Genomic DNA, 72,089 nt, shown 5'->3' with positions numbered 1-72,089 from the left:
TTTTAATGACTTAGAAATTGATTTCTACTATTATCAAGTATATATATAAAAGATAAAAGTAAACATTAAGATTTGACTCACTTTTTGTTATAAAATTAAAGGTTAATTAAAAAAAAAACTACTGTATTCTGCTGAAAATACCCTCTTTTAAAATTTAGGTTTAGACATCACAAAATGATGTACTGGAAATATTTAACAAATGAATCTCTCTCCAAATAAAAAACAATTTTTAGTGCTTGCTAATTCATATTGTGTAAATAATTCTATGGTCCATTTCAAGCTAAAAATATAAAACCATTTTATGCAAATTTCAAAGATGTACAGTAGCCTCCATTTTATAGTATCTGAATCATAAAAATATAACAGGTGTAATTAATTTAAAGAACCTAGAGAATAGTAAAAGGTAGTCATATAATTAAGAAAGTATGACTTTTTATATTTTATTACCTTTACTGTTATTATAAGTTATTTTCTGTCAGTTTGCATAATTTAAATCTTATAAATGACTAAATTTTACAACCAAATGTGACAGTTCCTGAAATCTTAAATTGATTCTTACAAGATAATGTGAGTCAGATCCAGTACACTAATGCCACAATGAGTTCGTATCACTTTTACTATAGAAAATTATACATAGTTGTGTGTGTATATAGAGATGTGTGTGTGTGTTCCATAATTCAGTGGTATCTGATTATAATCCAATCCTCCAGCCCTTATCAACCATTGGGAAGAAAATTGTATCCCTTTGCCTACTTACATGTGGAAAAATATATGTATATATATAATATATCTGAGAAATAGGTAAAGAAGGAGGTCAGTTGGTTAAAAATAAAAGGAACAATATAAACAAAGAAGCAGGAAAGCTCTAGGTTTTTTTGCATTGTGTCACATGTATAAAATAAGTCACTGGAAACAAACCTTCAAATGTTTTTATATATAATATTGTGCTACTTCTATTAATTCAAAGTTTTATCCCTTAAATATTTGTTGATGTAAAGACTACCATAAATGTTGACCTTGACAGTCTGACATAAACAGATTCTACCAAAACATATACAGGTATCTTTTTAAGATCATGAAAACTGTGAAAGAAGATCTACTGTAATCTACCACCATACCTGAAGCCTTAAGTCTCATGGTTGATTACAACTGAAACCTTATTATGCAGGCATGACTGTTTATACTCAAGCAGTAGGGAATCAAGCCTCCTTTCAAAGTCTAAACGCTCTCCTCTAACCAGAAAACAGGAACATGTCAACATTTGCAGCAAGCCGCCATCCACGCAATGCCCTCAGACCTTTTGCTAATGTCTAGGCCCCTTCATATTCTGGTGTCTTGGTGTTATCTTCTGGTTTTAATTATTAGATTTTAGCTTCTCATTTCTAAATTTCTTCAGCTTTCTCAGAGTTGTGAGGTGAGATTAATATTTTAAAAATTGTTGTTGTTTTTTTGTTTTTTAGAATGTGGCTAAGAAATATGTCCTTACAGTTGAACTTAAAAAATGTTTTAAATACTCTCAGTGTAGACCAATATATTTTCCCATGTTCTCTTAATAAATATAGCTTTCAACAACGTTGACAACTTGACATCATTATTTTATGGAGTGATCAGAATTTTTCCAATTATAAAATTCGTAAAACTGCTCTAGGTGTTAGCTGACAAATCTTTCAATGAATGGAAAAATTTTGAACATTTGCAAAATATTAAAGGGCTTTATTATTACATTAAATATATTTAAATAATTTTTAAAGTCAGAATTTAATTAGAAAATAAATATTAGTAATGCTGCTAGATGTAAAATAGCTAGCTATCAACAAATACATTAAATATATGGAACAATAATATTGGTGTGACAATTTTCATGTCATATTTTCAAGCATTAGAAACCTCTTTTCATAATGGTCCTGAGAGAGGAATTAAAATTGTGCTGAATCCTTCAGAGGTATGCTATGTGATAATATATAATAACCATAACTTCCAGGATAGCTACTTGGCTCAAATTTATTGTACATTTAACTACTTATTCTGTTATTACAGTTTTTTAAAATAGGCAGTTACACTGCCAGAGGACTAGAAATCTATGTGAATTTGTGCTTTATTTTCTTATTTTCTCTAAAGATCTTCATAATGCAAAGTAGTTGTCACAGCATGAATCACTTCTAATAATATTTGGCAGTTTGAGAAAATCGCTGACCATTCAGTAGCTGTTCAGTATCAGTAGGAATTTTTGTGGCCTTTCAATTAAAAAAGTCATTCTAATAGTTGTATTTTGATACTTTTCTTATTCACATATTTCTAAATGGGGATAGAATGCTTTTACAATTAATGGTAATGGCTCCCTTTAAAATATCTAAATTATCTATAAAAAGGGGATGTTTAAAATATCTATCTGCTAACTGCTTTTTCTGCTATATTATTTGAAAGAATTTAAATAAGGGCTTATAATAAACTTTGAACTCATTTGGGACAAATATTTAGAAAACTAGAGTTTTACAAATAAAAATATGATAGTAACAAAATTTTATTTGTACTTTCTTATAAATGTGATTTGGGGAAGGGGCAGTCTAAACTATGCAGATTTATTTTTTTCTATTTATTTTAAAAAAGCTCATTTTCCTGCTCAACAATTTCTTTAGATTTCCAACAGTTTAAAATACACATTAAAGGAGTGTTTAAATGATGATTATTTTCCATTCTGTTACCATGATGCCACCAAAAGTACAATAAACATTTCTTTATAGAAAAAAGAATTTAAAGCATTATTCCAAAATTTATCCATTTGGTCTAGTCCATGCATCTATAATGTTTATGTATCGGCACATATCCTTTAATGGTATTTTATTTTTATTATATTAAATTAGATTTTATCAAAAGCGGAGAAAGGAATATTGAAAAGAGAGAGAGAGAGACAAAGAAATGTAAGAACTCAAATTGCCTTTCACAAAATGTAAGAATAACTCAGATTGACTCTTGAGTTGGAAGTAACACAGCATTACTTAGATCACATGGTATTAATTAAGGCAATTAATTAATAGGAAGAAAGAGAATATAACAGACCCTACCTTTTGATGGTAAATTATATAATTCTGGAAGTGCATGTCGGGTGGTAGATGTTGTTGTGACCATTTTTGGAAAAAAAAAATAGACTAGCAAGTAGGACAGAAAACAAAAATGCATCTACAGAAAAACTCAACAATGCTATATATCTATGAGCCCCAAAGTATGAGCAGGCATGTTTGCTACCAATTGAGAAAAGAAATCCTGTGGTTTTGCCAATGGTGGTAGAGAAAGTAGAAGGTGAGGGTAGTAGAGTTCTGATGAGCCTGAGAGCTAGTGAACCAATAAATCAAGTTTCCAAAGGTACTAAATCACAAACTGAAGGATTTTTCAATTGACAGAATGATTTCATAAAAAACTAAAATGAAATACATTTTTTGAGACCACACTTCCAGGTATACAAGAAGATTTCAGAAATGAGCCTGTAAACATTAAAAAATTAAATAACTAAAACTTTCTACTAAAGACAAGGCCCTGATCTGAAGAAGATCTTCTGAACAGAACTATATTTCAAAACAAGAATGAAAGTCTAAGAGTCATGAAACAAGGAATGCCAATTTCTTTTACTGGCATTGCTTGAGAATATATATTTTTTGTATATTTTTATTTATTTTTTGGTATTTTTTCTGAAGTTGGAAACAGAGAGGCAGTCCGACAGACTCCCGCATGTGCCCAACTGGGATCCACCCGGCATGCCCACCAGGGGGCGATGCTCTGCCCATCTGGGGCGTCGCTCTGTTGCAACCAGAGCCATTCTAGCACCTGAGGCAGAGGCCACAGAGCCATCCTCAGTGCCTGGGCCAACCCTGCTCCAATGGAGCCTTGGGTGCGGGAGGGAAAGAAAGAGTCAGAGAGGAAGGAGAGGGGGAGGGGTAGAGAAGCAGATGGGCGCTTCTCCTGTGTGCCCTGGCCGGGAATCGAACCCAGGCTGATGCTCTACCACTGAGCCAACCAGCCAGGGCCGAGATATATTTTTAAAGAAAATATTGAGAAATTAATTTGGCTAAAAAATACATATTTTAAATATAAGAGTAAGACTGGTATTAAAACCAGTTGAGAAGTTCCAAGCATTTTAGAATCATGTATTGATAAAGGCAACTGTTGCAATCATCAAAACTTTTCCTATCTACTGATCAAAATTTTTACTAGATTATTTTTAATTAGACTAGATTACTAATTACTTGAAAGATACATTCTTATACTTAAGATTTATAACAAATCCAAATCATTAATTTCACCAATTAGATTTATGTGTTTTTTACCTACTCAGATAACCTAAATTTAACAAGACGTTACGTAACTTGTATATATATCTAATCTTGCCACCTGACATTTAACTTTACAAGATTAATAACTGATATAGCTATGGCTGTCCTATATTTAAAATAAATATTACAAAGTGCTTTGACTTTTTTCATTGTCTAGTTTTATGTAGATTAAAATGCCTTTGTTTTAGCTCTCTGAAAATGCTACTACAGATTGCCCCTTCCTCCATTGACAGAAGAGAAATATGTTCACTGAAATGTCATTGTAATTTCCCAAGTAAAACACTTAACATTGTTTATAGTTGCTCAACCTACAGTTTAGGGAAATTAATTTTAACCTTTGATAACCTCTTTATCCATCAAGAAAATGTCAATTCAGCCTATTTAAAAGAGCTTGACCTTTTCTACCTTTACTGAAAAGTAGAAAGTTTAATTGATTTAGAATAATTCACAGAGGTGTGTTTACTCTGGGTAATAAGCAAGAAACACAAACATTTATACGTTCTACAAATCTGTAACTTAATTATCAATTAGATCCTATGGACAGCGAGTAAATTAAAGAGACAGGTTAGCAATTATATTTCGGTTAGAAGGAAGGTCAGTAATGCTACTAGCTGCTGCCACGGTTGGGGACATTGTTTAAAAAAGACAGGGAAATGAGAAATAATTAAAATATTGTCACCTAGTTAGTGTGTGTCCTTTTATTTATTATTGAGTGTTCTTGTCATATGTTTCAAATAAAATAAGCACATATATAAGAATACATATATTATTAATAAATATAATGAAGTGATCAATACTTGAGTTATATAGAAAGGTACTCTCCTTCATTATATTGTTGACATTGTCCTTCAAACTATGCTGTGTAAAAAAGAAGTTTTGTGGTCATGTGAACTATGGGCAATGCTAAATTAACATGATTTGCTCTAGTCTTTATATGCATGAGTACTCATGGACTTGAAAGTCAACTGGCTGCTGTCACTACTGTCAACCTTGCTTTAATTATATGAGGTGAATTTCTCATTTCTCCTTTTCCCAGTTCCTTTAAGGACAACACTCAAGTTCTGCTCTTCATCTTCTAAAGAATCATGTTGTGGCTGTTTCATATATTTCTTATTTCTGTTCAGGGAAAGGCTGTAGGGGAGGAATGTGTTGTGTTATGAGGCATGAATGGAGGGAATGAAAGCCTCTTCTTTTGGAATGGGATGACTGTCCCCACAATACATAAAAATTGAGTTTTCTTTGCTTATTTTCTCAGTTATTCCTGGAAGAGATTGATAGAATTTTGTTTAGTTACAATACCTTAGGCTTATTTTTTCACTTTGGGGATTTTATGTTCTATATGTAATATAGTATTTCCAAAAGATGTTGTTCCTCTGATATGATTATATGATAATTTGGTTTCCAGCTGAACATAAGCCATCAATTTCTTACTTGGTAAAGTGTATATATGAGTTCCAAATATTTTTATTTTAGGGTTAAAAAACATATTGCCATTGAAATAATGTACCATGTCATATGCCTGCATCTACCAAGTTATTATGCACTAAACAGATTGGAGTTAATGCTGTGAGGACATATTAAAGAAATGTAAGATTAGATTTTATTTTTAAGTTGTCTAGCTTGACAGAATAGGCTAGTGCACGTAAAACAACAGTGAGTTCAACAAAAAATATAAATATTGAAAATATTGATATTGGGCAGGAGTGAAAAAGAGGCCTCATGGTGCTCCATGCTTCTGGAAAGCTCCCCACTGGTTTATTTAACCCACCACTCACTACCTCAATGTCACGATTTTTCTCAGAAACCCTCAGGATGAACCTCATCATAATATACATTATTTCCTCCACCCATTCTTACAAAAATGTCTTAGATCATCTACCTCATCAACCTCACCAGCCAGGCTCTCAGTTCTACCAGACTCCAATATGCCCAATCTAAGCCCATCTCCCACTCATCCCGACCACAAAACCACTTACTCTGTCCTATGTAGCTCATATTATAACATAACTAAAATTCTCCTTTCCTCAATTTCCTTTGAAACACTCCTTTACACTTCAACTTCTTAGTGTAAGTGATCTGCTTCTGTCTTGGAGACCCTAATTTCTCTTTGGTCCTTTCAAATATGGTTGCTAACCCACATCCTTCATGTCACTGGGCCTGGATATAATGTGATAGTTTCCAATATGCATCGTTGTTGTTTCTAGAATTATTCCCCACACTTGTTCACAAAAATGCAGGCCTTGATGCATAGGTCATGAGATTATATTTTTCATTATTGCTCCTTACAGTAACAAACAAAGGCTCCCAACAATACTTGGTTTCTGTTTTTGACTATTTCAAAACCAAATTTACACTCATTCTCTCTAATTCTATTCCCATTGTAATTAGTAATAATTTGAAAATCCATATAGACTATAACATTGCCATTAAAAATATCTGTACCGTCTTTGTAATCTCATTTGCAAGCATTTCATAATCTTGAAACACCCCTTCTATTTTTCTACCACTCTCCTTGGATTTCAACTCTAACTTTCCTTTGATTCTACTGAGACCATTGACCTGGATACATTTTAATATTCCTCACTTCCTGATGTTCACAGTCTTATTTACTTGGTTTAAATTACATGGTCCATCAATACAACTGCTTCCTTGTAGATAATCGTATCCCTATTTCTTCTCTACTTTTCTTATACTTAGCAGACAGGTATCTGGCCAGAACCATCTTTCTGTGTGCTTTTCTCTTGACCTCTAGAGCTAGATGTGACTGGAGAAAAACTCACAATGATGTCAACTTATGTCACTTTAATTATAACCAGTATTTGTAAGTACAATGTTTGTGTTACCCAACAATTTAAACCTTGTTTCCCTACATGTTAAATTGTCTTCTCTCTCTGTGACTATTTCATACCTTTCCACTAATACATCTATTATTTATTCTTCGTTGATGATGCCACTTCTTATTCCAGAAAATGTGTACTGTTAGAAAAAGTCAAACATAAACTCATACTAAAACTGCCATCTTACCTGTCCATGAATCCATGTTTCACTTTTACTACAACGATGGACTGTCCTAGTTCCTGTATAACATCATTTCTTCACTCCTACCATGGATTCTATCTTGTTTTATTCCCACAAAGATATTTTACCATCAACTACCACCTCTATCCCTACATTATCCTATTTTCCCTGCTCTACTGGACCATCTCCCAAGAGCCTACAAATACTCTCTGATAACTCCTGTTTTAAAAGGAAAAAAAAGCTTCCTTTATTATAACTATTGCTCCATTTATTACCCCCATATTTAACTCAAATTTCTTTTATTCTTGTCTCTACTCGCAATGTTCCACAGAAAATCAACTAGTAAGTTTATTGGTTTTAATTTAAAGTCAATATATTTAATGATAGTCTGTTTATTTGTCTCTCCCTTTTATTTTATTTCTCCTTCCTAACATCAGTAGGATAGGCCAGTTCAATCCCAGTTCTAGTTATTTATTTGTAGTTTAGTCTTGAGTAAAGTAACTGAATCTGAGTGTAACCCATTCCTTTTATCTTTAAAATAAAGATCAGCACAATATCTACTTCATGGAGTTGTAAAAATTAAATTATAACACTGATAAAGTACATCATACAATACTTTTCACAATGTAAGTAACCCATAAGTCTTAGCTATATTATTAATTGTATTATATTCCTCTACCTCTTATTCTATTTTTACTTTCCATTCATTTATTCATTCTACCAAAATTTATTGAATTGCTCTGAATTCATGTATCTAGTCAAAAAGCAATCCACATTTTCCTCTAGGAACCTGGAAGACAGTGGGGGAAAAAAGGACAAAATATGGTTAAGGCTTGTGGAGAATACATTTGGTTGAAGAAGACAGAAACTAAAGAGTAAACATAATAAATGAGTAAATTATGTAGTAAGTAGATAGAAGTTAAAGGAGCATGGGGGAAAAAAAAGAAAGAAGGGCAGAATAAAGTGAACCCAAATTCAGATAGGATGCAACACAGGGAGTGGTTAGAATAAGAGTGGGAGATGAAGTGATATTTGAGCAAAGCTTAAAGGAGGTAAGTAATAAGAATCTACATGGGTTTATCATATATTTTCACATAATTTTTGGCTGGATTTTTTATTTTGGTAAAAATTTTCAAAATACATTTGTACTGACAATGTTGTTAGGAGGGAGAACCATCTCCTTCAAGAATAATTCTCTGGCCCTGGCCGGTTGTCTCAGTGGTAGAGTGTCGGCCTGGCGTGCAGGAGTCCCAGGTTTAATTCCTGGGCAGGGCACACAGAAGCGGCCATCTGCTTCTCCACCCCTCCCCCGCTCTTTTCTCTTTATCTCTCTCTTCCCCTCCTGCAGCCAAGGCTCCATTGGAGCAAAGTTGGCCCTGGCGCTGAGGATGGCTCTATGGCTGCTGCCTCAGGCGCTAGAATGGCTCTGGTCACAACAGAGCAATGCCCCAGATAGGCAGAACATTGCCCCCTGGTGGGCATGCCGGGTGGATCCTGGTTGGGCGCATGCAGGAGTCTGTCTGACTGCCTCCCGTTTCCAACTTCAGAAAAATACAAAATAAATAAATAAATAAAATAAAAAAATAAAAATAAAAAAGAATAATTCTAAGACTTCCTTGAATATGCAAGTATCCCTCTTATATGTTTCCATGTGCAAAAGATATACTAGATTTATTTTTATTCTCATTTTAATAAAAACAACTTATTTTTGTTATTTAATAAAACAACAAGGTTGACTATGAATTATTTATTGATTAGCAAACAATTTAGTTGATACCTGGTTTAACTGCTGAATCCTAAAAGTGATGGATAAAAATTCAAAGAAAACAAGACGATTTGTATTCAGTGTTGGACTCAGTAGATTTCTATCATCTACTGTGAAATAGTTGCATTACTATTTTCAGGTAAACTACTTTAAATAAAGAGAAAATTAAGCCTTGATATTTACTCAATCATTTACTTAATAATCTGCTAATTCTGCCTTTCACATTATTTTCTCTTATATATTTGAGGATCTTCTGTGTTTTAGGAATACCTACAATCACTGGGGCTACAAATGGTGAACTGGTTTCTGAGCATACCCTAAATTCCTCCCTCCTTCAAAGAGAAAGGCTTCCATCCACTTTTGAAAGGCTAATCCTACAAATCTTTTCATACTTAATTTTTGAAGGAATATAATTATCCATGTGGGAATTCAGGGTAACATATGTGATAATGTTATCTATAGAATATAGCATGAGCCAGAAGAAAGAAAAAGCTTGACTAATAATGTTAATCTGAAATCAGGAGAAAGTCTTAGTGACTTTAGCACATTTCTATGCAGTTCTGCAAATGTTATGTTCTCCAGTGCACTAATTGAACAGATGTCATATTTTCATTCAGGTGAAATCAACTCAATCAATTGTAATTGTTTTAAAAGAAAATAGAATACCAGAGCTCTAAAGGTAGAAATATATATGTAAGTAGTCTCATGCTATTTTTTTTTTTACCAGACACCTGAATAGCATGAAAACATCTTCATACATTCACTATGGTTGATAAGTGTGAAATACTGAGCCCTTAACAAATTAAAGTCATTTGCAATGGACTAATTTCTTTTTTTTTTTGGTCCTATTTTGCTGTTTGTATTATACAGATATACATTTTAATCTAGTTTAAAATGGCACAATTTATTTCTTAATCTATTTAAAATAAACAAAAACTTAAATACTAGTAAATAAATTTTTCAAGTGATTTTAATTGGTAAATAAAACATATTTTTGTGACTAAAATGCCAGAAAAATGTCTTTCCTAATAAAAAATAATGTAAAAATACTGTTTTTGAAGTTAAATATATTAAATAAAATAGCTCAAAGTAAATAAAAATTATATAACCCAATACCTTTCTAACTGGATACATATTTTTGTGATTAAAAGGAATTTATAAAGAATAATAATTAAAAGACATACATGTTTGCAAAAGGGAAATTATTGTGATTGGGAGTGTGGGTGATTTTTTATTTCTCAATTTTGCAATTTTTTCAAAATACTGTAGTTTAGTAAAACTATAGTGGAGAAAGCAAAGATTTTGTAACATGTGAGAAATCTGTGTTTAAACTCAACTCTGAGGATTTAGCTGGATAGTGTTTGAAAAGTTATTTAACCTCTTAGATATTCAATTCTCTCATCTGTAAAATAGGGGTTAAAAACAGCTACCTCGTAGAATTATTGTAAAGATCAATGATGTAGCACAGAAAATTGCCTTTACTTAATTTAGCACATTCTATTGAATGGTGAATGAGTTAACAATGTTTTAAGAATTTATAAATAAATTTTAAATCAATTCACTTTTTATTTAAATTTATTTTTAAGAATATATTTAAAGCTACTTAGTCAAGCACCATAGATGTCTTGAAAAATTTGCTCTTCATCATTCTGCGAGCTATGTATTATTTTACCCCATTGTTTCAGATGAGAAAAGTGTGTCTGGTCTCATAAGGGTTCAAGCAACTTTCCAATAATAATGAAGTGACTAATGCTCAGAATTTGTCTCTTAATCCAGGTCTCACAGACATAATAGCTCACACTCTCAATAATTTTTTGCTAAACTACTAAGTACACAGTAACAGCATGAGATTTCTGTATGCATCTGTTTCCCCTGTTCTCCCATCTCATGAAGGTGATGTAGAGGTGGTCCCAGATGTACCTGTACACATGAGGTCTGTTTTATAGCTAATAGTCTCTGACATTAGAAACTCTCCAGTCTCATAAGAGGATTGCCAGCAAACTTGCCTTCCTCTTCTCCAAAGAGAAGTATGTTTATAATCCTGGAATATAAAAAAGGGAAGCAAGGAGACATTCCATACCTTCCTTAATTGATCTGGTTTAGGAAACAAATTTACTGTCTGCCACAGAAAAAGACACTACTATCTCTAGCCCCCAAGGTTGTTTGCTGTCCAAACAACACTGAAGAATAAAACAAATAGTTGAGGCAACATGAACAATTTGCCTGTAGAAACACCATGATTCAAGACCTGTAGAGCCTGACCAGGTGGTTGCACAGTGGATAGAGCATTGAACTGAGATGCCAAGGACCCAGGTTTGAGACCCTGAGGTCACCAGCTTGAGCACGGGATCATCTGGTTCGAGCAAGGCTCACCAGCTTGAGAGCAAGGTCGCTGGCTCAAACAAGGGGTTACTCGGTCTGCTGCAGCTCCCCGGTCAAGGCACATATGAGAAGTCAATCAATGAACAACTAAGGAACTGCAACAAAGAATTGATATTTCTCATCTCTCTCCCTTCCTATATGTTGTCTGTCCCTCTCTCTGACACTCTCTGTCTCTGACACACACACACACAAAAGGACCTGTAGAAACAAGGTGAAAAACTGCCCCTACAACCCTCAAAGGTTGTGTGTACTGGGTATCATTGTCTAATTTGCCTAACTTGGGTCATGAGAGAACTTTTAGCCATTTAAGAATTTTCTATAATCTTCACTGAACCTCTAGTTTAGCTGATTTTTTAAGCCTCTGCTGTTGATTTACTTCATTTCTAGCTACATGAACTTCATTGTCATTAACTCAACTCACATACTCTCCAAATACTCCTTAGCACCTGAAAAAGTGGTTTCCAATTCAATCTCTGTTCAATCAAGTTTTATTTCTTGTTGACTTTGGCATGGCCACTGTCTCAGCTTGTAAGGTAATCTCACTGCAGAATTGTAGTGCTGGTGGCTGAGGCCAGGCAGTTTCACAATGGACTTGGGCATATGGTAGAGGAACTGTGGAGTGAGAAAGCATTGGCCATTCCAATTTAATAGATTCTTGCTCTAGCAGACGAGCAAACGGGCAGGGGAAACCCCACTTCTCATGGCAGCAGGAGAGAAAAGAGCAAAATCATCACTCACAGCAACAGAGGAGCGATCAAGAAAATGGTCCCTCACAATGGCAGGCAAGCAATCACCATTCACAATCCACCCCAAGGGAAAGCATCCATAACCTTACATAGGCTGAATGCATGCACGTGGCTCTGCTACGTGCTCACACAGTAAGCATGCAAAGTGCAAGCAAGTAAGCCTAACACAGCTGTTTTCCCTACAAAAATCTGCATACAAATATGATTAAGAACCTTTTATTTTCAGGTTATCCTTAACCTACACATTTAACTCTCATATAGCTGAAGGCCACAAAGGGGAGATCAAACTTAAGTGACCCCATTCCTCTGTCCCCAACTCTTTTCCCTGCAGTGTACTAGAAGCAGAAGCGTCAGATTTGTGTTTCAACTTTCAGCCATGCTTTATGCCAAAAGCGTATCATCTATCCATATCTATCTATCTATCTATCTATCTATCTATCTATCTATCTATCTATCTATCTATCTATCTATCTATCTATCTATCATCTATCTATCTATCATCTATCTATCTATCATCTATCTATCTATCATCTATCTATCATCTATTATCTATCTATATTTCAATCAATCTATCTATATTCTATCTATCATCTATCACAAATGTTGTTGAACACTCCCTGACTTTTGTTGTTTAAAACAATTTAGAAAACCCTTTCTTTCCTTTCATTTACAAAGCTCATCTTTTCACCATATTATCTTATTGCAAAATTATATAGAATGCCAGAACCTGAATATTATTGGTATTTTTATTTTATACTTGTATGACAATGATCCAAAACCCCTATTATTTCAGCCCTAGTTCCAAGCATTGCTTTGACTGGGAAAAATGTCACATTCAGGTGTTAAAATAAATAAAATAAGCCTCATTTAAAATGTATTCAGGACACCAAGAAGGAAGAACTTTCATGCATGTACCACTTGAACCACTCATTACAACTCACATAACCAGCATGTGCAGCTTATACAATCAAAAGGAAGAAGGAAGAACCCATTGTTACCGTTTGCCTCAGTAATGTCCAGGTGTCCATTTTTTTTCCCCAGCAAAAGCAATCAGCCCACTATCAGCCACCAATGAAGACGACCACCATCTCACCCTAATTTCCCCTAAAACCCTATAACTGACCTCTTTTTCTGTTTCCTCTGCTTGCTAATGGTTTGCCTAAGTTCTGAACTGCAATTCTTCTGCTATTCTCAAATAAACTGTTGACACTGAAATAACCTTTGCTGTATTATTTTTTTATTTTTTAAAAAATTATTTTTTAGTTATCTGAGAGAGAATGAGAAATGGAGAGGGAAGGAGAGAAACATTGATTTGTTTTTCCACTTATTTGTGTATTCATTGGTTACTTCTTGTATGTGCTTTGACTGGGAATTGAACTCACAACTTTGGGGTATAGGGACATTATAACCAACTGAGCTTCCTAGCCAAGACCTGCTGTTTTATTTTTTAAGGTTTATACAGGAAAATGCAAATAAGAAATCATTTCACTCTATCTCTAAATATTAACCCAAATGCAACTAATTATTTATTACATCTTAATTTTCTAGATTTAAATTCAGGAACACAATAGTTGGCCAAGAGTCCCACCTAACACTGTTTGTCCCAACTACTCATTCTAGAGAATTATTTTGTTTTTTGTCAGCACTAGGGAGAGTTGGGGCTATTGTTTTGAGAGAAAAGAGTTAGATGCAATTCTTGAAGGAATGACTTCTAAACGCAATGCTGAAAGGAAAACTACCTTTTTGAGTACATTATGGTTCCATACTATGGCTTGTTCCTAGAGATGGACATAAAAAGCAATAATAAATTCTAAAAGTTACATTTTATATTATAACTGCTTTCTACATTTAATCATTCAAATATTTATGGATATTGGTTATGACCATGTTCTTTAGTTGTTTAATATTAAATTTTTTTAGTACATACTGTGAAAATGAATCAATTTGGTCATTGGAGCACTCATTTATTTTAAGTTACCAAACACTCATTACTATCCTCCCAAATGCTCAATTTTCTATCCGTTTTTACCTTCTCCATTCATTTTCAATGTAACAAATACAGGCAATAATAATTTTAGAAAATTAGCATCTCTTAACAGCTTCAAAGAAATCACACTATAGTTTACATGTCACCACACATTTTTTTTAAATATTCAAATGATATTTCTGAATATTCATACATTTATGTTTTTAACTATGGCAAAATATTGGCAAAAACTTCAGTCTAGATATTACAAGACCTTACTTTTCTTTTGACCTGATAACAACTAACTATAAAGTCTTGAGAAAAGAAAAGAGTTATGAAACTCTGTATTCTTATCCCTAAAATGAGGAAGTTGAATCGTATAGTCCTAAAATTCTTTTCTATTCCATTATTTAATGGTTATTTCTACTTATTATAATTACTTTTCCAAATAAAAATATAATTGTGGTCTAAGGATTTAAATAAATCTAACTGTAATTTATTGACTCATTAATTTATTCAATAAACATCTATTGAACATGTAAATATCAAGGGCAGATATCTCTGCTTGAGTACATAGTAGAATGAGTGGCAAATAGTTGCTGTCATGAAGAAGCTGGAGTATATTGAGATAGTACAACTAGAGAGCACTTGTTTGCTACTAAACCAGAATGAAACAAATAAGCAAATTAATTAAAGCTTTTTTAAAAGACGTTTCTAGCCAAAAAGAGCAAAGCAAACTGTATTCAAAGGCTTAGCTGTAAATAGGCTAAGAAATATCTTCACATGTTATTTGATCAACTAACTCACTCATTCAACAATTACTGTTTTCATATGGCATGACTAACTGTTGGTTAACAAAATAAAAGTCTTGCCTATGCACTTGCTCTATTTGGGATATATGTATTATTACTTGCTCCCTTACTTCATTCCTCACTGGAGTGTAAGTTTTGTGAAGACAGAATGAAGTGAAGGAAAGAGGAAAGACAAGGATGATTCCTAGAAATATTTTGCCTGAGCACACTGGTGATAATAATGCCAACCTCTGGAATGCTGAAACTGGTCAATGTTCAAAGTTGCAAGAAGAAATACAAAACTTCTCTTTTATGTTTTATGTTTGAGAAGCCAGTTATGTTTGAAAGTGAACAAGTAAAATTACAATTAGATGTCTGAATCTGAAGGCCTGGGAACCCATTGGGAGTAGAGATATAAATTTGGGATTATTCAACATATGAATTATAGATATATAAAGTTGTGAAGCTTTAACAAAATTGCTCGAGGTGTTAAAATTGACAGAGAAAATAATTTTTCATTATCCTATGAGTTGAGACAGCACTGAATGTGTTATAAATTTATAAAGATAATATATTTTAGGAAAAAAAATTGATTTGTTTATACACTTGAGTCTGAATTGAAAGCTAATTTTATTTTATGTATCTATTTTATTGCTAAGCCTCATGGCATAGAATAAGAACTATTTCAAAAAGTTGGAAAATAAAATTGAGGTAAAAAATAAAATAAAATTATTTCAGAACAGGTAATAAGGGGAAAATGAGTTTACAGGACCAGCATTATCTTTTTTTTATCTACTTATTTGCACTTAAGTGAATACCTCAAGCGTATAGTTTCTTTTAGATCATATTTTCTTTTATTATTTTCTTTTTTGCCAATAACTCATGAAATATTTATATATAAAGATGAAGGGTATTTCTCTAAAGGTAAAAAAAAAGACAAAGAATGGAAATTCAAAAACATTACTTCATATTGATAACCATAGTAGTGCAATTAATTAATTTCTTTTTAAGTAGAATGTTAATGTCAACAAATAAATCATAAAATAAACAACAAACGAAAACAATTTTTCACCAATCCCAATGCTATAAAATTCTCAAAAGATCCCATCACTGTGTTTTAAGTACCTATAAATATACTAATAAAAGGAGACACCTAGGGAATCTTGAGAGATCAGAGAAAGTACCTTAATTGCAGTAATTACCCATCCATAATTTAATGGGTATTGACTGCCTATATGATAAAACCATTAATCACAAGTTTAAAAATTGTAACTTAGGTGTTAGAAATTTTGAATACTTTCTCTATTTAACTGTTCAGAAAAAATAAGAAATGATGTGTTGTAAAAATGTAGCCAATAAATTTGGAAAAAACACCTAAACTAAAATCCAATTCAAGACTCCTCTTGACCAAGTGATTTAAATTTCATCTCAATTTTGTTTCCTGTAAAGGAAGATGAATCAAACAAGTTCTGCTTCTACAGATTTGTGAGAGTCAAATCAAAAAGACTGTAGGTAAAACTGTAAATTGTAGAATGTACTATAGGTAGATGCAAGTTATTCTTGTTATATAACATAATTGACCTCGGTGTAGTTCTAAGATAATCAATCATAATTTGCTTGATTGATCAATTAATGTTTTCTATTTGTCAATGGACTTTTATTTCTCTCCTAAAAATGTGTGCTATCCAATAACTAGTTTACATATATTTTTAAACATTTGTGAAAGAACTAGAACATTTATTTATATAATTTTACAAATGTTCATTTTGTACATTGCATGCATCAACCCTACAGTCTAATTACTTCCAGGCTGAGAGGAGCATAGTGCTCTTACTGGGTAAAGTAATATCTTTCTTCATTTTTTTTTGCAACAGAGACAGAGAGAAGGACAGACAGGGACAGACAGACAGGAAGGGAGAGAGATGAGGAGCATGAAGTTTTTGTTGTGGCACCTTAGTTGTTCATTGATTACTTTCTCATATGTGCCTTGATGGGGGGATACAGCCAAGTGAGTGACCCCTTGCTCTAGCCACCGACTTTGGGACCTTGGCCTCAAGCCAGCAACCGTAGGCTTCAAGCCAGAGACTTTGGGCTCAAGTCAGCGACCATGAGGTCATGTCTATGATCTCACACTCAAGCCAGTGACCCCATGCTCAAGCTGGTGAGCCTGCATTAAAGCTGGGAACCTCAGGGTTTCAAATCTGGGTCCTCTGCATCTCAGTCAGATGCTCCTTCCACTGTGCCATCACCTAGTCAGGCTACCATATCATTCATCATCCAACCCAAGACACAATATTGAGAGTAAAAGGTAGCATTAAAATAATTAAAATTATTTTAATATTAATTTTAGTTATCAGTTATTGCTTTATTATTTTGGCAAACTAAATAATATATTTATATAAAATTCTTTTCAAAAAGTTAAATTATTTTTTTAATTGTTATATTATACATCCATATATTTATATAAAAGAAAATTATAGTAATTCTTTATAAAGTATAAGTTGATCAAAATATCTAAGTAGAATAATTATTCTTGTCACTTAATCAAGTATTTTAATCATTTTCTTAGCTTCAGTGTCTCAAACTCTATGTCATAGTTATTTTTCTAAAAATAATTTATTTTAAATATGGTATTATTATTATTGGTCTCATTATATTTTATTAATGTATAATTTGGTCTAATTATTTCTTTATAATTTGGCAGAAATATTTCTCAAATTTTCATTTAATAGCATATTGACTTCTCTGTAGATCACAACATTTTAATCAATAAAATATTCTTTGCATACTAACATACTTGGTAAACTCAGCAGAGATTCTAATAAATGGAGGCTATTTTGACTTATAATTTTCACTTTTGAAATATGTAAATATCTCAGATTTAACATGTTCATGAGTACTGTATTTTTGCCTCCAATCAAAATTCCTTGTTTTGACAAATATTTTGAGTATTATATGCATATGCAGCCCATTATTATCACTTATTCAAATTGGACTCCAGAAAGTTTATATATTCCCCAAAACAATGAATATCAAGAAATATTTTCTTCACATGTAGAATTTACTTTAAAATGACCTTTGATTACTTTTATGTTTTGTCTATTGAATGTCTGATAAAAATAGAATCTTATTTTAAAATATCTGATTTTCTGAAATTACCTCCTGAGAATCAAAATATATTGCCTATTTTCATTTTTATTAATTATGCTATTATGAGCATAATGACAGTAATAATAAAAAAACAACAGTGTAACATATTATTACAAGTAGTAATAATATGCAATTATTTGAGAATTATGTGAGACAATTCAGGTTAAGTGACTAGCACAGTTCCTGTCTCATAATAAGAGCTAAGTACTTTAGCTACAATTGTTACTGCTCTAACGATTGTTCTTTTTATTTCCTTTTTTCAACTTTCAAACAGTATTTTATTCTTTTTTATTACTTTATAAATCCGCATACATGCTAAAGTCATAATCTTTGTCACATATGTTGTATAATTTTTCAGTTTATCATTTCCCTTTAACTTCATGTATTGTATAATTTGGGTATGCAGGATGGTGGTAAAACTGAATGCATACTCTATTTAGCTGCTGAGTAAATTTGCATTTCTTCCAGCATAATTCTGAATGGAGAACTTAAACATTAGATATGGAAAGTAAAAAATGATTAAATCTAATCTTTGCCCTAGAAATTTTATATTTAATTCCATGTTGCAGTTCAGTAATGAACAATCAAACACAAAATCAAAATTTTTTGAAAAATTATTTTAAACTTAAAGTAACATCTTAAAAATTAAAAATTTACTGCTTTAAGGCTTGGCCTGGTTTTAATATAAGACCTGACTTAAACTCAGAATGGTATGTGGAAAAGCAGGATTATTCACTGAAACTAATCTTATGGTTTTTTTTATAAAGGCAAATCCAAAATCAATTTTGCTTTAACAGAATTGATTTGAAATCATAACTACACATAAAATACTAAATGAACATTCAAGATAACAAGCTATATTGGAAACATTCTTAATGCAGATTGACAGGCACTAGATGAATGTGACCTGATTGATTTTAGTTCTTGTTCTAATAATTATTCATGCATTCATGTCCAAATGGTTTCCAAGATAAAACTCTAGTCCTTCTATTTTTAAATTATCTTCACTGTATTAACATTTAAATTTCCTAAAATTTCCAATTTTAATATATTAAGTACAATTCTTAGAAACCTAAAAGTCTTGAAAAATGTGTTAATTTAATTATCTGAATAACACCCTGGGAGATAAGCAAATAAAAAATATTAATATTAAAAAGTGTTTTGAAGACATTCACTGAAAGATTTTGTAGGTGAACATAAAAATTTTGGGTTTTTAACTTGAAAGAGTAATATATTTTTATGTTTGTCTTATCAGTTCTTCTTTCTGTATCTTAAAGCTACCCTTTCATTTCTAGTTTCACTGTAATCATAACTTCAAACATGTATTACTTTAATTATCTTGCAAAAAATTTCCTGTTTTCAACATATCATTCATAGTGCTATAAAACCTTTATTTTGATAGAACAATGGTTTTTTACCTTATCAGCAATAGAGTAACAGAATGTGGTGAATACACTGACTGTTACCCTGTGGGTTTACACCGAAATATGTCCTCCCTTCACCAACACTGTTGAAGCTGAACAGTTTCTTTCTTTATAACATTTCCTCCTATGACTCACACAGATTCATGACAAGTCTACTGGCCTTAGCCAATATAAACTTATGAGATTGTATCTTCTTTGGCATAGAGAAAACTTCCTCTTTCTTGTAAAGTTAGTCTTGTCTGGCCCTGACACTTGTACTGGAAAGAATATACCCTGTAATTCTTGACATCATCTTACACACTCCATTTAAATAAAGAAGAATGAGTTGTTTCTCCCTCTCTCCTTTCTTATACATCTTGCTTTTTCTCTGTCTTGTGTTTTTGTGTCTTTTCATATGAAATGTTATTAGTTTTATTCTATTACTGGCACCCCCACCATCTGGCCTTTTCTTGTGCTAAATCTAGAAGCTCATTTTTCTCTCTGCTTCAAGTAATGGGACTCTAAGGATGGATGATAAGGATTCTAAATTGTCTTTTCTATATAAAAGCAAAATCTCCGTTGGTTGAATAGTCCTAAATTCAATCATTTAAATATGCAGACAGATTATAACAATGCATGACTATGATCTATATATAATCCATAATTTCCAATCCAGTGATTACACTGGGGAACAAAATTTTTGTTGCATCCACAAAAACACTTGTTCTTATGTAATTAGAGTGTCCTGATCTCAAATCTGACATTAGTTTTTTGCTGTAAGCTATAGTTTTTTTGCAATTCAAGATTTTAGGTTTTCATCTTATTATAAAGTTTTCCACATTTAGTTTAACATAATGAAGTAGAATGTCTTCATGGGCATCATCTTTGTGAAAATACAATAATTTATATAATGCAGTAAATACACTAATACACTAAAAGATATGATTGCATCAGAATTTGTCTACAATTTTGAAATAGAACATATTAAAACAATTATTTTACTCATAAAATTTGCACAAAACTTATTTAAGTTCTATTCAGGCAAAAATTTGCGTTTGTAGCTCTTATGTTTGTGTACTTGTTGAGAACAATCTCATTTGATGCTCCAGCAGTAGTCTGCTCATCACTAACAACTCCAAGATTTTCGGGAAACTTATCAAGGTAACTGTTCAGGAAGTGAATCTTAACACTCGTGTTACATCCAATATCGCGGAAAGCCAATAGCATCCTTTAAACCAGAAGTTCATAGTTTTCTGCTTTTTTGTTGTCAAGGAAGTTCTTTGTAAATGCCACAAAAAAACTGCCATGCTGCTTTCTCCTCCTTATTCATCTTCCTGGCAAATTCTTTGTAATGTATGAGGGTTTGAATTTGAGGTCTATCAAATACACCTGCTTTTATCTTCTCGAAAGCCAAGGCAGGAAAAGCAGAAATAATATGTTAAAAGCATTCATTTTCTCTATTCATAGCCTGAACAAACTGCTTCATTAAGCCAAGTTTGATGTGAAGTGGGGGGAAAATGATCCTGTCTCGATTAACTACAGGTTCATTCACAATATTTTGCATCCCTGTGTCCAGAGCTTCACACTTCGGCCACTCCTTCTGTGTCCAGTGTTTCTCCTGAGCTCGGCTGTCCCACAAACGCAGAAAGCAAGGATACTTCATGAAACTTCTCTGTTGTCCTAGCAGGAAATTTACCATTTTAAGATCCACACAAATGATCCAGTTATGCTCCTCATACTTCAGAAAGTCGAGGACAATTTTTATGTCATTCTCACTAAGTCATTCAATTCGGGTTGGCTAAACTGCTGAGGGGTTAATGACTGCTTGGCATCAGAAGAAGACCCTTCAGATTCTACAACTATTTCCTCATGCATCTTATCAAAATACACTTGATCACCATGTTCACTTTCTTTGTCCTTAGAAGAAATAAAACCATTGAAAACTGGAACTGGGAGTGTCTCAGAGTGTGGGATAGGTCGTACTACTAAAGGAATATTAGGATATGCAATCATATGCCGTTTTTTCTTGCTGATGCCCTTTGTATGGATCAGACAGAAATAACAGTCACTGCTGTGGTCCTTAGGTTCATGCCAAACCATGGGAATACCAAAAGGCATTCCTTTGCGTTTTCCTTTCGTTCAATCACAAAGAATTTCCTCACAATTATGACACACATATGAGAGGCCCAATTCTTGTCTTGATTGCCAAGGGGAACTTGAAAATAGGCAATATATGCATGTGTCACAAATGATGAAATATTGCGTCTTTGACGTTGAAGTGTATAACAGCCACTTATATAACAGAAAGTGTCAGAACTATTCTTACATTTACGCCTACTTGAAGAAGACATGAATCAATCTTAAAACAAAATAAGAGGGTGTTTCTATCAGATAATTTTTTTACATTTAAAAACAACTACAATTATGTAAAAGTGATGCTTGTAAAATATTAATTGCCTTGTGGTTATTTCAATCCAAGAGTTGTTGCCCTTTAACTTCAACTTAAAAATCAATGCATGCCATTAACTGTAACAAAAAGAAATTAAAATTGCATAAAAACTAGAGCAAGCACAAAAAAACAGATTTCAGAATTGGAATCAGCAATGCAGAAATATATAGAAACAGTTCTAAAACCTCATGCAACTGAAATTGAAAAAAAAATTGTTCCCCAGTGTTATTATCAATACCAGTAATTAGATATCCTTCTCTTGACTGCACTTTGATTTCTCAATTGATTCTGAACTTAAAGGAGACAATAGAGGGGTGTGGAAAATTGTAACTAGTAAACCCCAACACAGAAAAATACACCCCAATCCAATAGCTCTGTAGCCCTGACAGACATGATAGCATATTTTCTGAACCTCAGCATGCTGAATCAGCAGAGTTAAACATTTTGACTCATAAATAAACTTACAGGATTCTATTTCTTCAATATTTAAAATTTGTACTGAGATATTCTATCTCCATATATCAGAAAACTATAAAGTGACCAGTATTTCATGTGTGCTATAGAAGAGTAGAAAGATAAAAAATGTATAAAGAAATAAATTTGATCAGAGCAGAAATAATTCACTGAAAGACTTTCCATGGCTTGGTTTCAAAGTTTAGTTGGAACTGTATTTATAACTTTGAATTCCTTCTATGTAGTATTTAAGTTAAATTTAGGTGTCTTAAAACAAATAATTTATTATAGAAAGAATTCTGCCTGTAGCAGACACTAGTATCCTGTTATCTCAAAACAAATTTCTGAGATCTTTCTTCCCTTTCTGGGGAGGTTAAATATTAACTTCAACAGTTTTCTTGAAAATTATGCATTATAAAATCTAAATATACCTGGGGCTTCTATAAAAATTTTACTTTCCTCATAATAATGACTGCAAGAACTGGTACCAAACCTCCCCTAAACCTGGGTTGAATGTTTTATAGAACTTACATTAAAGAAAATCACTCATTAGTAATTAGCTACCCCAGCAGAAAAGATAGTATTCATTCAGATAATGTGTGTCCTTATATAATATTTAGTACTTCTTATAAACTTGATTTCAAGTTATAAATAATTTTTAATTTAGTGAGAGGAGGGCAGGCAGAGACAGACTCCCGCATGTGCCCCAACCAGGATCCACGTGGCAAGCTCACTAGGGGGTGATGCTCTGCCCATCTAAGCATTGCTCCATTGTTTAGCAAGGTAGTATTTGCTTCCTAGTGCTCAATTGTACTGATTCAAAAGGCAAAATTATAATTTGACATTACCATTATGAAAACTTGTTCTTGGAAGTATAAAGGTTTCAGGAGTAGAGCTTAAATCACTGTCACTGGGACTAGTCTTTAATTAGTTTTAAATATCTTCTTCACTTAAGACTGATAGATTAACTTGCTGGAGCTTTACTTTTTATTATTAACATCCCAGACTGATTGACTTGTTCTATGATCTATGTAATCAATTGTTTATTATTAATTGAACCAACAGTCACAGAACACAACTGAAAATAACCCAGGAGCAAAGGGAGACATGATTTTAGGAAGAGAAAATATTCCTTACAGAAATGTAAGGAATCAAGTCAACTAAAATATAACTTGTGCAAAGATTAATTTAAAGGTGTCTGTGTGCTACTTCTTGTGTCTTAACAAGAATTAGTCACAGCTCTCAAGTCCTAAAGTAAAAATGCTGACATGAAGTAGGAAGTAAATTATCTGTGAGCATAAATACAAAATCTGAGCTTCTGCTTTCTCAGTAAAAAGTTTAATTATGTACCAGAAAATACTATGCTATTCTTCAGAGATTTTTTTGTTATTGTTCTAACAGTGTATACTATTGAACCCAAGTCCTTTTATTATTTTCATATATGAAGGAAAACTCAATATACTTTTTGTTAATACATATAGTAAGAAATGTCTACTTAAAATTATTTTGAAATTATTAATTCTCTCAGCTATATTATTATTAATTATAGTGATAAATTTATTATTAAATTATTAGTGTGAGTTATAAACAGTTCAGTCTGTGGAAATGAATATTTATCTGATTTTTAATTTATTTTTAATTAATTATCATTTAATAATTAGGTTATCACAAAAATATTTTCACATTTAATGTTAAAATTGTAAGCTTTCCAAGAGAACACAGATAACATGGAATGAATGAAATTGATCACATTTTTTCTTATATCTCAAATTTTAAATTATTTTCTTCATTTTGTGTTAAGTGATTTTATTTCTTCAATAATTTTCCGGGCTTCTTTTACACAATTTGAGACTAAAAAGTTTTACTGTTTGTTTGTTTTTGCACATCACACTCCAGGGTTTCCTAGCTACTTCTGGAGAACCCAATTTGTTACAATATCCTACACTGATATTGAAATCAGATAAAATTCATTCTATTACATTTTCTTCTAAATAGTATTTGCCCTATTAATTTAGTCTACTCCATTTTTCTTTCTTGATACAATTTTAATGACTTAGAGAATGTACAAAGTTACTTTACATAAAATGATTGATTTTATTAGCTTTAGTAGTTTCATTTAAGAAAATTAATAATATGTCTTCCTAAACAGCTGGTTGACTGTCTCCACTATATCAAATCATTTTTTCCAGAAAAATAAAGATAATGCAATTATATGAGTATGTTACAATAGGTAGAGCTATGTAACAATAGTAAAAATCAATATGCTTTCAAACTTTCCCAAATTATTTGCTTTACTATTTTTCGATCTATCTGTCTGTTTATCTGTCTATCCATCCATCCAACCATCCATCTAGCATTTATCTATCAATCTTCTGTTTTTATCTACCATCAATCTGTCATAATGTCAGAGAGGAAAAAGGTAGAATACTACTAAAATTTTTTAAAACAAATAATATTTGAGAAATATTTTAATTTTTAAATACAATTTTAATGACAGTTTTGTTTAGGACTTTTTAATTGCCCAAGTCATTGTTACTTTTAAGGATGTACAAATTTACTACATTATTCATAAATGAATATTAATTATATATATTTTTCATCATAGATAATATTTTGAGCTTTAGAATATAATTCTATATTTGTTGTAGAAAAAATGAAAGAAATATGTAATTAGAAAACGCTAATATATTCATTCATTTACAAATTGTTTAAGTTATTTATCAGGGTCCATTGTATAAAAGATAATCTAGTACACATGGCAGATGCAAAGATAATTAACAAGTAATGCCAAGATAATTAACAAGTTTAAAGAGATTATGGTTTACTGAGGGAGATGTACACATAAATATGTAACAACAGTATGGTGTAATAAATGCTGATAAAAGAACTATGATGAAAAAATCGTAAGTGCTTGAACGGACTACTAAATCAAACTTGTATCTGAATAAACAGGAGGATGAAAAAATCAGGGAACGCACAAAACACACATACACTACTTCCAACTTCCAATACCACAATTGTCTAATTAAATTCCAATTTTAGTTTAGTCACCATTGTGAGCAAAATGAACATTTTGATACAATTTCTGACTATATAAATACTAATTTAAACAATAGCTACACAGTATATTATGCTTTCATGTAATCCTTTAATATTTCATTTTTTTTCTAAAGTTATTTGATGTTTTTCTTTTTGGTGTCTTATTTTTTCAGCTACTTATCACTATTGTTTAACCAAGTACTTTTTTCTATTTACAGGGTCATTTCATCAGATCTTTTTCTGATCCATCACCATCACCATCCCTTCCCCCCATTCCCCACATACACTCTACCAACACTCAAACACCTTAAAGTCTCATCATCTTAATCTAGTCTGCACTGGAGTTTCTAGGTTTACTACTCATTTTCATTCAAAGATTTCCCTCATGATCCTATGGAATTCTTTTATCACTGTTCTGATTGAATACAAAATTCTAGATTCCATAGGAAACATAGATTTAATTGTTTTAGTAGATGCTTTCTTTCTATAGATTGTGTCACTTAGCTATGTAGCTCTTAAGAAATAGTTTTTTTATACTTTACTATCTATAAATGCTATTATTCAACTCAATGTTCTGGTTTCTGATGGATTCTTTATATTTGTCATATCTTTATACTCTGAAGAGCTTTAAAGATCTACTAATTATTCCCAGTTCTCAATGTTTAAGAAATCAAATTAATTTTTAAAATTTATTTTCTTGGTTGTCTGAGTGATTTATATTTTTATTTGGGGGAAATTCTTGCATTTATTTAATTATTACTTTTTTCCTATGTTTTTAATTTTTTGGGTATCTTACTGAATTGGATGATCAGATTTTAAGTGTTATTACTTTCCTTTTAGTCTTGTCTTTTGAACAAACTCCTAAACTTTATTTTCTAATTCTATTTTTTTAATTACAGTAAAAATGTATACTGTAAAAGATATTTATATTTTCTGAATACTTTGTTTTTTAATTGTATCCCAGTATTGTTTCTCAGCTGAAATATTACCATTTATCTCTGGGTAGTTTTCTAAGCTGCTTCTTTTTCTCTGACCCCCTTATTGCTTCTGTTCACATTTAGTTCAGATTTTGTTACTGAGTTTTTAGGTGTCTTGTGTTAAAGACTTCTCTCAAATGTCTAATGATCTGGTAACCTCTATTGATATTTAAGATAAACCGTTTTGAAACTAGTTAAAAGGTCACGGGTATGGGTTGGGCTTGTGAACATGTTGCTCCCCTGGAGAGGATGTGACTTTACAAATCATTGAGAAAACCCTATGCAAGCTGTAGCCTGCAATCTATATACTGACTTCCTTTACTGAAGGGATGTCACTGGGGGAAAAAGTAAGGCAAATGACCTGGTCAATCTAATCAATCTGAATGCTGAGTAAACAGACTAATAATATTTGCTAGGATTAAACAAATTTAACTATGAAATGTCCTTAGCAGGATGTCCTTAGCTAAAGATAATCTATAGTAAATAATAACTAAGTGCCTATGAAGCATTGTTCCCTGGAGTATGTCACATGGATTACATATTTGGGATAAAAAAACAGAGATCTGTGATAATTGTAATTCTCTGTGTGGGTGAGCCTGTGAATCTCAAGCAATAGTCCTATGTATTCTGAACCTGCGAGTCATGGACTAAGTGGAAAGAACTTGGGGTGAAAGTCTTGATATCTTAGACAGTTCACTGACTTGTCTGAGCTTCTTCTTCTTTTTCTTTTCTCTTTTTTTTTTTTTTTTTCATTTTTCCGAAGCTGGAAACGGGGAGGCAGTCAGTCAGACTCCCACATGTGCCCGACCGGGATCCACCCAGCATGCCCACCAGGGGGCGATGCTCTGCCCCTCTGGGGCGTCGCTCTGTCCCATCCAGAGTCATTCTAGCGCCTGAGGCAGAGGCCACAGAGCCATCCTCAGTGCCCAGGCCATCTTTGCTCCAATGGAGCCTCGGCTGCGGGCGGGGAAGAGAGAGACAGAGAGGAAGGAGAGGGGGAGGGGTGGAGAAGCAGATGGGTGCTTCTCCTGTGTGCCCTGGCCGGGAATCGAACCCGGTACTCCTGCACGCCAGGCTGACGCTTTACCGTTGAGCCAACCGGCCAGGGCTTGTCTGAGCTTCTCATAGTGCTTATATTATAATATTGATATTAGGTAAATTCTTTGATTTGTATGAGTCTGATATGACAATCTGATCCTGTGTGTTAGTTTACCTGATTCCTAGCATCCTGAGGTCTAAGCATGGTAAAAATACAGAAATTATTTTCTTAGTCTATAAGTTTTTTCTTAATCCAACTGTTTTTTTCTATTATGAAATTATTTTTTATGTACATTGTGTGTGATATCCTGGTTTGGAAACTCTTTGGTTCATTTTTTCCCCAAGAATTTAAAATTCTTCTATCATTCTTGAAGAGGGGAAGTACCTGGTTAGCTAGATGGGTAAGGGAGAGGATGATAGTAAAGTATGAAACTTAACTTCATTAACAGTTTCAAGTAACATCTTCATTTCAGCTCCTTCATTCTCATACTTGTAGAGTTACTTGGGGTCTGCAGTGTTTAAAGGTTTTGAGTAACTTCAGTTTATTTTTTTGGTTAACATGTCAAATGCAGGCATCTCTTTTTAGTTACCTTTAACCATCAGATTTTCAGTTTTAAAAACTGTGCTACAGCCTGTCCAGGCAGTGGCACAGTAAATAGAGCGTTGGACTGGGATGTGGAAGACCCAGGTTCGAGACCCCCAGGTTGCTGGCTTGAGCACGGGCTAATCCGGTTTGAGCAAGGCTCACCAGCTTGAGCCCAAGGTCACTGGCTTGAGCAAGGGGTCACTAGGTCTGCTGTAGCCTCCCACCCCCGGTCAAGGCACATATGAGAAAGCAATCCATGAACAACTAAGATGCTGCAACAAATAATTGATGCTTCTCAACTTTCTTCCTTCCTGTCAGTTTGCCCCAATTTGTCCCTCTCTCTGTCTCTGTCACAAAAAAAACAAAACAAAACAAAAAAAAAAAACTGTGCTGCAAACTGTTTTCTGCTCTTTCCATTTTTATTCATGCACGATTATGAATTTGATCATTTATTGTCATCTTAGTAGAGTTTTGAGTTAAATTGGATATCAGATGCTAGTAAAAAACATTAAAATATTTATTTTAAAGAAAAAAATTACTAGAATATATTTCTAAACCCAGTAATTCAGATGATGCAATAACACTTCCAAGATATCTACAGAGATTTTTTATTAAAAATGTCAAATATCGCCTGACCTGTGGTGGTGCAGTGGATAAAGCATCGACCTGAAATGCTGAGGTCGCCAGTTCGAAACCCTGGGCTTGCCCAGTCAAGGCACATATGGGAGTTGATGCTTCCTGCTCCTCCCCCTCCTCTTTCTCCCTCCTTCTCTAAAATGAATAAATAAAAATCTTTAAAAAAAATGTCAAACATCTAAATAGATTATTTAAACTCTGTGATTCTAAATTCCAAATTGGCTGAGGTGTTTATAATTTTTCCTGAATTATGCTCTGCAGATGATATATGTAAACACATAAACCCTGAGAAAATATAAGAAATAAAAGGACTAGCGGAAGGCACTGGAAATGATCACAAGTGAGAGCTACCAGGGGAGGGCAGTCTATACTGGAAAGATTGGAATAACACAAACAGAGTCTTTCATTTACTTTGGTTATTAGATTGAAGGCAGTTAAAGACTATGCTATGTGTGGTGACCAAAACTACAACAGGAAATGCATAGACCTTCTGCTTTAAAAGAAAAGCCAGAGGAAAAATTTAAGCCTGCCACAGCTGCTAATAATGAGGGTACACACTGTACAAGAAAAAGAAAGGAAGGGAGAAAACCTCCAGATTGAAGTTATAAAGTCTGAACAGGTTTCTAGAACAATGCCTTTGTTGAGTAGATTCCAAGCAGTTTATCTAAGGATGTGATAACTCAGCCAAGACTTGATTTTGCAATGTGATTTCAACTAAGTAAATTGCAGACTAAGTAGAAACACAAATACATACACACTTCAGAAGAAATTACAAAACCCATAATCTCTAAAACATAACATTCATAGTCTCTGGCATGCATCCTAAATTACTTCAAAATATGAAGAAAAATATGTTTTCCATTCTCAAGAGAAAAGTTAATCAAGAGATTGACACCAAAATAAGCCAGATGTTGAAATTAGCATATAAATTTTAAAGGAACTATATGAATGATTTAAAAGAAAGTATATTTGGAATAAATGAAAAGTTAGGAAATCACAGCAGAAGGGATTCTGTGGATACAGTTACAAAGTGATTTTCAAATTTATATGAAAATGCAAAGAGCTATAATATTCAAAACAATCTTGAAAAAGAACAGCATATTTGAATGACTTAGAATAGCTAATTTCAAAAATTACTATAAAATTACAGGATTCAAAATAGTGTGCTAGTGGCACAAGATTTGACAAGTAGGGCAATAAAATAGAATATGATGTTCAGAAATAAATCTATACTTATATGGGTCATTTCATTTTTGACAAGGACACCAAAAGAAATCAATGGTAAAATGTATGGAAAAAGATTAATTTACAGGCCTGAGTAAAAGACCCTGCACATTTCTTACTAATTCTTATCGTTAGGATTGGTCTTTGGATGGTTACTAGGAAATGTGCTCTGAACCCTAACAGGGGTCCCCAAACTTTTCACACAGGGGGCCAGTTCACTGTCCCTCAGACCGTTGGAGGGCCGCCACATACAGTGCTCCTCTCACTGACCACCAATGAAACAGGTGCCCCTTCCGGAAGTGTGGCGGTGGACCGGATAAATGGCTTCCGGGAGCCGCGTGCGGCCCGGGGGCGGGCTGTAGTTTGGGGACGCCTGCTAGAACATTCTGCCTGAGAAGAGGGTTTTTGTATGCCTAATGCCTTGAGCACTGTGATACAAATTAGATTAAATATTTATTCTTACAATGTGATATATGGTGAATCGTGCCTTTGCTCTAGGGGTTCGACGTCTGAATAATTGAGATCAGATGGCCCAGTGGTTCAATGCCCACATAATTGAGTCTCAGTAAAATTCCTAGACACAAGGGTTGGGTGAACTTACCTGATTGGCAGCACTTTACATATGGTGTCACACATTATTTCTGGTACAATTATGTATATCCATGTGACTGAACTGGGAGAAGACACCTAAAAGCTTGGGTATGTTTTTTCCTGAAATTTGTCCAATGTGTTTTATAGTTTTATGATTTAAGGAGGAATCATAAGAGAAAGTTCTGGATTAATGTTAATGGCTATACCTTGATATGGGTTAGATTTGTATAATTGCATTCATTTGCCAAAACTTATCAAATGACAGACTTAATATTTTGAATTTAATTTCATGTAAATTTTACCTAAAATAATTTTACATGGATAGTAGAACTTGGCTAATGGTATGTATGCTGAAATTTTTATGGTAACATGTATAAATGTCAATAACTTAGTTTGAGCCTGACCAGGCAGTGGCGCAGTGGATAGAGCGTCCGACTGGGATGCAGAGGACCCAGGTTCGACATCCTGAGGTCACCAGCTTGAACGTGGGCTCATCTGGTTTGAGCGAGGCTCAGCAGCTTGAATCTAAAGTCACTGGCTTGAGCAAGGGGTCACTCAGTCTGTTGTAGCCCCCCAGTCAAGGCACATATAAGAAAGCAATCAATGAACAACTAAGGTGCTGCAAGGAAAAACTAATGATTGATGCTTCTCATTTCTCTCTGTTCCTATCTGTCTGTCCCTATCTATCCCTCTCTCTGACTCTCTTCTCTGTCTCTATAAAAAAAAAAAATAATGGATAGAAATACAAAAAGGTAAGTGGATAGGTATGAGTGTAAACCAAGTCTAGAAAATTTTAATGTTTGATTCTAAGAAATAAATATATGTATGTTCAGTGTAAAATTCTTTCAATTTTATGTTTAAAATTATAATAAAATATTTAAATTTTAAGACTGGAACATTATAAGAAATGTTCAATTTTTACTGAAATTTTGAAATAAAACATTAATCTCAATAAAGTTTCCTCAACAAAGTTTTTTAATTTTATAAGTTGCCTGTTGGTCTCTTAGTTATCTTTAAAGAGTTCCTTAAAAACATCAAGATACTATTAATATATTAATGAAACTTTAAATGAGCATCTTCTACTGTTCTCATTACTTTGAATAAGACTTCTAAATAATATGTATATACAATCTGCCATTATTAGTGTCTACTCAAAAGTGTGAGTTACATATAGTGACTTTCTTCCAAAGAGTACTTTCTTCCAAAGAGTATATGAAAGAGGAAAAAGAAGTAACTCACAGTGGAGAAAACTGACAAATGCCACCTCAGCCAGGTGGTCAGGGTTAATACCAACAGTGATAAGTCACACTGATAGCATTTACTCTAGATATGAGATAATAAGAATGGCACATTGCCTCTGTGGGTCTTTCCAAAAAATCCATAACACGGCAAAATCATAAGAAAACTATATCACAAATCTCAAGCGAGGTATGTTCTACAAATTCCCTGGTGAGTACTCCTCAGAAGGGTGAAGGTCATTAGAAATAAGGAAAGTCTCAAGAACTGTCACAGTCCAAGGGTCTTTTAGCATTGAGACATGGCAACTAAGTACAATGTGATATCCTTGATGGGATCTTGAAACAGGAAAAATAATACTAGATAAAAACTAGATAATTTGAATGAAGTAGGCACTTTAGTTAGTTGATCATATATCAATATCAGTTCTTTAATCGTAACAAATATATCATAATAATATAAGATGTAAATAACCCTGGTGGAGTAGCTGGGCTGGTTAAAGCATTGTCCCAAATCAGAGATTGCCGGTTCGATCCCCTATCAGGGCACAAACAGAAACAGCTTGATGTTTCTGTCTCTCTCTTTCCTTTACTCTCTCATTAAAATCAATTTTTAAAAATTAAGTTTTAAAAAATGCAAATAATAGGGGAATTGTGTGTAAGTTACATTTGAACTCATTCTATATTCACAATTTTGCTAAAAATCTAAAATTATTCTAACATAAAAAGTTTATTTTTTTAAAAAGATAACAGTGAGAAGATAAATATACAAACCCCAGACTATAAAATATTTATAACATTTTTATCTAATAATGGGTTTTTGTTTAGCATATATAAATTTATTACAATTCAATCATAAAAGACAAAAACTTAAAAATGGGAAAAGTTATTTTCTTATTTCCAAGGGAACTATTCCAAATGATATTTTTTTCTGGATGAATATTTTTCTAGGAAGGTCAAAGTGGATCATCTGTCCCCTAATGAACATGCTAACATATAAGGGGAAACTCACATGTAACCAGATGCTAAGAGCAGTATCATCCTGGAATATAAAGTGTATACTTTCTCTATGAAATGATGTGGCTTTGCTTTGTAGATTATACTTAAGTAAATGAAATGGAGGAATGAAAGATGAAGCTGTAACTGATGAGGCCCCAAAAGAAATTTAAATTTTATATCTGCCTGAACTGAGAAACTAAATTGTATAATTGGAAAATAGCCAGTAATAAGACATTTGTTTATCTAATTGAACTCTTTTTTTTAATCAAAGAAAAGTGCTTGTTTATTAACAATTAAACCTGAGATACTACATTTTCAATTCAATTTGTTTTCTTTCTTAATCCACTTTGGGAGAGCGTTTATGTTTTTCAATAATAAGCATTCTCTTTTGTCCTGTTTACTGTCTGTGTGATAGGTGGGAATAGGTGCAAAAGCTCTGGACTGGAATGCGGCACAAATACAGTATATAATTTCCCCTAAATAAACATATCAAGGTAAAATAAAGGATAAGATTTGAAAGTTGTAGACATAATGCTTTGTTTCAAATAATATATTGTTATATTTTAAGTTGTCATTTAAAGGTGAAATTGAAACCACCAGATATATTTGTTGCTTAATTCAAAACTAGCCACTCAATTAATGAGAGATGTTGGCAAGGGTTAAGGATCAAAAACTCTGCATTATTCATTCATGTATTTATTATGTATTTCCAGCCACAGTACATAACCCTGAATCTGTCTTATAAACAAAACTGGAAAACTTGCAACACACTGAATACCAATATATCTAGCTGTATAGAAATGTATTACATGCCTGACCTGTGGTGGTGCAGTGGATAAAGCGAGGACCTGGAAATGCTTAGGTCACCAGTTTGAAACCCTGGGCTTGCCTGGTCAAGGCACATATGGGAGTTGATGCTTCCAGCTCCTCCCCACTGTCTCTCTCTTTCTCTCTCTCCTCTCTAAAACAAATAAATAAAATTAAAAATTAAAAAAAGAAATGTATTACTTGCACGTGCACTAAAATCATAGCACATTAGACTTGCGACCTTATAAATTATTTAGTCCAATTTTATTATTTTTAAAATGGTATGGGTAGGCATGAGAGTTGTTTTGCTGAACTGAAAAAAAAGACTATGTTAAGTCGCTTCTCAAAATTCTCAAGCATACTTAGTTTCTGATAAGGATAAGATTTGAAAGTTGTAGACATAATGCTTTGTTTCAAATAATACATTGTTATATTTTAAGTTGTCATTTAAAGGTGAAATTGAAACCACCAGATATATTTGTTGCTTAATTTAAGCATCTTTACTTTCAATAGAACACTTCTACTTCATTAGGTTAGTGATTTGAAAAATGACAATTAATGTTATATCTACTTTATGTGAAAATATATAAACTCAGAGAAAAATTAAATAAAATATTAAATTTCTGTGTATATAAACTATTATTTTAAAATATAATTTGTAATTTTCAGCATAATTGAGAAAAAAATAAAGCATTAAGTGATAGGAGTTAAACACTTAATATTTGGCATTTCAAAACTTTTAAGTGATTTTTTTTTTCATCATTCCTACATCCCTGGTGTATTTTTCCTATAAATAATTAATTGGGATTATATTTGATTTGATTTTATACATTGGATATATGTAAATATAATCACATTCTTGTTAAGGGTGAAAAGGTAAATATCATAATTAAATGCTGATACTTTTCTATTGATATATAATTAATTTTAATAAATTCTAAATATTTAGCAAAATAAAAAAGGGTAGACCAAGTCAGGACAGTGTTTTTCTTGGGGTTGGTTAAGATAGCATCTCAGAGTGTTTCTAACCCTATTTCTAAATCTTCTGTTTCTCTTATCAATAGGCATAATCTTAAAATTAACTTTAAATAAAATAAATAAAATCTACCATTTTTTTAGAATTCAAACATTTTCCTTCACCTTTTTACACATATAATTAATACATTGTGTTAATTTCTGGTGTTCAAAATAATGATTCAATATTTGTATACATTGTGAAATGATCACCCCAATTAGTCTAATTAACATACATCAACTTATAAAGTTATATTTTTTTTCTTATGATGAGCACTTTTTTTTTAATCTTTTTTTTTCTTTTTTTCTTTATTCATTTTTAGAGAGGAGAGAGAGAGGGAGAGAGAGAGAGACAGAGAGAGAGAAGGGGGGAGGAGCTGGAAGCATCAACTCCCATATGTGCCTTGAACAGGCAAGCCCAGGGTTTCGAACCGACGACCTCAGCATTTCCAGGTCGACGCATTATCCACCGCGTCACCACAGGTCAGGCTGATGAGCACTTTTAAGATCAACTCTTAGCAACTTTCTTTTTTTAATATTTATTTTTTTAATTTAATTAATTGTGTTTACATAGATTCTAGGGTCACCCCAAATGCACCCCCTCCCCCATATTCCCCTCAACATCTCCCTTGTCCCCCTCCATATAGCAACCTCCCCCCTTCCCTTCAGGCTTATCCTATCCTATCATCCCTTTTCCCTCTGTCCTCTTTTCCTCTGGTCCCTTTGATCCCTCCTCTGTCTCAATTTTGTTCCTCAGTTCTAATTATTCCTTGGATTCCTCAAAGGAGTGAAGGCATATGATATTTTTCTTTCTCTGCCTGGCTTATTTCACTCACCATAATAGTTTCCAGGTCCCTCCATATTGCTGCGAAAGATAATATTTCCTTCTTTTCCATAGCCCCATAGTATTCCATTGTATCAATATATATGTGCCAAAGCTTTTTAATCCACTCGTCCACTGACGGACACTTGGGCTGTTTCCGGATCTTTGCTATTGTGAACAATGCTGCCATAAACATGGGGGTGCATTTCTTTTTTTCAGTCGGTGATATGGTGTCCTTGGGATATATTCCTACAAGTGGGATAGCTGGGTCAAAGGGAAGTTCCATTTCTAATTTTTTGAGGAATCGCCATACAGTTTTCCACAGTAGCTGCACCAGTCTGCATTCCCACCAGCAGGGCAGGAGGGTTCCCCTTTCTCCACATCCTCGCCAGCACCTATCGTGTGTTGTTTTGTTGATGAGTGCCATTCTGACTGGTGTGAGGTGGTATCTCATTGTGGTCTTAATTTGCATTTCTCTAGTGATTAGTGATGTTGAACATTTTTTCATATGCCTATTGGCCATCTGTATGTCCTCTTTGGAGAAGTGTCTATTCATTTCTTGTGCCCATTTTTGGATTGGATTGTTTGTCTTCCTGGTGTTGAGTTTTACAAGTTCTTTATAAATTTTGGTTATTAGCCCCTTATCAGATGTATTGTCAAATATGTACTCCCATTGTGTGGTTTGTCTTTTTATTTTGTTCATATTGTCTTTAGCTGTGCAAAACTTTTTAGTTTGATATAGTCCTATTTGTTTATCCTTTTATTTCGTTTGCCTTTGGAGATAAATCAGCAAATATATTGCTGCGATAGATGTTGGTGAGCTTACTGCTTATGTTTTCTTCTAAGATGCTTATGGTTTCACAGTTTACATTTAAGTCCTTTATCCATTTTGAGTTTATTTTTGTGAATGGTGTAAATTGGTGGTCTAGCAACTTTCAAATATGTAATACAGTATTATTAACTAAAACTATAATGCTGTATACTACATCCCCTTTACTTATTTACTTTATAACTGAATGTGTAGGAATAAAAGCTAATTTTAAATAAAGAAGATGGTAGAAAAACATAATAGGAGCTAGCAGGCCCTATACAATATCTAGCATTGCAACTGACCCATGTACCTGTACAATTCGTTGGTCCTTATTTTCCTTAAACTTGTGGAACAACAGAAACCAATAACTTAGTTTTATTAATACTGTATCTGCTTCATAAGTTCCATGCTTATAAATTTCTTCACAATAAAAAAATGTCAGGTCTTATAGTTTACTTCACTGATCTTACTTTATATAAACTGAAATTCAAAATGATAATAATTAAAAAACACAGTTTTCAGTAAAAAAATATTAACAACTCAAAGAACTTGCTATTACTTAAATGTAGATTACCAACCAACTTCTAAGTCACTACAATTTAATTAAAGACTATTGAAAACCAGTGATTTCTTGTTTCTCGACTTTTCAAGGTAAGTAATGGTTCTTCCATGTTTACTTTTAGAATCAGTTCTTCAAAACTCTAGCAGAGGCTCTAAAATGAAATTTAATTATTAGAAAGAAATACATTTTTATCAGATGTCCTATTTCAGGGTCAAATAATGTATATCTGAGTAAAGTTTAAAGACTCTAGTTAATTAATGATTACTAGTCAGGGAACCAATTGGGTTTGAGGACCATTTTAAAACCATAATCCATGTAGTTATTTTTGCATATAATTTAATTATAGAGGATCAATATAGAGACTTCTATTTCTGGCAATGTTTCAGATTCAATGACTTAAATCACCTTTGAACTATATATACTGCTCACAATAATTAGGGGATATTTCAAAGTAAATATGAAGTGATAAAATATCCCTTAATTTTTGTGAGCAGTATAGTAGATCTTGGAGGAAAATAAGTAAAATTCGTATTGGCCATAGAAGAAAGAACTGAGAATCAGACTGATGAGATATTATAGTAGTTTTGGGTAGCGCTGGTGGCTTCTAGTCTTAGGAAATACACTTCTTAGTTTTAATGCCAACACAGGGGAATGAAGAATGGGACAGAGGGCCATATGAAGTGAGGGGCCAGAGTCGTGTCTTCCACAAAATGCCAGAAACCATGATAGGCTTTGCTCTCAGTGGAAAGGTAGCACCAACACAAAAATAAATCTTATAGGCATAAACCTTATGTCTACTTTTAAAAAAATATTTAAATGCTATATTTCTCAGTTTTAGTTCACGTTACATATTGTCAATTCTGTGGAAAGCACTTACTGAAAATATATTTATTTATTCACAGATTTTGGCCAAAATATACATGGTCACTTAGTTCCAAATATTCTTGGATATGAGAGAATAGTGAGAGTGTTCCCAAAGCAGAGTTTATTTGAGAAAGGTAAAACTAAATAAATATAAGATTGCAAACCATTTTTGTGTATTTATGCAATTTTTCATACAATAATTATACATGCCGAATAGCAATTAAGAATGCTTTTATAGTCAATGGTGGGAGGAACCTCTTTTTACATATGATGAGAATAAACCATATTTTTGATTGAAAGAATGGCTATTGTATATAATGCATCTGGAGCTTTTCATTTAGAAGTCAGATGTTTCATTCATGAATATTGCAGTCAGTGAATGCTAAAAGAAGGCACTGATTCTAGATTGATAAGGCTGTACCAGCTTCCTATTTTGTAGGGCATCTGTAATAGCTCTATAATTACAAAGGAATTACATGTTCCAACAAATTACTTGATAATTATACTTGATATTCCCAAGTAATTCAAAGATTACTCTGTAACTTGCAATTTTGAGATCTCATTGCAATGTGTTGCTTTTCTTATTTTAAGGATTTGCTGATACCCTAACTAATGGACACTCAGAGTATATTTCTAATTATTTTTAGGTTATTTTAGCACATAAATGTGTTTAATTTTTTTTTTCAAAAAGAAAAATCGCAAATAAATAGATTGTAGTCATTTGTCTTCATACTTAATTTATGTTTATGGTATATTGCAGCATTACATATACTTTAATCTAGACATGGTTCTATGAGGCCAGTCAGAGGTTGCTGATAAAAGTGACTTTTAATTATGCAAACTATAATATAACCAATATAAGCTAATAAAAATATTACATTGCATTCAAGCTCTTATAACTATATGTAGATTGACAGTTAGCAGACCTTAGAAACCAAATGGTAAATCAGTTAGATTACAGCAGAGGCTCAACAATATTTATACAACTTGAATTGGCACTGTAGAAATTATTAGATTTCAGAAACAATGCAATTACTATAAATGTAACTGTACAGCAATTGATATATGAATATATGAATATTTGAGTTTAATAAAAGCCAAGAAAGAAAATGACTTATAGAACCTTTCTTTGATATCCTTTACCAGCTAATTGTAATTAATGTTTTATGTTGGTATTATGGGAAGCACAGATGTTTACTTGCAAAGAGAAAACCCACAGAGAGGATCTAGGTGCTAACGCTATACACTCCTTCAGTAGAAGGAACAAGAATCATGTGGTTCAGAAAACGAGGAATTTAACTAGATTAGCAGGGTTATAATTAAAATTGAAGACCTTAAGTCTCTCAAATGAAAAGTCAGGGTCTCTTATTCAAAATTAAGAATTTTGATTAATTTGCTAGAGTGGCTCAATGAACTCAAACATTTATTATGCGTACCTGTTAATTAAAAAGGATATTCTATAGGATGCAGAAGGAGGCAAGGTACTGATGGGTGCAGAGCCCACACCCTCTCCACGCCACCACTCTCCCAGCATCTCCGGGTCTTCCTCAACTCAGAAACTGCCCAGACTAGTCCTTTTTGGTTTTTATGGAGGCATCATTAATGGTGCAGGATTGATTAGATCACATGTCATTGCTAATTGAACTCAATTTCCAACCCCTCTGCCCTCCTCTGAGGTCTGTTTGGGTGCTGAAAGTAAGAACCCTCTAAACACATGGTTGTTTCTCTTGATAATCAGCTCCCATCCTTAGGTGACTTAGGGGCTTTATCTCACCTCATTAACATAAACTCAAGTGTGGTTAGAAGGGGTTTGAAATTAATAAAAAAGATACCTGCATTGCATTAATCTTTTAGGAAGTTCAAGGGCTTTAGGAGCTCTGTGCCAGGAGCTGGATGATACCAAATACATACAGTGTGTCTGTAAAGTCATGGTGCACTTTTGACCGGTCACAGGAAAGCAACAAAAGATGATAGAAATGTGAAATCTGCACCAATAAAAGGAAAACCCTCCCAGTTTCTGTAGGAAGATGTGGCAGCATGTGGGCATGCTCAGATGATGACATAACACCATGTAACAGCGGACCAGCCCACAGCCATGCCAGTCGAGATGTGGATGGTACAGAGGAAAGTTCAGTGTGTTCTGTGGCTTGCTAAATTCGAATCCGTGACCAAAGTCAACGTGAATATCAGCGCATTTATAACGAAGCGCCACCACATAGGAATAACAATACTCAGTGGGATAAGCAGTTGAAGGAAACTGGCAGTTTGGTGGAGAAACCCCATTCTGGTAGGCCATCAGTCAGTGATGAGTCTGTAGAGGCTATACGGAATAGCTACCTAAGGAGCCCTAAAAAATCTGTGCGTGAGCCCACATCGAACTGCACTGAATAGGTATGAAACTGGGAGAGTTTTCCTTTTATTTGGTGCAGAATTTCACATTTCTGTCGTCTTTTATTGCTTTCCTGTGACCGGTCAAAAGTGCACCATGACTTTACAGACACACTATATTTCTTATTATAATATGATGGGCCTAAGTGCTCCTAACCAGGGAGGACTTTTTCAGACATATTAGAAAAAGAAAAGAAAAAAATAAGAATGTCAAGATAGTAACAAATGAGCGTGTTTGTTTAATAACAAACATGAGGTCTTGCTGAGATTAGAGACTTTGCAACTATAATAGGTGGTTGGACAGACATGAGCAGAGCAAGGACTCTGGGCCACACAGAGAAAATCTTAACATGCCTAGCAACGGGCAACACTGGGAGGACAGGGATCTTGTCTCAGGGTGATCTTCCCTCCCCTGGCATATTACTAGCCATGCAGGTTAAAATCCCTTAGCAGAGAAATGAAAACGGGGGCCAGAGAATAGCTCCAGCAAGTGAATGTGAACTTTTGTCAACTGTACCAGAAACAATTTTATGCTTTCAGCAGACAAGCAGACAAATTGCAGTACCACCACTAATGTATCGTATGCCTTAAGTCATGTCATCTTGCCTGCAGGATAGTTTCTAATATATAGGACAGTTTATTCTTATGTTCCAGCAAATAGTTCTGGGAGAACATGCTTTTTAGGAAAACAGACAGTGTTCATACTTCAGAAGCCCTGCACCGCCAGGCTTGACGGGAATTCTCTCCTGCACCCGATTGGCCCCCTCGCTGCCTAGTATTACAGGTCTTAGAAAGGCATGTGTTGTTTTTATTTTTTTCGGTATTATAGTTGGTTGTTGCATAAAATGTATCCTTTATGTATATCTATTGTGTAGTGTATTTCTAAACCCCCTACAAAGACTTTCTGAAGCTAAGACAAATGCTAATCAGCTAACTGATTACTTCTATATAAAGCTTAGCTCATAGAAATAAGATAGCTAAAACTAACAAGAGAGAATGTAAGGGGACAGACAGTAGATTTTTCCCATTACATCAATCCTACACTGTATATTGTAGAATTGTCTGAGTGGGTTTTGTTTGTTTGGTTGTTTTTTGTTTGCCTTTTGTTTGTTTTGGGGCAATGGGGTGGCAGCTAGACTGCTTCCCTAGCCTAGATATTAGGTCTTGAAAACCAGAATAAATGCAGGAGTCCACAGCCCTGTCTGTGGAATGGTTGGACCCAATACAAACCCTTGAGAAAAGTAACAAGTTTGGAAATCTTACCTCTAAGGATGGGGAGCATGCCAAGGCCTACTGAAGAATACAATCTGAACCTGAGAAAGGACACATTGTCACATTCCTTTGCTATTCTTAATTAGCCCTGACCACCCTAAAAAAAAAGAGCTTCAAACTGAGGATGTTAGGCAGGCTTTGGAGGTATAAATTCCTGCTGTCTTCTCACTTGGCCAACTATCTGTATAAAGCACTTTAAAGATTTAACCCCTGTCTCTGCTTATTGAATGTGCATGTGACAGGCAACATCAGCTGACCTTTCTGGTGACACACTGTAGAAGTTTCATGCCTATGATCCAAAATATTTGCTTTTGTGGCCAACATTGGCCAAGATACAACAAAAGGAAACCCAGGATGAATAATGATTAGAAATCTAAGTTAGCAATTTGAAATAAAGGAATATTCTTAATTACTAGAATAAAGTAAACTGAAAGACCAATTATGTAGAAAGTGATAAAATAATTTCATCATAAAATATTTAGGACACTTCTAAAATCTCACTTTCAAAAAATGTGACCATATATGTTTCATTACTAAAAAAAAATATATATAGCCCTGGCTGGTTGGCTCAGTGGTGTGTGCATGTCCCAGATTTGATTTCCGGTCAGGGCAAACAGGAGAAATGGCCATCTGCATCTCCACCCCTCCCACTACCTTTTTTTTCTCTCTCTGTCTTTCTCTGTCTATCTCACTTCCCCTCCAACAGCCATGGCTCAACTGACTCAAGCAAGTTGGCCACGGGCACTGAGGATGGCTCCTATTGTCTCTACTTCAGATGCTAAAAAAATAACTCGGTTGCTGAGCAATGGAACAACTGTCCCATATTGACAGAGAATCATCCCCTAGTAGGCTTGCCAGGGTGAACCCCGGTGTGGGTGCATGCAGTAGTTTGTCTCTCTTCCTCTCCTCCTCTCACTCAAAAATAAATAAATAAATAAATAAATAAATAAATAAATAAATAAATAAAATGTAGATATCCATCTCAAGAAATCAAACACTAAATTGTACATGTTTTATACTATGTAGTACAGCCTAATTGAGAGAACTATTTTAACTAATGAAACATTATAAAAATCAGTATTGACTTTTTAAATTTTATTTTTCAATACTAGTTCACATTCTATATCATTTATATTAGTTTCAGATATACAGTGTAGTGGTTAGACAATCACATAATTTACAAAATGATTCCCCTGATATTGCAGAAACCCACCTAGCACCATACTTACTTATTATAATATTATAAACTATATTCCCTATGTGGTATTTTACATCACCATAACTATTTTGTAACTACCAATTTGTACTTCGTAGTCCCTTCACCTGTTTTACTCAGCCCCAACCTCCTTCCCATCTGGATAAAAATGTTGTGGTACATACATACGATGGAATGTTGACATATTACTCAGCCATAAGAAAGAATGAAGTTTTACCATTTGTGACAACATGGATGGACCTAGAGAGTATTATGCTAAGTAAAACAAATCAGACAAAAAAAAATATCATATGATTTCGCTTATATGCAAAATTTAAAGAATAAAGGAACCAATAAAACAAAGATTGATTCATAGATATAAAAAATAAGTATTGATTTTTAAGAATTAAAGTTAAAAAAGAAAAAAATGGCCTGACCAGCAGGTGGCACAGTAGATACAGTGTCAGACTGGGTTGCAGAAGACCCAGATTCGAGACTCTGAGGTTACCAGCTTGAGTGCAGTCTCATCTGGTTTGAGCAAGGCCTACCAGCTTGAGACCAAGGTTGCTGGCTCGAGCAAGGGGTCACTCAGTCTGCTGTAACACCTCGGTCAAGACACATTGGAGAAAGCAATCAATGAACAACTAAGGTGTTGAAATAAAAAACTAATGATTGATGCTTTTCATCTCTCTCTCTTCCTGTCTGCCTGTCCTTACCTGCCCCTCTCTCTGTCTCTCTCTGTCTCTGTCTCTGTCACAATAAATAAATAAATAAATAAATAAATAAATAAATAAATAAATACTGGACCTGTAGTAGAACAGTAGATTAAGTGTGGACCTGGAACACTGAGGTCACCTGTTTGAAAACCTGGGTTTGCCTGGTCAAGGCACAGATGGGAGTTGATGCTTCCTGCCCCTCCCCCCTTCCTCTAAAATGAATAAAGTCTTAAAAAATAAAAAAGAAACAAAGAAGACAAAAATTCAAGGACTTTGTGTAGGTTCTGATTTACAGAAATAGTGATGCTGAGGAAAAAAATACATTCAAAAATAATCCAGATTGCAATGTAAGTGTACTAACTAAAGAAGTAATGACTGGTTCCGACTAGTGCTTGGAACAGAAAGTGATTACCTGTGTTCAGCATGGGAATTGTCTGTTAGGTCAAATTAACATGAAGAAGAAGGGAGGCAGAAAGGAAGGAAAGGAAACAGCTGACAGAATTTGCTTGAGGAAGCAGAAGTATTCTGTTATTGATTGGGGGGTGGGGATGGGTGTGGCCTTTTGTATGAAGTTAAACAGCCTATTGGTGGAAAGATAAATAATTCAAACAGGGGGAATAAACTAGATTTTGCCATAATCCTGTATGGGATTTTAATGTATAATTATTTCAATTTATTCAACATTAAATATTGAAGAACTTTAAGTAAATAATAATGTAATATGCTAGAGTGGCTACAAAGATTTAGTAAACATAGCTCTAATGCAAATATTTCACTTAGGGAATACTAGGATGAAATTCAGCATAAAACAAGCATATACATAATTCAAAAAAGAACAAACATAATAAGATTTAACATGTTTAAATGGCTGTATGTGTTTGAAGGAAGAAAAAAAGAATAAATAAATATATTTATTTTAGTGAGTCACAAAAAGTCATTTTAGAAAAATACTTTTCCTGCAGATTAAGAGGAGATACAGACATTCCATCTCAAGAAAGAATGATTAGGCCCTGGCTGAGGAGCATTGTCCCTATATACCAAGATTGCAGGTTCAATCCCCAGTCGGGGCACATACAAGAATCAACCAATGAATGCACAAATAAGTGGAACAACAAATTGATGTCTCTTTTCCTCTCTCTTTCTCTTTCCCTTCCTCTCTCTCTCTCTCTCTCTTAAAAAAAAAGACAATGATTCAAATACAAGAAAGCGTGTCTTGGTCTTGAAGAAGAAGTCCTCATAATTTAAATGTTATTTAATCCATAATTCAATTAATTTTATGAATTTGATGAAACTAGAAACAAAATACCTGTGTAAATTTGGGGGTAAGCCATAGAAAGAGAGCACACATAGTAATACTTACAAAGATTTACTTAGGAGATTAAATGACATAAACAGAAAATTTAAGAAATTAAAAATAATGGGAAATATTCAAATCTATATAAGCAATATAAACTGATTTGGTAATGCAATAGATATAGGTAGAATAATGAGAAAAGGCAGAATACATCTACGGAGGAAGGTCATGTGAAGCCTTATCAATTAGTTCAGTGATAGATTATTTGATAAATAGTATTGATATATTTACCTATAAATTATTCCAGAAAAATAAAACATATTCTTCACCTCACTCCTTATATTAAAATACATTCAGATTTAATTAAGTTAAATGTCAAGAGTGATCATTAAGCTTTGCCAAAGTAATGAACAAAAGCCAAAGAAAGTGATAATGATGTAATTTATAATTATCATGGAATGAAAAATTTATAGAGGGGAAATACATAATAAATAAAGTTATACTATCTTCTCATTGCTTATATCAAATATGTTATTCTCTTAACATTTAATGAACTTTATAAATCAATTTTAAAAACAGCCTAAAATGTAATTGAAAAATTTGAAGTAAGAACATTGGTTCACAGCAAAAGAAATATTCATAGATAGCAGCCATGTAAAATATATTCCATACGTAGATGGGACATAAAAGTGAGACCAAGAGACATTGATAAAAGTGTGGTGGTTACGGGGGGAGGGGGGAGAGGGAGAGGGAAGGCGGAGGGGGAGGGGCACAAAGAGAACTAGATAGAGGGTGACAGGACAATCTGACTTTGGGTGATGGGTATGCAACATAATTGAACGATAAGATAACCTGGACATGTTATCTTTGAATATATGTATCTTGATTTACTGATGTCACCCCATTAAAAATAAATACAATAAAAAAAAAGAAAATGCAAATCAAAAAAAAAATAAGAATGTTAAAAATAAAAAATAAAAAAAATAAAAGAAGATTCTCAACTTGTTCCATAAAGAAAGGCAAATAAATCAAGGATCCACTTTTCTTACCATCATAAACTATCAAGAATTAAATGCTTTAGTTAAGCCGACAATGGTAGGTTTTGTAGACATAGGTACTCCCAGCATTGTTTTGACAGTGTAAAGTGATTTCACCTTTTCAAAAGACAATTTGTGTTGTTCATTCACTTTTATATGTATACACCAACAGTTTCCTTCTAGGATTTTAATATAGAGAAATACATATGTTCACAAAAATGTTTCTACCAAGGTCTTGGTTGATCGCTGCACATAAAGAAAAACTGTAAATATTGAGATGTTTATCAATTAGGAACTAAATTATGCTATAACAATTTTAGCAAATGCATCAAAACTAATTATGGACACCATACATTAAGTGAAAAGAACAAATTGCAGAACGTTATTATAGTATATTCCTACTTTTAAAAATATGTGTGTGTATATATATATATGTATATATAAGTGCTTATACATTATAATATAAATATGTAAGCATATATATACATATATATATATATTGGGGGGTGACAGAGACAGAGAGAGGGACAGATAGGGACAGACAGACAGGAAGGGAGAGAGATGAGAAGCATCAATTCTTCGTTGTGGCACCTTAGTTGTTCATTGATTGCTTTCGCATATGTGCCTGGACCAGAGGGCTACAGCAGACAGAATGACCCTTTGCTCAAGCCAGTGACCTTGAGCTCAAGCTGGTGAGCCTTGCTCAAACCAGATGAGCCCGAACTCAAGCTGGCATCCTTGGGGTTTCAAAACTGGGTCCTCTGCATCCCAGCCCGATGCTCTATCCACTGCGTCATTGCCTGGTCAGGTTATAAGCATATATTTTTATACATATGTAGAAATAGTCTATATAAAAGATAGACTAGAAGGAGTCACCAATAATTATTACCATCTATATGGGACTTAATGTCTTTATATGCATTATGTTTTTAATGTATCTTTTTATTATAAATTTATGTTGATTTAATAATATGGATAATAATGGTAATTATAATACTTATTATTGAATAAAAATTAGCAAATACTATGTAAAAGATTTGGCAGGACTTAAATTAATGTGGAGTAAATATTAGAAGGACTTAGATTTTATTTATTGTTTAATTGGTATTAGAGAGAGGAGAAAGAGAGAAAGAGGGGGGTAAGAAACAGGAAGCACCTCTGTGCCTTGACCAGGCAAGCCTGGGGTTTCAAAACAGCGACCCCAGCATTCCATCAATGCTCAATCCACTGCACCACCACAGGTCAGATGAAGGAGTTAGATTTTAAATTCAAAGAGGATCACAAGTATTTGAACCAGCAAGATTGCAATAGTAAAGCCAGTAAAAAGTTCTTTTTATATTAATTTGAGAGAGAGAGAGACATCAACTCATTGTTTCACTTAGTTGTTCCATTTAGTGTGTACACATTAATCGTTTCTCCTATATGACCTAACCGGGGGTTGGACCTGCAACCTCTGGCACACCAGGTCGACACTTTATCCACTGAGCAGCCCAAATGGGGCATAAAGAGACTGTAAAACAAAGGCTATCTGTCATGTACTGAGAAAATATCTTCATTCTCTCTTTTTTATATTGTCTTTGACATAGCATTAAAAATACAGATCTTGGCCCTTGCCAGCTAGCACAGTTGGTTAGAGCTTTGTCTGATACACCAAGTTTGTGGGTCCAATCGTGGGGCAGGACACATACAAGAATCAACTAATCATGCATAAATAAATGGGATAGAAAAAAATGGATTGGAGAGTATTGGCGGCGTAGGAAGCGATACTGATAAATCTCCCCCAAAACTCAACAAGATCTTCAACCAGAAACAGAAAAACCTATACTTGGAGCTTCCAGATGCTTTGCAATACACCCAAAGGTATGATTGAGTGAAAAATTGGCTAAATATATAACCAAACCCCGAAGGAAATAGGGAGTAAGAAATGCTCCGCCTTCCTCACTAACCTAAACAGGGCGGCTTTCTCTGGTAACTGTGAATATAGAAACTGAGGCGGGCAAAGGGGGTGAATACATCCAGGCCGTAACACAAACGGCCGAACCAGGCTGTGGCACGGAGATCCAAGCCGAGGAAAATCTGATCCTGTGGCAACCCGGGCAATAGAAGCTAACACTCGCGCTAAACCCAAACAAAGAAAGACAAGCGGCGCGGCCATTTTACCCGATCTCCCGGTCAGTGCGCAGTTAGTGGGCGAGAATTTCTTCCTAGGCCCCGAGAGTGGGTGCCCCTGTTGCCCCACGGAGAGGCAGGGTCAGAGGCCTTTCTGTGGGCAGAGGGCAGAGTCTCTGGGCAGCCCCAGCGCCCTGGGAAAGCCACGCACGGGAGGGAGTGAGAACTAATTCCAACGGTGGAGATTTTCCGTGCTGGAGGGTGTTTCACTCAGAGGGAAACGCGGCTGGCCTCATATCCGGGTTTGCGCGCGCAGATAAGAAGTGAGCGATTCCTCCAAGTGCCTCGGCAGTGCGCGCCCGTGTTATCGCACAGAGGGGCAGAGTCAGGGGCCTTTGAGTGGGCCAAAGCGGAATCTCGAGCCGCCCCAGCGCCTTGCAAAAGCCGCGCACGGGGACGGAGCGAGACTCAATTCCAACGCTGCAACTTTTCCCTGCGGCTGGGGGTTTCACTCAGAGCGTGAGACTGCTGGCCGGATATCCTGGTCTGTGCACGCAGACAGTGAGTGAGAGTTTCCTCCAAGCGCCCCAAAAGTGGGCGCCCGCTTATGTTACCGGACAGAGTGGCAGACAGAACCAGAGGTCTTTGAGTGGGCGGAAAGCCCGCCTGATTATGCTAGCAGCTCTGACTGACTGAGCCTTACCCATAGCCCTGTGCTGAGTGGAAATAGAGTGGGGAGTTGCCAGCTCTTTGAGCCTCTTACTATCCAGGTAGAGGCAGCAGCAACCCCATAGCTGGATTATCAGGCTACTAATTGAGGAAGGAAAGACTAGGAGAAATGCTCCAGGAACACGGACTCTCTCACTGTCGGAGCCTATAAATGCTAATGACCTTCGACTGCCAACGAAACTAAAGCACAATACATGACATTGCCATAGAGACTTATCAACTGCAAACCTCCACCTGAGCGTGCCAAAGGGGCAAAACCCGGGGTACAGAGTCACCGACCAGGAAGAGGGAGAGAAAAGAAAAAGCAAGAAGATAACCTCTCAAAATCAAGAATAATCTGCAGACTTTATAACCTATCCCATTTTATTATATTTGTTTGTTTGTTTCTCTTATTCTCATTCTTGATACTTTTTTTTTCCTCCTCCAATTTGGCCGATTAACTCTCTACCGGTCTTACTCTCTCCTCTCCTTGAACTACACTACCCATAAGTGTTACATCTCCCATTATCTTTTCTCTTCTCTTCCTTTCTCTCTATGAGGGTTGCACTCCAAAACCCTTAACTCTCTCTCTCTCTCTCTCCTTTCTTTTTTCTTCTTTTAGTGGTTCCCTCTTTTTTTCTCTCTCTCTCTTTCTTTTCTCCCTCTATATTAGTTTCTCCCTTTCTCCTTTACATCTCCGCTCATTCAAACCTCAATAACAAACAAGTTATCTTATCTGGGACTCAAACTTATGTTTGTGGCATTTTGGGGTTTTTTTACTTCACCTTTTTAACTCACTAGCAGTGCTCCCATCCCTGGCTCTCCATATTATCTAGTTCTTGTTCCACTAAATACAATAGTAATTTTTTAATTTGTCCCCCCATTTTTCCGTTTTCCTCTTAATCCTCTCATCATAACTCTTAGACAACCAACACCTAAAAGCAAATCATTTTATTCTTGACCCAAATTTTTTCCTTATTTGCTTTTTGTGGGTCCATACGCTCTTTTTTTTTCTTTTTTCTTTTTTCTTTTTTTTTTTTTTTTGCCCCTTTATTACTTTTCCCCAATTCAGGCCCTCCATTACAGGCATTATTTGTTATAATTCACAGTCCACCACAAGATCTTCTCAAGAAAGAGGGGAGAGGAGAGGAGAGGAAAAAAGGAGGGGGGGAATAATTTCCTTTTTTTTTTTTTAATTTTAATTTTATTTTATTTTTCTTTATTTCATTATTAATTTTTTTTCAAAAAAACAACTCTTTTCAATTTTTAATTTTTTTTATTATTTTTTTAAACTTTTTATTCTTTATTAAATCTCATTAATACTATCAACAAAACCACCCTCAGATGCCATTAAGGAAGAGAAAATCGAATATCATGGATACAAAGGAAAGAGAGGTAACACAGCTAGATGAGGAAAAATCTATGGAGAAAAAATTTAATATATTGGAAACCTTGGAGCTAAATGACAGAGAATTCAAGATAGAAATCCTAAAAATCCTCTGAGATATACAAGAAAACACAGAAAGGCAATTTAGGGAGCTCAGAAAACAACTCAATGAACACAAAGAATATATGTCCAAGGAAATTGAAACTATAAAAACAAATCAAACAGAGATGAAAAACTCAATTCACGAGCTGAAAAATGAAGTAACAAGCTTAGCTAACAGAACAGGTCAGATAGAAGAGAGGATTAGTGAAATAGAAGACAAGCAACTTGAGGCACAACAGAGAGAAGAAGAAAGAGACTCAAAAATTAAAAAAAGTGAGATAGCCCCACAAGAATTATCTGACTCCATCAAAAAGAATAACATAAGAATAATAGGTATATCAGAGGGAGAAGAGAGAGAAAATGGAATGGAGAACATACTCAAACAAATAATAGATGAGAACTTCCCAAGCCTGTGGAAAGAACTAAAGCCTCAAGTTCAAGAAGCAAACAGAACTCCAAGTTTTCTTAACCCCAACAAACCTACTCCAAGGCATATCATAATGAAATTGACATAAACCAACAGCAAAGAAAAAATTCTCAAGGCAGCCAGGGAAAAGAAGAATACAACATATAAAGGAAGGCCCATTAGATTATCATCAGATTTCTCAGCAGAAACCCTACAAGCTAGAAGAGAGTGGACCCCAATATTTAAAGTCCTGAAAGAGAGGAACTTTCAGCCACGAATACTATACCCATCAAAGCTATCCTTCAAATATGAAGGAGAAATAAAAACATTCACAGATACAGAAAGATGAGGGAATTTATCATCAGAAAACCCCCACTCCAGGAATTACTAAAGGGGGTTCTCCAATCAGATACAAAGAACAAAAAAAAAACAGAGCCACAAGTAAAAGCTCCAAGAAGAACACAATAAAACCAAATTTAAACTGTGACAACAACAAAAAGAAAGAGGGGGAGAAGATGGAGATTAACAGTAGCAAAGGACGATGGAGTGCAAAAGTACTCACAAAATAGTTCGCTACAATGAACAGGGTAGGGACCCTTTTCATTACTCAAAGGTAACCACCATTGAAAAAACCACCACAGAAGCACATGAGATAAAAAGGATAGCAACAGAGGAAAGATGTATGGAATACAACCAAATAAAAACAAAAGATAGAAAAACAAAAGAGAAGGATCAAACAAGACACAAACTAACAGAAAGCAAGATATAAAATGGCAATAGGGAACTCACAAGTATCAATAATTACACTAAATGTAAACGAATTAAACTCACCAATAAAAAGGCACAGAGTAGCAGAATGGATTAAAAAGAAAATCCAACTGTATGCTGCCTACAGGAAACTCATCTAAGTAACAAGGATAAAAACAAATTCAAAGTGAAAGGCTGGAAAACATTACTCCAAGCAAATAACATCCAAAAAAAAGCAGGTGTAGCAATACTCATATCGGATAATGCTGACTACAAGACAGGAAAAGTACTCAGAGACAAAAATGGCCATTTCATAATGGCTAAGGGGACACTGAATCAAGAAGACATAACAATTCTTAATATATATGCACCAAACCAAGGAGCACCAAAATATATAAGACAGCTACTTATTCATCTTAAAACAAAAACTGACAAAAATACAATCATACTTGGAGACCTCAATACACCGCTGACGGCTCTAGATCGGTCATCCAAACAGAGAATCAACAAAGACATAGTGCCTTAAACAAAACACTAGAGCACCTGGATATGATAGACATCTACAGGACATTTCATCCCAAAGTGACTGAGTATACATTTCTCTCCAGTGTACATGGATCATTCTCAAGAATTGACCATATGTTGGGCCACAAAAACCACATCAGCAAATTCAGAAAAATTGAAGTTGTAGCAAGCATATTTTCTGATCATAAAGCCTTGAAACTAGAATTCAACTGCAAAAAAGAGGAAAAAAATCCCACAAAAATGTGGAAACTAAACAACATACTTTTAAAAAATGAATGGGTCAAAGAAGAAATAAGTGCAGAAATCAAAAGATATATACAGACTAATGAAAATGACAATACGACATATCAGAATCTATGGGATGCAGCAAAAGCGGTGATAAGAGGGAAGTTCATATCACTTCAGGCATATATGAACAAACAAGAGAGAGCCCAAGTGAACCACTTAACTTCACACCTTAAGGAACTAGAAAAAGAAGAACAAAGACAACCCAAAACCAGCCGAAGAAAGGAGATAATAAAAATCAGAGCAGAAATAAATGAATTAGAGAACAGAAAAACTATAGAAAAAATTAATAGAACAAGGAGCTGGTTCTTTGAAAAGATCAACAAAATTGACAAACCCTTGGCAAGACTTACCAAGGAAAAAAGAGAAAGAACTCATATAAACAAAATACAAAATGAAAGAGGAGATATCACCACGGACACCGTAGATATACAAAGAATTATTGTAGAATACTATGAAAAACTTTATGCCACTAAATTCAACAACCTAGAAGAAATGGATAAATTCCTAGAAAAATACAACATTCCTAGACTGAGTCAAGAAGAAGCAGAAAGCCTAAACAGACCTATCAGTAGAGAAGAAATAGAAAAAAACATTAAAAACCTCCCCAAAAATAAAAGTCCAGGCCCTGATGGCTATACCAGCGAATTTTATCAAACATTCAAAGAAGACTTGGTTCCTATTCTACTCAAAGTCTTCCAAAAAATTGAAGAAGAAGCAATACTTCCAAACACATTTTATGAGGCCAACATAACCCTCATACCAAAACCAGGCAAGGATGGCACAAAAAAATAAAACTACAGACCAATATCTCTAATGAATACAGATGCTAAAATACTAAACAAAATACTAGCAAATCGAATACAACAACATATTAAAAAATAATACATCATGATCAAGTGGGATTCATCCCAGAATCTCAAGGATGGTTCAACATACGTAAAACGGTTAATGTAATACACCATATCACAAAACAAAGAACAAAAACCACATGATCTTATCAATAGACGCAGAAAAGGCTTTCGATAAAATACAACACAATTTTATGTTTTAGACTCTCAACAAAATGGGTATAGAAGGAAAATATCTCAACATGATAAAGGCCATATATGATAAACCATCAGCTAACATCATATTAAATGGCACTAAACTGAAGGCTTTCCTCCTTAAATCAGGAACAAGACAGGGTTGTCCACTCTCTCCACTCTTATTTAATGTGGTACTAGAGGTTCTAGCCAGAGCAATCAGACAAGACAAGAAATAAAAGGCATCCATATCGGAAAAGAAGAAGTAAAGGTATCACTTTTTGCAGATGATATGATCCTATACATCGAAAACCCCAAAGAATCCACAAAAAGACTACTAGAAACAATAAGCCAATACAGTAGGTCGCAGGATCCAAAATTAACATACAGAAGTCAATAGCCTTTCTATATGCCAACAATGAAACAACTGAGAAGGAACTCAAAAGAATAATCCCCTTCACGATTGCAACAAAAAAAATAAAATACTTAGGAATAAACATAACAAAGATGTAAAGGGACTTATATAATGAAAACTATAAACCATTGTTAAGGGAAATCGAAAAGATATAATGAGATGGAAGAATATACCTTGTTCTTGCTAGGAAGAATAAATATAATCAAAGATGGCCATATTACCCAAAGCAATATACAAATTTAATGCAATTCCCATCAAACTTCCAATGACATTTTTTAAAGAAATAGAGCAAAAAATCATCAGATTTATATGGAACTATAAAAAACCCCGAATAGCCAAAGCAATCCTACAGAAAAAGAATGAAGCTGGGGGCATTTCAATACCTGACTTTAAACTATATTATAGGGCCACGACAATCAAAACAGCATGGTATTGGCAGAAAAATAGACACTCAGACCAATGGAACAGAATAGAAAGTCCAGAAATAAAACCACATATATATAGTCAAATAATTTTTGATAAAGGGGCCAACAACACACAATGGAGAAAAGAAAGCCTCTTCAATAAATGGTGCTGGGAAAACTGGAAAGCCACATGCAAAAGAATGAAACTGGACTACAGTCTCTCCCCCTGTACAAAAATTAACTCAAAATGGATCAAAGATCTAACATAAGACCTGAAACAATTAAGTACATAGAAGAAGACATAGGTACTCAACTCAGGGACCTGGGTTTTAAAGAACATTTTATGAATTTGACTCCAATGGCAAGAGAAGTGAAGGCAAAAATTAATGAATGGGACTACATCAGACTAAGAAGTTTTTGCTCAGCAAGAGAAACTGATAACAAAATAAACAGACAGCCAACTAAATGGGAACTGATATTTTCAAACGACAGCTCAGATAAGGGCCTAATATCCAAAATATACAAAGAACTCATAAAACTCAACAACAAACAAACAAACAATCCAATAAAAAAATGGGAAGAGGATATGAATAGACACTTCTCCCAGGAAGAAATACAAATGGCCAACAGATATATGAAAAGATGCTAATCTTCTTTAGCTATTAGAGAAATGCAAATCAAAACGGCAATGAGATACCACCTCACACCTGTTCAATTAGCTGTTATTAGCAAGTCAGGTAATAGCAAATGTTGGAGAGGCTGTGGAGAAAAAGGAACCCTCATACACTGTTGGTGGGAATGTAAAGTAATACAACCATTATGGAAGCAAGTATGGTGGTTCCTCAAAAAACTGAAAATAGAACTACCTTATGACCCAGCAATCCCTCTACTGGGTATATATCCCAAAAACTCAGAAACATTGATACGTAAAGACACATGCAGCCCCATGTTTATTGCAGCATTGTTCACAGTGGCCAGGACATGGAAACAACCAAAAAGCCCATCAATAGATGACTGGATAAAGAAGATGTGGCACATATACACTATGCAATACTACTCAGCCATAAGAAATGATGACATCGGAACATTTACAGCAAAATGGTGGGATCTTGATAACATGATATGAAGCGAAATAAGTAAATCAGAAAAAAACAGGAACTGTATTATTCCATACGTAGGTGGGACATAATAGTGAAACTAAGAGACATTGATAAGAGTGTGGTGGTTACAGGGGGGAGGGGGGAATGGGAGAAGGATAGGGGGTGGGGAGGGGCACAAAGAAAACAAGATAGAAGGTGACAGAGGACAATCTGACTTTGGGTGGTGGGTATGCAACATAATTGAACGACAAGATAACCTGGACTTGTTATCTTTGAATATATGTATCCTGATTTATTGATGTCACCCCATTAAAAAAATAAAATTATTAAAAAAATAAAAAATAAAAAAAAAATAAATGGGATAACTAACTGATTTCTCTCTCTCTCCTTTTCTTTCTCTAAACTCCATAAATAAAAATTTAAAACAAATACAGATCTTTAGCTGAAGACTAGAAATGTTGGTGTGGAACTCAAATAGTTTGAATCAAAAACCTATGTAGTTTAAAATTAAAGTAATAAAAATTGAAAAAAAAACAAAAGGGAAAAAATAACATTAAGCTATAGCTCTCATTTCACTGTGATATTAAATACTTAAGAAGTCTTAAAAACAAATAATTAAATAATAATACTATGATTTTGGACTTCTTCAAGCTTCACCACAAAAAAAAAGGGAAAAAAAGAGTAAATTCAGAAGATTGGAGGAATAGTTTGAAATAAGCAGTTGTGATGTCTAACCACGACAAGGAAGAAATTAATGTCATGATGGTGTTCTTAGGCTAGGACAAAATGTTTCATGGATTAACGGAATCACAGAATAGTTTCAGAAAATGGAGGAAGGGTGGAAATCTGTCATTAGAATGGATTCCTAGAATTCAATGTGTTATGGGGGGGTACGCTCAAACAATGGACTGGCCAATCTTCTGCCTCATCTATGGCCTTGACATAGAATAGGCTCAACATATAAAAGAATCCTGATTTTAATAAGCAATAAAACATGCTTTATTTCCAAACAATAACTTATATTATAGTCAAATAGAATGGAAGTATATGTATGAAAATGTATACTGTTTTTAAATGTTCATATTCTAAAAATATTCCTCATGAGTTTATACTTATTTTCTTTTATCCTCACCCGTAACCTATGTTTTGAGAAAGGTTTAGAAGAGAAAAATTAAGATTGCTTCTGAAAATAACAGAAAGCATTCACAAGTCAGTACTAGCCAGAGGCTGGAGAGTTTCTAGCAAAAATTAAATTACTGGTTAGAGAATTTAAGGCAAATAGTACCCTTTGAACAACAAAAATATATACTTATTTTTTGCTACAGGCTGTGTGCACATGAAGTCACATGTGACTGAAAGTAATAGGATGGAGAGGTGCTTCAGTGATCTATCGCTACATTATAAATTGTGCCTTTTTAAAAAATTATACAAAATCTAATAAATTTGGTATTTGTTTTAATGAGAAGGCATTAAAAATAAAGCCTGAAAGCTTCAAGGGGCACTCTAGTTGGAAGCTTAAAAAGCAGTGAGGAATTTATTCAACACAGAAGAGGTGGCACATATTATGAAGTGGCAGGCTGCTTGGGAACACTGTTTCCTGTGGTATGTGGGCAATTTGAAAATATACCTAAGGAACTCATGGAAATGGCTACGGTGATTTCCAGGTGGAATGTAGAAAGTGCCAAATGCTTCTTACAATTTGGGAAGAGAACAATGTATTGAGTAAGAACCTGTCCAGTTTCAAGGAAAATTAATGAAATATTTCTACCTAAGGACTTGCTTGGTTGGAAAATAAAACTATTTCTCCTTTCAACTTTGCTAGTTGGCAAAATGTTCTCAAAATAAAAAATCGCCTCAGGGCAGCAATGAACTTGAGGGTAAAGATTATGCTGGCAAAATGTTCTTAACGTAAGAAATTGCTTAGGGCAGCAATGAAATTGAGGGTTAAGATTATATCCATAGTTGTCCTGTAAAATCCTGCTAATATATCAGAAATATTTATGGCAATGTGGACTAGACATTCTTTAGCAATCTGAAGTGCTTCTAAATGTCACATGGGCCTTGATCCCCAGTTGATGGGATGACAGCCCACGGTAGAACAGCACACCTTGAAGTCAGTTGTGTATATAGCTTTGTCTAATGATGCAAAAGTCAGCAAGATTCATAAAAAACCTGCAGATTTTTAAAGAGTTTTGTATTGTCAAAAGTGCCTTTAGTTCAGAAAGGGAAATGAAAGAAATATTAAAATGACGAAATTTATAGTTACCTACACTTCTTTGGGGAGGAGGAAGCTATATATAAAGGTCTACCGGAAAGTTCTGTCTGTTTCTATCACAAGTTTTGACACGTAAGCACATGTTTATTTGGCGCATGTGTGCCTCTCTATTTTTATCACTTAATGTATACATACTGACATAGAAAATTAACTAAAACAAAGTTGATTCACGTTAGTCTTATGTGTGAAGCAATAGTGTACCCATGGCTACTGATAAAGTTCATTTATGCCACTGTATTTTTACGAATTTCAATAAGGAAGAAATGCTACAGAAGCATGTAGAAATTTATTGAAAGTGTTTGGTGAAGGTACAGTTTCTGATAGGACATGCGAAGATGGTTCAAAAAATTCAAAACAGATGATTTCGACCTTTCTGATAAGCCACGTTCTGGGTAACCATCTTTGATCGATGAAGATATTGTTAAGACCATGTTGGAGCAAGATCCTTTTCTGATAACATCGGAGACCGCAGAAAGGCTTAATTCAGCTCAGCAAACCATTTCAGACCATATTCGGAAGATAGGATTGGTGTGAAAATATTCAAGGTGGTTGCCACATGAATTAAGTCAGAAGAATTTGTATTTTGTTTTATTCCAAAAATGGACAGAACTTTCTGGTAGACCTATATATTCACTTACCCACAAAGATGGACTATGTTCTAAGGATAAGCAAGAATACTCAAAGAGAGGACTCATGAACTCAAAAAATAGAGCAGAGAACCAAAGAGTGCCAATCTTTGGGAGCAGACCTAGTACTGCTGCACTCACAGTTCATTCTCCTAAGCAGAGATACTTAGTGACAGACTCCTGAATCTCAGAAATGCTATGAAACAGGCTTACTACACGTTTTCTATTTTCTCTGTTTTAATCTATTACTATTACCACAATGTCATCACCATGACTACTCTTTCTATTGCTATATAGCAACTACCTCCCATATAAACCATTAGAGTCAGCACCCCAGTTTTATTAAAATATACACACATATAAACGAGTTTATTGCCTCGGCATTTTAAGCAGCTGATCATCACAATTTTGTTATAAATGTGATTTACTTGGTATGTCTTTGTGAATCTGAGATATCATTCAGGTTTCAATAAAAATGATAACTCAAATCAATTGTGAAAGTGGAGTTACATTGTTTGGATGAGAAGGGCTTAATGTGTGGCCTAAGTGTAATTTTCAGAATGTATGAGTGTTGCCTAACCAGGTGGTGGCACAGTGAATAGAATGCTGAGGACCCAGGTCGCAGGCTTGAGAGCAGGCTCACCAGCTTGAGCGTGGGGGTTGCTGGCTTGAGCATGGGATCATAGACAGGAACCCATGGTCACTGGCTTGAGCCCAAAGGTCACTGGCTTGAAGTCCAAGGTCACTGGCTTGAGCAAGGGGTCACTGGTTTGGCTGTAGCCCCCAGGTCGAGACACTTATGAGAAAGCAATCAGTGAACAACTAAGGTGCTACAATGAACTGATGCTTCTCATCTCTCTCCCTTCCTGTCTCTCTGTCCCTATCTGTCTCTCTCTCTCTGTCTCTGTCTCTCTCACTAAAAAAAAAAAAAATATATGAGTGTTGTATTTTGAATGATGGTCATCCACTCTCTATATTCATTTATGACAAAATTCACATTCTTAGCACTTCAAAGTAACTCTCTAACATCTCTAGTCAAAAGTACAAATTATGAAATTTTCTTTCCCAGACTTGTCTAAATAGTTGAGGATTTTCCATAGGAAGAAGCAGCATATTGACATATTATTTATAATTAAGGAGAATTCTGATAAATTTACAAAACTGTAAATTAAGTACACATTCCACAGCTCAAAAGAGAGAAAGTAAACAAAATAAGAAACCTGAAAATTCACTAAATATGTTATTATTCCTTAGTTTTAGGGGAAGAGTATGCAATATTGGAAATGAAATTTCTAGGAACTTGGATGACAACCTTTAAAAATTGTAATTTTACTGCAGTAATATTGCATTTACAACTCTATAAATTGGTGAGCTGTATTTTAAGCTTAATTCATTGTTTGATTTTCAATCTCTTAAGTTGTATACTTTCTTACATAGAAATATATAGTATGCCAAATAAAAATCATTGTCAAAATCCAAAAACATTTTCAAGCATAATATAATACTAGTGTATTATAATATATTGGTTCTTTTAAGGGAAAATACTTTGAAACTATTATTTTCTTCTATCCTGAAATGATGTACCTTTATAATTATAACTATTGCTTATTTATCTTTATCTTTACTTTTGCAATAGAAATTTCACAGTACTTATAGAATTTATGCTCATTTCTGAAACTAGATATTCTTGCAGTAAATATTAATGCAACTTTATAGGAAGAAGAAAGTTGTTAAAATAAAACTTCCTGCATTTTGAAGTAAACCAAGTATAGCTATTTCAAAACAGCAAATTGCTATCCATTCAGTAATAACATCTGTAAGAATTTGGAAAGACTTCTAGCCTTATGTTAATTATCTTTGTTGTGAAACTCCAGGGTTTGAAGAGTTTCACCTGTTTCTCATGCAGAAATTATTGAAATATTTTCTAAAACATTCAAAAATGTCTTTCAGTAACTGTCAAGGGGGGGGGAATATATATAGCTAGACACCATCATCTAACACTCTTCTAAAGACTTGTCTAATCTGTACATAACGGAGAGATCATTTTTGCATCATAGGCATGAAAGTGGTTGTAATTAACTTCTCAAGCTCAACTGCATAGTGAGAGAGATAATTATAAAAGAATTCAAACCAGTCTCAGCTTAATTATTCTGCACAGGAATGGTATGGGGCATTTCCAATAGCATCCTGTTGTGCTATTGGAATCAAAGCAAGCTTGTGTAGTATAGACTGTCAGGTTATTCCTCATCCAAATAGGTACATTTACTCTCAGAGTAAAATGCAAGCGGTAACCTTTGTGAACCCACAGAACAATTTCAGAGAACTTATTTTAAGGGTATTTGAAAGAGGAAGGTAGGTTATAGTTTAGGTTGAGATTATACACCTTGCAAAAGACACTCTTAGATGAGGATGCAAATCTGATTTGACAACAATGGTAACAAATTAAAATGCGTCAGTGTTTCTGACAGGTTCACTACTAAAAGGCCCTTTGCAGTTGTTTTGTGCCATTATAGCCTTTAGTGTGGAGAGAAGAAAAGCACTGCAAGCTCCATTAAAAGAGAAAAAATACAACTTTTATTATTGTTATAAGCCTGAATATCAGTGCATTTTGGTTTTTTTAATAATTTTAATTTATATCTTTTTAAAGATTAGTAAAACTTACATTTTTCCTTCTTTTAAGTCAAAATTCAAGAATAGAACACCACTTCTCTGTAGTTAGGTGTAAAAATAGTTACAAGAATAGATAAAGCACACAGTACAAATAGGCACTGAAGAGAAAGCTATCAGAGGACTAATTAATATTATGTAAGTGCATCTTATGAAATGTTCAGTACTGACGATCTGAGGAACATCGCTGATATGCCTCATATAATTGTTTTGTTTCTTTACTATATCATCTAAAACACAATTTCAATACTTAAAATATGCACCAAAACCACATTAAAACAGTATATATACATGTAGAGAAGACTTCTGGCATTAAATCTACAAATAAGCAAAACTTATTCACCATAAACACATCTCAAATATAGATCTGAGCTTCTTGGAAGTCAGGAAATATATAAAATCAGCAACATGACCCTTTATTGACTAACAGATATGAGAAGCTAAATATCTGTAATACCCAATTCTGATACAAAATTGTTCAAAGGAATATTAAGTAACCTGGACTCATACAAACTTTTATTTGAAAAGAGCATAAAAATTAATGATCATTTTATTAAACCACTGTTCCATATTTAATGGAGTATCTATGAGAATCTAATGTTATCTAGACCAACATACCGCCTTAATGTGTTTTATACACACATTCAGTTTTGTTATAATTTCCAGTTCCAATTATTTTATTTTTAGCTCAATTTCTGTTTATTCCTTTAGTACTGACGAAATAAAGTACACATTGAAAGTAAACTGGCCCTGGCCGGTTGGCTCAGTGGTAGAGTGTCGGCCTGGCATGCGAGGGACCCGGGTACGATTCCCGGCCAGGGCACATAGGAGAAGCGCCCATTTGCTTCTCCACCCCCTCCCCTCCTTCCTCTCTGTCTCTCTCTTCCCCTCCTGCAGCCAAGGCTCCATTGGTGCAAAGATGGCCCGGGCGCTGGGGATGGCTCCTTGGCCTCTGCCCCAGGCGCTAGAGTGGCTCTGGTCGCGGCAGAGCGATGCCCCAGAGGGGCAGAGCATCACCCCCTGGTGGGCAGAGCATCGCCCCTGGTGGGCGTGCCGGTGGAACCCTGTCAGGCGCATGCGGGAGTCTGTCTGACTGTCTCTCCCCGTTTCCAGCTTCAGAAAAATACAAAAAAAAAAAAAAAAAAAGAAAGTAAACTATATGGCCTGACAAGGCGGTGACGCAGTGGATAGAGCGTCAGACTGGAATGTGGAAGACCTAAATTCGAGACCCCGAGGTCGCCAGCTTGAGCTCGGACTCATCTGGTTTGAGCAAAGCTCACCAGGTTGGACCCAAGGTCGCTGGCTCGAGCAAGGGTTTACTTGATCTGCTAAAGGCCCGCAGTCAAGGTACATATGAGAAAGCAATCAATGAACAACTAAGGAGCCGCAACAAAGAATTTATGATTGATACTTCTCATCTCTCTTAGTTCCTGTCTGTCTGTCCCTCTCTCTGACTCTCTCTCTGTCTCTGTAAAAAAAAAAATTGTCTCATGGTTATATAGATATATGAAATATGTGGAATGTTTTAAGTAATTATACTATGAAAGATCAATTTCTGTAATTAGTAGTTTCATGTGGCAAAAACCATGGGATTAGCTATTCAGAATTATTTTAAGAGCTATTAAATAAGTGATTATAAGATTTTTTTCATTCATAAAACATTTCCTCTTACTCAAGAAGTATGTCAAAATTATTTTGTCCCAAAATGTCTTAATAATGGTCTAGAAAAATAAACCCTAGGAGAATTTCCAATGTTAGCTCTGAAAATGCTAATGGCAGCAAGTGACCATGCATAGTATCAACTATCACATAGTGGCCTATAAGGACAATGACAAATTTCTGGCATAAACAAGAAAACAAGACAAAACAAAACAAACACACACAAAAAAAAACATTAAAAACAGATCTCCAAATTGTGTAGACTCAAGATAAAGGAAAAGAGGAAATATATGCTTCAAAACTATTTTATCAGTAAAAAAATCCAATACTTTTGTTTTATTTCAAAATCCCTACAAATCATGAATGAGTGATGATTTACCTCCCTCAATTCACACACTGCCAATCATATCTCATGCACTTCTTTGGAATCTGTAAATAAGTTGAATGTTATGGAACAGAGCTATTACCAATATTATACATACTCTCACTTAAAGCTTCCTAGAGTGGTAAAGCAGCTTAGAAATATTTGATCCAAATTACCTCCCATATGTAGACATTCCTTCTGCCAACCTTGCCAAGTTGAATGCTTACAACAACAAAAAAGGAAGCTGTACATTTATTAGGGAAATGCAAAAGTTCCTCAATGCAACAAATTCAAATGGTATTTTGTAAGTGTAATTGTTGCTCTTAAAAGCCTTATTTAAAGCAACAGCAGATTGACAAAATTGAGAAGCGAGGTAGAGAGTGAGCATATATGTGTGTGTTATAAGCACGTGTGTTTTATTAACATTGATGAATTTGATGGCAAGGCCTGCTTAAATCTGTGTTTTGATAAAAACCACCCTTTTAATTTAATGTAGTAAGATTAACTTTTGCTTCACTATCACAATTCACTGAAATGGTATATAATTGTCTGATTTGTTTAAGTTAGGTTCCTGGAAATGTAGTCTTCCTGCTAGCTGTTAAATTAATCTGCCATGTGTTTAGTAAAGAGTCCTAGAGTTTAGTGCCTGGCATTTTTCTGATTGTTCTCATACCCACGTACTTGTCTTCCTTCTCCCTGCTCTATTAGTGGCTGACTACCATTGAGAAGCACTGGAAACAGACTGCAGTGTGCAGGGCTGGGTGAGAAAGCAGATTAGTTCTGTCCCATTTTCTCTCCACATCTGTAGAATCTGGAGCAGCGTCTCTTTCTTATCCATAGTTCCAGCTCCTCCAAGCAGATTCCCTTGTGCTTCTGCTGAGTGGCCACAGAGTCTGAGCTACGGTGTTAGCTCCTTCATTTGTCTCTCCATCCCTCAGGATGAATGATTGCTGCTTTCTGGGTTTGCTAATCCCTGATTGCCTCACTATCTACTATATGCACTTCTAGCATTTCTAGGCATATTTGTATTTAAATTCCTTTTATTTTTTTAGTGAGAGAGACAGAGACTGAGAGAGATGAGAAGTATCAATTCTTCATTGCGGTACCTTAGTTGTTCATTGATTGCCTTCTCATATGTGCCTTGATCTGAGGGCTAGAGCAGACTGAGTGACCCCGGACTCAAGCTAGTGACCTTGGGCTTCAAGCCAGCGACCTTTGGGTTCAAGCCAGCGACCATGGGGTCATGTCTATAATCCCACCATGGGGTCATGTCTATAATCCCACGCTCAAGCCGGCGAGTCACACTCAAGCCGGCGAGTCACACTCAAGCCGGCAATCTTGGGGTTTCAAACCTGGGTCCTCTGCATCCCAGGCTGATGCTCCCAGGCTACGCCACCACCAGGTCAGGCTTAAATCCCTTTCTTGAATGGCCTTTGTTGAATTATTTAGTATTCTTTTGGTTTCCTTGCTGGACATTGACTAAACCACTACCATTCTTAGATGATGGACAAGTTAAATGACAATATAGAGAAATAAATGTATTATATTAATATGTGCTGTAACAAGTTATGCAAAACAAACAAACAAAAAAGATTAGTGACAATAATAAAAATCTGGCAATAATACCTCAAGGTGCTACTTTAGAGTTTTTGTTCTAAGAAAGAAAGATCTGAGCTGATAGTCACAGTTTCCCTCAATCACAACTAAAAGGTTGAATAAAATATTTACAATAAAAATTTAGTAAATAGTTCCTAAAACATAACCATATTTTATATTTTATATATAAATAGTAAAATGAAATCCAAAATACCATATTCAGATCTGCTAGAATTTTCTGGAATTTCTCAAAGAAAAATGTCTAATAATAAACATCCTTTAGAAAACACACTCACTTAAGTAACTCAGATAAGATTAACTTCAATAAAGAAATAAATATGGCATTCCTTCCTCTTTTTTCACCAATAACATAGAAAGTTTTGGTTCTTTCTGATACAAACCTCTAGCACATTTTTCATTATTATTAAGTGCAACTTCCTGGAAATAGAAAATCTTGAGCCCTTTGATTTAACGGTATATTGCTATTAAAGAGTAATTTAAAAATAAAACAAATAATATTTCTTCTTTAAGGCATTTCATCATTTACTACATTTACTCTTGCAGTATATATATAATTTTACCTTGTGGCAAGAGTAACTAAGACAAAATATTTTCTTTCACTATATTTGTGATGCTTAGAAGTGGTTCATATTTAAAGTTTATTCTTTCACCTTGGAGAATCTGACAAGGACAAACAGTTCATATATCAGGAAATACCCTGAACTGTGAGGTGAGTCTCTCCCACTTTGTGTACACAGTGTCCTACAGAGGTGACTATAATGACTGTAATACATCATCTGGAAACGGGGCTGCAGAAACAGGATGAATCCTCGTCCCAGGGACAAAGGTTATTTATTTCTGCTGTTTTGATAGGAGCTGCTAGAAGCATTTTTCTAATGGTCCTAATGAGTCTCTGAAGACCTTGCTTCTTGTCTGATTTCTTACAGTATCTAAAAATAGAAGTCAGTATTTGTGCAGCAATAGAGCTAGATAAATAGATTCAGGAGCATTCCACAAACCACTTCATGTTGTTTGTTGTGGTTTGTTTTGTTGGGTTTTTCTCCCCCTGAATGAACTTCAGGAGAGTTGAAGCTTTTATTCTGTGCTTATTCTTGATCTCTTCAGGAAACACCAATAGTTGATATAAAATATACATAATATATGCTAAAAGAGTGATTCATATCATTTGGATCTTAAAGGTACCACACTTTATAGCCATGTCCACGATCATTCAAATTATTTTAATCTTATCTTCTGATTATTTATTTAGGACACTCACTACCATGACTTCTGAATATTAAATATAGAAACTGCTCCTTGGGTGAATACTTTTGTTTACTACATAAATATTACCTTGACAGTACTCTTGGCAATTTTGTTATTTTGGAATTATGCAAAGTAGTTTAGCTTTAGTTATTTTCAGAATTCTTCCTTTAACGAGAAATTATTCATTACACTTTTTAAAATTAGGAATAGAAAATACTTGGCTTAAAATAGGATTGGAGTGCTTCAGACAGTGATTCTGGGAGATTTTTTAAGCTAGGCCCTATCAACATGACAAACCAGTGGGTGACCAGATATCCCATACTAGCCAATTATCAGCATAGGTATGAGACTAGAATATTCCATCCCAGGAGGATTCAAACCCTTAGAAATATGTGTTCAAAACTTATTATGACATAATAAACTTAATTTGAAAGGGAGAGACAACTTAATGAATACCTTTTCAGAGAATAACTAAAATTATTATATATTTATATTGAAAGATTTATGGTTTAGAGAAAAATATATAAATCTATTATATAAACCTTAGTGGTTCAGTAACTTTGTCAAGCCACTTGGCATTTCATGGTTTTATTTTTACTTCTGAAAGGACATATGACAAGGCACATTTCCTCTGTCATGTCACCTTCTGTATCTGATTGTTAACCTCGTCCCTCCTTTTCCTGTTTTTCTCTACTAAAAATCATCTGAGTTTTTTCTTTGCTAAGCTAATCACTTCATCGTTTTTAACCAGTCCCCTAATCTCCATCTCCTCTAACAGCTGTCAATCTGCTCTCCATATCTATGAAACTGTTTCTATTTTGTTTGTTAGTTTTCAACTGCATCAGGCACTTGAAAATAGTTCCAGACTCAAGCATCAGCCCTAGATGGGGTTGTTGGGTTAGATTTCACATATAAATGAAATCATATGGTACTTGACTTTCTCTGAATGGCTTATTTCACTTAGCATAATATTCTCCAGGCCCATCCACACTGTCACAAAAGGAAAGGTGTCCTTTTTTTACACCTGAGTAGTATTCCATTGGGTAAATATATCCGAATATTTATCCACTCATCTTCTATCCACTCATGTACCAATGGGCACATGGCTCCTTCCAAATCTTGGCTATTGTAAATAACACTGTAATGAATATATGGGTGCATATGTTCTTTCAAATTAGTGTTGCAGGTTTCTTATATTCCCAGAGGTGGAATTGCTGGGTGGGTCATAAGACAGTTCCATTTTGAATTTGATGAGGTAACTGCATACTACTTTCCACAGTGGCTGCATTAGAACTGCATTCCCACCAACAGTGCATGAGGATTCCCTCCTCACCAACACTTGTTTGTCAATTGATTGTTGATAGCCATTCTGACAGGTGTGAGGTGATATCTCACTGTGGTTTTAATTTTCATTTTTCTGACAATTAGGAACATTGAACTTCTTTTCATATGTCTGTTGGCCATCGGTATGTCCTCTTTGGAGAAGAGTTATTTACATTCTTTGCCCATTTCTTAATTGGGCTGTTTGCTTTTGTGGTATGGGTTTTATAAATTTCTTGTAAATTTTGGATAGTAAGCTTTTATCAGATGTATTGAATATATTCTACCATTCAGTAGGTTGTCTTTTCATTCTGTTTATGGTTTCCTTTGCTGTGCAAGAACATTTTAGTCTAATATAGTTCTATTTATTTTTTCTTTTGTTTCCCTTGCTTGAGGTGATATTTCAGAAAAAAATATTGCTACTGGAAATGTCTGAGATTATACTGCCTATGTTTTCTTCTAGGATTTTTATGGTTTTAAATCTAACATTTAAATTTTAATTCATATTGAGTTTATTCTGGATGGATGTAAAAAAGTGGACTATTTTTTTTTTTTTTTTAATTTTAGTGAGAGAGATTGAGGGACAGACAGGAAGGGAGAGAAATGAAAAGCTTCAATTCTTCATTGAAGCACCTTAGTTGTTCTTTGATTGCTTTCTTATATGTGCCTTGACAGGGGGGCTCCAGCCAAGCCAGTGACCCTTTGCTCAAGCCAGTAACCTTGGGCTTCAAGCCAGTGATCTTTGGGCTCAAGACAGCAACCATGGGGTCATGTCTATGATCCCACACTCAAGCTGGTGAGTCTGCCCTCAAGCCAGTGATCTCAGGGTTTCAAATCTGGGTCCACATCATCTCAGGCTGATGCTCTATTCACTACACCACCATCCAGTCAGGAAAGGTAGTACAATTTCATTTTTTTGCATATACCTGTATCTGTCTAATTTTCCCAACACCATTTATTGAGTATACTATCTTTACCCCATTGTATGTTCTTGCCTCCTTTGTCAAAAATTAATTGACTATAAAGGTGTGGGTTTATTTCTGGGCGCTCTTATCTATTTCAATGATATATATCTGTTTTATGGCAATACAATGCTGTTTTGATTACTATGGCCTTGTACTAAAATGTGATATCAGGTATTGTAATTCCTCCAACTCTATTCTTTCACAATATTTCTATTGCTATTCAGGGTCTTTTGTGGTTCTATACAAATTTTTGGAATATTTGTTCTAGTTCTGTGAAACACACTATTGGTATCTTGATATGAATTTCATGGAATCTATAGATTATTTTTGGTAATTTGTACATTTTAATGATGTTAATTCTTCCTATCCGTGAACATAGTGTATGCTTAACTTATTTGAACCTTCTTCAATTTCTTTCTTTAGTGTCTTATAATTTATGAAGTACAGGTCTTTTACATGGGTAAATTTGGGTAAATTTATTCCTAGATATTTTATTTTTATTGATGCAACTGTGAATGTGATTGTTTTCTTTGTTTCTCTCTCTCTCTCTGATAGTTTATTATTGGTACATAAATGCAACTAATTTCTGGATATTTATTTTATATCCTGCTAGTTTATTGAATTTATTTATGAGTTCTAGATTTTTTGTAGATTCCTTAGGGTTCTCTATATACAGTATCATATCATCTACAAATAATGACAAATTTACTTTCTCCTTTCTAATTTTGGATGTTTTTTTATTTCTTCTTCTTGTATGATTGCTATGGCTATGATTTCTAGTACTATATTGGATCAGAGTAAGTAAAGCAGAAATCCATGTCTTGTTCCTGATTTTAACGGAAACACTTGTAGTTTTTGTCCATTCATAGACACAGACAACAGTTTGATGATTACAAGAGAGATGAGAGGTGGGGGAAGTAGAGCAGGATAGAAGTGGAATAAATGGTAATGAAAAGAGACTTATCCTGGGTTGGTGAACACACAATATAATATGCAGATGATGTATTATATAAAGTTATACACTTAAAACCTTATATAATTTTATTAACAAATGTCTTCTTAATAAGCTCAATAAGAAATAAGTTAAAATTTTAAATCTTCTATGTGATTCACTTTTAATTAAAGAGATCATGGAAATATTATCCAAACTTATCAGTGATATTGTAAAGACAAATTTTTTCAACATCCATTATGTACTGAATATATCAAATAAAGCACTGGAGTCCTTACACGTTTTTCAAAAAGGTGCTTTAGGCTCTGGCTGGAGGCTTAGTTGGTAGAGTTTTTGCCAGCCATATGGACATCTTGGGTTTGATTCCTGTTCAAGGCACACAGGAGAAGCGAACATCTGCTTTTCTCACCTTCCCTCTCCCCATTCTCTCTCTCTTCTCCTCCCAACTCCAGTGGGTCCATTGGTTCAAGCATCAGCTCCAGGCACTGAGGATGGCTCAGCTGATCTAAGCCTTGGCATCAGGCACTTGAAAATAGTTCCAAACTCAAGCATCAGCCCTAGACGGGGTTGTTGGGTGGATCTCAGTCAGGGTGCATGCAGAAGTCTGTATCACCATCTTCCTTCCTCTTACCAAATAAATAAATAAATAAGATTTCTCCCTCTTAACAATGAGTTCATGTACATATTTACCTTTTAAGTAAGTGAAATAATTTCATGCTTCTCTAAACATAAACCACGGGTTTTATTTTAAGTGAGATTATTTGTCAAATAACACATGCAAACTAAAAATGTTGGTGGGAATAATTCAGACTTTCTTCCACCAAAACTGCATACTAGGAGAGACTATGAAGATTTTTAACTATGTTTGTAATTAGTCTATTTAAATTTTTTTTTACTTTTATTAATTTTTAGAGAGGAGAGAGAATGAGAGAGAGAGAGAGAGAGAGAGAGAGAAGGGGGAGGGAGGAGCAGGAAGCATCAACTCCCATATGTGTCTTGACCAGGCAAGCCCAGGGTTTTGAACCGGCGACCTCAGCATTCCAGGTCGACGCTTTATCCACTGCGCCACCACAGGTCAGGCTGTAATAGTCTATTTTAAAATGTATCTTACCATTCTGGTAAAGATGTTCTATTTTGATCCCCACCTAAATCATTAAAATTTCTGAAAATGCATACAAAACAGAAGATTTTGTTAAACATCAAATCACAGTATGGGTAGACATTAAAAAAAAACTAAAGAGCCTGACCTGGCAGTGGCATAGTGGATAGAGCATCAGACTGAGATGCAGAAGACCCAGTTCGAAACTCTGGGGTCGGTGGCTTGAGTGCAGGTCCATCTGGTTTGAGCAAAGCCCACCAGCTTGAGCCCAAGGTTACTGTCTTGAGCAAGGGGTCACTTGGTCTGTTGTAGCACCCTGATCAAGGCACATATGAGAAAGCAATCAATGAACAACTAAGGTGCCACAACGAAAAATTGATGTTTTCTTCTCTCTCCCTTCTTGCCTGTCTTTCCCTATATGTCACTTTCTCTATGTTTCTCTAACACAAAAAAATAAAATAAAAAAATAAAAAAGTAAGAAGAAATAAAGATCATTTTATCACTGAGTTAATTAGATATAGTCTTAAAGAGTCAGAATAACCTCTCACTGAAATTGAAAATAAAAAGATACAAAAATAGTGCTTATCTGTAGAATATTTAGAAACTTATTTAAGTTTATTATTCTGAAAATTTTTTGTTTATATAATTTGAGAATAACAATTACAAAAAAATTGTTTAAAAATTAAAAATTTTATCTATGGTTTAAATATATTGAAATTTCTGGCCCTGGCCAGTTGGCTCAGTGGTAGAGCATCAGCCTGGTGTGCAGGAGTTCCAGGTTTGATTCTCGGCCAGGGCACACAGGAGAAGCACCCATCTGCTTCTCCACCCTTCCCCCTCTCCTTCCTCTCTGTCTCTCTTTTCCCCTCCCGCAGCCAAGGCTCCATTGGAGCAAAGTTGGCCCCGGGTGCTGAGGATGACTCCATGGCCTCTGTCTCAGGCGCTAGAGTGGCTCTGGTCGCAACAGAGCTATGCCCCAGATGGGCAGAGCATCGCCCCTGGTGGGCATGCCGGGTAAATCTCGGTAGGGCCCATGCGGGAGTCTGTCTGACTGCCTCCCTGTTTCCAGCTTCAGAAAAATACAAAAAAATAAATAAAAATAAAAAATAAATTTTTATGCTTTTTTTCATTAAGAAGTTTGATTATAATAAATTATTTCTATTGCCTTTTTCTGTTGAGAAGCTCCATTTATTTTACTTAACATGGGTGGGTAACTTACTCTTATGAACTATATTATTTTAAATATTTATGTTGCAAAAATAATGATTCTTATTCTATTGCCTATTACAATGGGAGTATTATGTAACTAGCCCATAACTCTTTCATTTAGAACTGGTGCCACATAAATTACATGTAAGGATAAACTGTAGTAACATTTTAAAATACGCTATTTTTCAAACTCCAGAAATTTATCTACTCTGCTAATAAATATACAATAACAACAATAATATTTTCCTTTAATTGTATATCATTTATAGTAATGCCATCTATTAATTGTCCATCAGTTATAAATAGAGACAAAATTATTTCCCTCTCAATCATAAATTTTAATTGTATGGTACAATACTGACTAATTTACTATATAAAACCAGATGTACTTCATTTAAATCACACAATAAGAAATAAAATACTTAAAAAACATGGTCTAATATATTTTAAATGAATAAATAGAAAAGGTAATAAAAGATATTTTGATAAAATTTTACCTTCAATATACATTTAAAGCTGATAAACAGAATACACAGAAATCATGTAAGCAGTCACATTATTGAGGGTTCTTTTAAATTTATTTTAAAAACTCTTTACCTGTCTCTTCTTGGACAAAAAAAAGATTCATAAAATAACAAATAGCTACACTTTGCTTCAACATTGACCAAGACCATATTCTTCTCCATAAACGCAATTAAAATCATCTTTGGAGTTCTCTGTAGGATTGTAGCCAGGAAATGTGTTGTCCTCAATGGAAAAGGGAAAGAAATTGTTTAGGGTGACCCAAGGGTGTATAACTAGAAGCAATGGTATGAAATAAAGTAATAAGAAAATTTAAGCTGATCTTCAGATCGATATCCTAATTTTATTAGGCTATACAACTCTCTCCCAAGGGAAATGATAAAAGCCCCATTATGTCAGTCACTTACAATTAACCAGGCAGAATACTCGAGGACATAATGTAAAAAGTAATTCTGCATTGCCAGAATCAGATGGAAGAGATGATCTAACAGGTCTTTTCAATCATTAATTTCCATGGTCTGTGAACTAGTGATTGTGGCTGCAATTAGCACTCTTTAATTGAAAGTGCTATTTCAATACACTAGCTTCCCTGCAGCTAAAAAACCTGGACTTTATTCAAAGTAAAAAGGGGAGGAGGACTGGAGCCAAACCAAACTACAATAAATACACTTAGAAGTGACAAATAAAAGGAAATTCTAATGGTGACAGAGCTACTATACATAGCTGTTCAGTCTTTTTTTTTTTTTTTTTTTTCTCCTCTTACAAAGAAACTTTGGTAGCTATCCCGGTATTATTCTTTT

This window comes from Saccopteryx leptura, chromosome 5, assembly GCF_036850995.1.
Source record: "Saccopteryx leptura isolate mSacLep1 chromosome 5, mSacLep1_pri_phased_curated, whole genome shotgun sequence".
Classification (NCBI taxonomy): Eukaryota; Metazoa; Chordata; class Mammalia; order Chiroptera; family Emballonuridae; genus Saccopteryx; species Saccopteryx leptura.
Note: the sequence above shows the minus strand (reverse complement) of the source record.